We start from the raw sequence: 56,925 nt of genomic DNA, 5'->3' as shown, positions 1-56,925 counted from the left end.
GAAGAGGGGAGACAAGAGACAGCAACAGAAGAGGGCAGACAAGAGAGACAGCAACAGAGAGGGAGACAAGAGAACAGCACCAGAAGAGAGGCAAAAGGGCACACAGAAGGAGCACAAGAGAACACACGACAAGAGAGACAGCAACAGAAAGAGGGGAGACAGAGACAGCAGAGTGGGCAGACAAGAGGCCAACCAACAGAAGAGGAGACAAGAGAACAGCAACAGAAGAGGGAGACAAGAGGGCAGCAACAGAAGAGGGGAGACAAGAGAGACAGCAACAGAAGAGGGGAACAGAGACAGCAGAAGAGGGCAGACAAGAGAGACACGCAACCAGAAGAGGGGAAGACAAAGAGAGACAGCAACGAAGAGGGGAGACAAGAGGGCAGCAACAGAAGAGGGGAGACAAGAGAACCTTAACAGAAGAGGGCAGACAAGAGGAGCAGCAACAGAAGAGGGAGACAAGAGAGACAGCAACAGGGGGAGACAAGGGACACGCAACGAAGGGGCAGACAAGAAGGAGCAGCAGCAACAGAAGCGCAGACAAGAGAGACAGCAACCAGAAGGGGAAGACAAGAGGGCAGCAACCAGAAGAGGAGACAAGGGAACAGCCAACAGAAGAGAGGGCAGACAAAGAGACAGCAACAGAAGAGGGAGACAAAGAGAGACAGCAACAGAAGAGAGACAAGAGACAGCAACAGAAGAGGAACAAGACAACAGAAAGGGAACACACTTAACAGAAAGGAACACCAACAGAAGGGGGCCAACAGCAACCGAAAGAGAGACAAGAGACAGCAACGAAGAGGGCAGGACAAGAGAGACAGCAACAGAAGAGAGACAAAGGGGAACCAGCAACAGAAGAGAGACAAGAGAGCACAGCAACAGAAGAGGGGAGACCAGGCCAACCCAACGCCCCCAACCAACAGAAAGGGAACAAACCAGCAACGGGTGCAGACAAGAGAACAGCAACGCCAGGGGAGACAAGAGAGACGCAACAGAAGAGGGAGACAAGAGGGCAGCAACAGAGGGGAGACAAGAACACAGCAGCAGAAGGGGAGACAAGAGAACACCCAACAGAAGAGGGAACGAGAACCACAGAAGAGGGGAGACAAGAGAGACCAGCAACAGTAGAGGAGACAAGAGAGACCCGCAGCAGAAGAGGGAGACAAGAGAGACGCACAGAAGAGGGGAGACCAAGAACACCGCCAACCAGAAGAGGGCAGACAAGAGGGCACAACAGAAGAGGGAGACAGAAACAGCAACGATCGACAAGACCCAACAGAACGGGGACCAAGAGAGCACGCACCAAGAGGGGAGACAAGGGGCAGCAACAGAAGAAGGGGAGACAGAGAGACAGCAACCGAAGGCAGCCACGACAAGAAACGCACAGAAAAGGGAGACAAGAGAGACAGCAACCAGTAGAGGGGAACAAAGAGAGACAGCAACAGAAGAGGAGACAAGAGGGCAACGAAAAGCAGAGGAGGGAGACAAGAGACAGCAACAGAAAGGGGCAGACAAAGCCCATGCTGAAGAGGAGACAAAGAGAGACAGCAACAGAAGAGGGGATGCAGAGACAGCAACAGAAAGAGGGGAGACAAGAGAGACAGCAACAGAAGAGGCAGACAAGAGAGCAACAGAAGAGAGACAAGAAACACGCAACAGAAGAGGGGAGACAAGAGAGACAGCAACCAGAAGAGGGCAGACAGAGAGACAGCAACAGAGAGCAGAGACAGCAACAGCAGGACGCAGACAGAGGAGCAACGAAAGGGCAGACAAGACCGCAGCAACAGAGACAACAAGAGAGACAGCAACAGAAGAGGAGACAAGGGCCAACAACTAGAGGAGACCCCAGAGACAGCAACAGAAGAGGAGACAGAGAACCCAAAGAGGAACACCAAAAAGAACCCGCAACCAGAAACCCAACAAGAGAGACAGCAACAGAAGAGGAACAAAAACAGCTACCACACAGAGGATGCAAGAGAGACAGCAACAGAAGAGGGGAGACAACAACACAACAGAAGAGCAGACAAGAGAGACAGCCAACAGAAGAGGGAGACAAGAGAGACAGCAACAGAAGAGGGGAGACAGAGAACCCAACAGAAGAGAGGGCAGACAGGAGAGACAGCAACAGAAGAGGGAGACAGAAGACAGCAACGAGGGCAGACAAGAGGAACAGCAACAGAAGAGGGGAGCAGACCAACGCAACAGAGAGGCAGACAAGAGAACCCAGCACACAGAAGAGGGAACACGAGAGACAGCAACAGAAGAGGAAACAAGAGAGACAGCAACAGAAGAGGGGAGACAACAGGACGCAACAGAGGGGGCAGACAGGAGACGCAACGAAGGCAGACGCAACAAAGGGCAACAGAGAACCTTGTGAAGAGGCAGACAAGAGAGACAGCAACAGAAGAGGAGACAGAAGAGAGACAGCAACAGAAGACAGAAGTAATGGAAAGGAGGAGGCAGAGGGAATCGTGAGCTGCTTTATCACTCCACTCTCTATAGATTCTAATCACTGTGTGTGTGTGGGGAAGTGTGTGTGTCTGTGAGTGTGTGTGTGTGTGTGAAGAGAAAGTGAATATTGGTAAAACAGCATTATTAATGATACTACTGCAGTTGACACTGCAGCTACCACTGCAACCACTACGGTTTTTCCATGGTATTCTATCAGGCTCTGAAGTTCAGGCCATCCCCGACCATGACACTCCACCCTCACACACTCAAATTCAGCGGGAAAATGTTGGATAATTTGGTCGCAAAGTCAGTCTTTTCAAAACTGGGATTTAGTGAGACTTGTGGTTGTGACTGCACACGCGTAAATGAAAGGTTGCCCACATGCCCACCCAATAATAATCAATTCATCAACTACCATTGTCATAATGCCTTTGGTAAATCTGGAGTTGAATTTAATCCCTATGGGGCCTAGTTAAAGGACCTTTCAGTAAATTAATCCATGTACATGGGCACAACATGTTACAATTTCAATAGCTCCCAGAATTTGGATTGCAAAACTAAAAAAGAACATTCACACACAGACACAGAACAGCAACAGAAGAATATGATATGATGGAGAACCACGAGCCAAACACAGAACAGCAACGAAGAATTGGATGCCAGTGAACTTAGACAAACACACGCAACCGAAGAATGATATTGATGGAGGGGAGCTTCAGACAAGACACAGACGGCAACAGTATAGGATATGATTGAGAGAACACCAGACAAGACACAGAGACAGTGTCGAATTGTCGAAAGGAGTGGACAAGGCGCGAAAGCGTATATCGTACATCTTACTTTAATAGTTACTATACGGTACAACACAAAGCGAAACATGATTCTCGTACCACCAACACTTACAACTGCCCACGGCTCCTAAGTTGGTTCCCAATCAGAGACAACAAGCAACAGCTGATACTCGGTGCCTCTGATTGAAACCACCCGTAACATAGAAGCATAACTAAAACTGAAACATAGAACACAAAACATAGACTCTACACACCCTGGCTCAACGCCTTAGAGAGTCCCCAGAGCCAGTTGTACCCAACGAAGAATTAGGATATGATGAGAGAGACCACCAGGCTAGGAACCTGAAACGCAACAATAGGATATGATGGAGAAACACCAACAAACACAACGACAACAGAAGAATAGGATGTGATGAAAACATCAACAAACACAGACAGCAACAGAAGAATGTGATATGATGAACCCCGGAGCAAGACACCAGAGACAAGCAACAAGAGGAAAGAGAATATGTATATGATGGAGAATCATCAGATTAAACATAGAGACAGCAACAGAAGAATGGGGATATGATGAAAACATCAGACAAGACACGGTGCAACAGAAGAATATGATATGATGGAAACCACCAGACAAGACACAGAGACAGCAACAGAATGAGGATATGATGGAGAGAGAACACCAGACAAACACATAGAGAACAGCACAGAAGAATGGATATGATGAAAACACCGACAAGATAAAACATCAATAACCGACACAGAGAAAGTGATGAGAGAGACAGGATGGGGAGAACACACAGTGAACTATCACTAGAAAGCTGATATAGGGATTCTAGTACTGCACTGTGTGTGTGTGTGTGTGTGTATGTGTGTGTGTGTGTGTGTGTGTGAAGAAAAAGAGAGAGAGAGAGGAGGGAGAGAGAGAGGTGAGTGAGAAAGTGAAGCCAAGTGAGAGAAGAAGAGAGAGAGAGAGAGAGAGACGAGAGAAAGGTGTTTAGTTACTGTGGGATTATTTAATCAGTTTGGCGCTCATTAACTCGAGTCAAAGTCTATATTTGGAAGTTATTGAGTGGTTTTGGCAATACACCTGATGATGTATTCATGGATTTTGCTGTTGAAATTCCTCCCGACCTCCTACTGGCTCTGAGCTAAGCCTCTGATGTCTTCAAATCCTGGAGAGAGAGGAGCTGCTACCCTGGGGAGAGGAAGCTGCTACCCCCCTGGGGAGGAGGAGCTGCTATTCCCCTGGGGAGAGAGGAACTGCTACCCTGGGAGAGAGGAGCTGCTACCCTGGAGAGACAGGAACTTTACACCCTGGGGAGAGAGGAGCTGCTTTACCCCTGGGAGACAGGAGTTACCCCTGGGGAGAGAGGGGCTGCTACCCCTGGGGAGAGAGGAGCTGTTACCCCTGGGGAGAGAGGGAGCTGCTACCCTGGGGAGAGAGGAGGTTGCTACCCCTGGGGAGAAGGGGTTACGTAACCCTGGGGAGAGAGGAGCTGTTACCCCTGGGGAGAGAGGAGCTGCTACCCCTGGGGAGAGAGGAGCTGCTACCCCTGGGGAGACAGGAGTTGCTACCCCCTGGGGAGAGAGAGACTGTGCACCTGGGAAGAGCTGCACCCTGGGGAGAGCTCTCCTGGGAGAGGAGCTGTTACCCCTGGGGAGAGGGGAGCTGTTGCCCCTGGGGAGAGAGGAGCGGATACCCTGGGAAGAGGAGGAGCTGCTACCCCTGGGGAGAGAGGAGCTGTTACCCCTGGGAGAGAGAGGAGCTGTTACCCTGGGGAGAGAGGAGCTGATACCCTGGGGAGAGAGGAGCTGTTACCCCTGGTGTCCCCTGGCTTCCCCTGGGGAGAGAGGAGCTGCTACCCCTGGGGAGAGAGGAGCTGCCTACTGGCTGTTCGAGAGACTGCAACCCTGCTCAGGAAGAGCTTAACGATTGGTGATTGTTGGGGCACGTTTGGCAGGAGCTTCAAGTAATGAAGATTGCTGAACTTGCTGATGTTTCACAATATGCCATGGCCGTCTCACTCACCAGGTCTCAACCCAATTGAAGACAACCATCGCCAGACTAAATTATGGAATTTCTTGTGGAAGAATGATGTCACATCCCTCCAATAGAGTTCAGACACTTTTTATTGCTCTTATTTTTCATTTTTTAACCTTGACAATAAACATTTTAATGAACCACAAACACTTGATGTTTAGGGATGGCACAAACATAGGGAGACAGTTTGCGTTCCTTCTCACATATGCACCTAGGTGTCACGAACAGAAGAGGACCCAAGAGCGCAAGTTCAAATTCAGAGTTCTTTATTGAAGGTTTCAGGCGGGAAGAGGGAGTCCCAGGGGTGTCAGGGGTTTTTCAGGGGTCCTCCTGTGGGTACCTGTGCTCCGGGGGTACAAATGTCGGGGGTGTCCAGTCCAAGTGCTTAGTGTGTGTTCCCCAGTGATGGACGACGTATCGGGCTGAGGTGGTGAAGCGTCTGGGCACGCACAGCTCATCTGGTGGTCGGAGACCTGGGGAACACACACAACAGCAAATATGAATGGCAGGCAGAAGCACAGATCAGGGCTGGAGGCAAATATCGTGGTGAGAGACAGAAGCAGAAACGAGTTACCGGGAGGGGCTGAAAGATCGGAGAGTAGTCGAGGTCCAGAAGGCAGGTCGAAGATGAGACGGGGCAGTGAACAAGGAGGCAGTCAAGAAGGGCGATCGGTATCACAAAACAGAGTCAGAGCGCAGAACAGGCAGGTTACTGGTCCGGGGTTTGAAGACGATCTGACAGGGCTGGTGGCTGAAAAACAGGGCTTGATATACTGAGAAAGGTTAGTGGGGAAATGTAGTTCTAGCTGGCAGAGTAATTAGAACAGAGTAGAGGTGCAAGGTGAGGATGGTGAGTGGGAAATGCAGTGCAGCTGGCCAGGTAACAAGCAGGAGCAGGGTCGGAGCCAGGTGGAGCTCGTTAGGCAGGTAGGGAGAGAGTGAGCGAGTGGCAGAGAATTGAATGCAATTAATGTTGCTACCAGGGAGAGAGAGTGCTCATGACAGAACCCCCCCAAGGGACGCCCCAGAAGTCCCAGAGAACATCATGCCGGGGAGGGTGGAGGGAGCAGGCGTGCGGGTCAGAACTCCTCCGAGCGGTCCAGTGAATCTCCTCATCCTCAGAAGGAGCTGGAGGGTCACGGCCGTGGGAGACAGGACAGGCACTGAGACAGGAGCAGGGTCAGGCACAGGACAAGAAGCAGGGCGGGCCGACGGCTAGGAACCCTCTTGGACGGGCCCCCTCTGGATTGCAGGCTGATCAGGAAATTAGTCGGTGGAAGTCAGTGATGAGGTCCGTCCACTATCCTCCTGGCCGGGATCCAGGTCCTCTCCTCTGGACCATTATCCCTCCCAATCAACGAGGTACTGGAGACCCCTACCCCTCGGGCCTAGAGCAGGAGCAGCCGCGGACGGTGAAGACAGGACCGCCATGTCTGAGCGCTGGAGGAGGTGGCGCCGAGCTGCAGGGACCAGGGACTTTCATGGACCCGGCTTGACCTTGGAGACGTGGGAAGGTGGGGTGGACCCAAGCATGGAAGCGGGCAACGCTGAGTCGACTGTTGGACTGATGACTTTCTACACAGGAAAAGACCAATGAAGCGAGGGGCCAGCTTTGCGTACAACCCGCAGCGGCAGATCCGGGCAGACAGCCAGACCTTCCTGACCAACCCGGTAAGTAGGTGCTAGGTTCCCTCCTCGGTTGGCACCAACGCGTAGGCTGGTTCCAGACTTCAGGAGCACAGTGCGAAGCCTGGGCCCAATGCGCGGCAGGCGCGGGCGGGCATCACGCAAGAGCAGACGGACAGGTGGCATCCGCCTCCTGGCTGGCAAACAGTGGAGGTTGATACCCGTAGACACACTGAAAGGGGAGAGCCGGTGGAGGAACTGGTGAGTGAATTATGGGCATATTCCACCCAGAGCAGGTGTTGAGCCCAGGCCCGAAGGATTTTGGGAAGCCACACATCTCATGCTCTCCAGCTCCTGGTTCATGTCGTTCAGTCTGGCCGTTTGACTGCGGGTGGAATCCGAGACGATAGGCTGGCGGGTGGCTAAGGAGATGACAGAACTCCTTCCAAAAGGTTGCTGAGAATTGCAGACCGGTCTGACACTAATATCCTGGGGTAGGCCATGGATACGAAACACATGTTCCAGGACCACCTGGGAGGTCTCTTTAGCAGAGGGTAGTTTGGGAAGGGGGCACGGCGGGTCATCTTACTAAAGCGGTCAACAATGGTAAGGATGACTCGTGTGTCCGTCAGAGGGCGGAAGGCCGTAAAAAGTCCAGTGCTTGATGGACCAGGGCCTCCCATAGGTAGTAGGGTTACAGCAACCCAGCAGGAGGCTGGTTGGGAGTCTTATTTCGGTTACAAGTGGGACAAGCTCGGATGAATTCTCGGACATCCCGTCTCATCCCCCGCCACCAGAACATGGCGGACCAGATGAAGATGCAGTGATCGGGATGACAGGCCAGACGGGATTACGTGCCCCACTGAATCACAGGTGACCTGAGATTTGCTGAACAAACAGACGGTTGGGGGCGCTCGGTGCTTGGACCTGGCTGGTCCCGAAGAGCCTCCATGACCTGCTTCTCGATCTCCCAGGTGAGGGCCGCTACGACCAAGTGGCTGGGAAGAATGGGAGCTGTCATGGCGGTGGTCTCGTCCTTCCTGAAACATCCGGGGAAAAGAGCATCAGGTTTGATGTTCAGATCCCGGGCGGTAGGAGGCGTGAAATTGAAGCGCCAGTAAAGAAACAGAGACCACCGCTGTTGACGGAGTTCAGCCTCCTGGCTGTTTGGATATACTCCAGGTTCTTGTGGTCTGTCCACACTCACAAATGGTTCCTTTGACCCCTCTAGCCAGTGCCGCCATTCTTCAAGGGCGAGCTTGACAGCCAACAGCTCGCGGTTCCCAATGTCGTAGTTGCATTCGGCAGGGGTTGCATGACGGGAGTAGAAGGCACAGGGTGCATCTTGCCATCCTCAGCTGCTCTTTGAGAAAGCACTGCACCCACTCCCACGTCCGAAGCATCTACCTCCACCACAAACTGCCTTGCTGCATCTGGCATCTGGAGGATGGGAGCAGAAGTGAAACATGTCTTGAGGATATTGAAGGCCTTATCAGCAGCTGATGTCCATTGGCACGGTTGTTTAGTGCTGGTTAGCGCCGTGAGGGGTGCAGCCACTGTGCTATAGTTTCTGATGAATCTCCTATAAAAGTTGGCAAAGCCCAGGAACTGTTGCAACTTCTTCCGAGACTCAGGAACTGGCCAGGAAGTGACAGCCGACACCTTGTGAGATCCATCTGAATGCTGCCCTCGGTCACCACATACCCCAGGAATGAAACGGTCTCGGCATGGAACTCGCACTTCTCTGCCTTCACGAAAGAGTTCTCCAGCAGGCGGCAGGACCAACCGGACGTGGAAGCTGCGTGTGTTCTGACAGAGTCTTTGAGAATATTAAAATATCGTCAAGGTACACAAATACTAACGTATTTAGCATGTCCCTGAGGATATCATTCACTAGGGCTTGAAAAACTGCTGGGGCATTGGTGAGGCCAAGGGCATGACTGAGATATTCATAGTGGCCGGGTTGGTGTGTTGAACGCTGTCTTCCATTCGTCTCCCTCCTCATCCGCACCAGATGGTAGGCATTGCGAAGGTCCAGCTTTGTGAATACAGTGGCTCCCCTGCAGCAGTTCGAAGGCAGACGAAAGTAAGGGCAGTGGGTAGCGATTCTAACCGTGATGTCGTTCAGACCCCGGTAATCTATGCATGGACGAAGAGAACCGTCCTTCTTGCCGACAAAGAAGAATCCCGCCTCCTGCGGGGAAGACGACGGTCTAATTATCCCGGCGGCAAGAGAGTCATTAATGTGTCCTCCATGGCCTTTCTTTCCCGGGCTGACAGTGAATACAGACGACCCTTGGGAGGTGCTGTGCCAGGCAGGAGATCAATCGCAGCAGTCGTAGGGTCTGTGTGGGGGCAGAGATGTCGCCTTGGATTTGTTGAACACTCTTTTCAGGCTGTGGTAACAGGCCGGAACATTGGATATGTCGGAGGTAGCGCTAGATCCTTCCCGGTGAACGGGCAGGGTGGCCCCCTTAAACAGGTCTGGTGACAACTCCTTCCCCACTCACGGACTGTTCCTGTCTCCCAGTCGATGTGGGGGTTGTGCTGACGGAGCCACGGGTATCCAAGAATGAGTGGTTGGCCAGGTGAGTGTAGGAGGTGAAACTGGATGGACTCCTGGTGGTTTCCTGACAGCAGGATTGTCACAGGGCGGAGATATGAGTGACAGTGCCAAGATGATGCCCATCCAGGGCTCGTGCAGGAATGGGTTGTGTCAGTTGATGATGGTTCACGCCCAGTTGCTGTGCAAGCTCAGGGTCCATGATGTTTGCTTCGGCCCGGAATCCACAAGGGCGGCCAATGTATGAGTCTTGTCAGAAAGCTGAAGGCGGAGATGAAGCAGGGTCTTTCGGATGGAGGGAGACTGAAGGCTTGTTGAGCTCACCCGGATCTCCCCTACACCTGGTGAGCTGCGGCTTTTGCCGGACAAGTAGCGACACGGTGATTCTCGCCACCACAGTAGAGGCAAAGGTTGGAGCTTAGACGGCGCCGACGCTCCTCGGGAGTCAGAGAGGCACGGCCAATCTCCATGGGCTCAGGCTGATTGAGTTGGCTATGGGACTTGACAGGCAGGGGCTGGACAGAAGCGGTATCGACCCGAGTACGGATGGCAGGTTGACTGAGACGGCCCTTCTCCCTCCTCCGGGTCTGTATACGGCGGTCAATGCGAACGGCAAGGTCAATGGCGGCATCAAGCGTTGAGGGCGTGGTCATGGGAAACAAGCTCGTCTTTGATATAGTCCGCCAGGCTATGGAGGAAGGCTTGCACCAGTGCCTCTGGGTTAAACGAGCTTTGACTGGCCAGGGTACGAAAGTCAATGGAGAAGTCTGCCACTGTCCGATTGCCCTGACGGATGGTGAGCAGAGCTTGTGACGCTCCGGCTGTTGGCGAGCCTAGGTCAAAGACCTTTAACATCTCCTCCTCAAAGGCACTGAAGGAGGCACAGGCTGGGGTTTGCCGGTCGAATTCCGCCGTTCCCCACAACCGAGCTCGACCGGTGAGATGTGTGATGACATACCCCACCTTGGCTCCCTCTGTTGAGAAAGTCCTGGGCTGTAGTGCAAACTGGATTCGGCAGCTGCTCAAGAATGGTCTTACTTGCTTCTGGTTGCCATCAAAACGTTCCGGGTTCCCAATCTTTGGTTCAGGAGCGTGGGGATCTGGTGGCAGCACTGCCGGGCCTGCAGCATTGGGACCTCCAGCGGAGGGATGAAGGAGTATCGGTGGTACAGGAACAAAAGGACCAGGGGGGGGTGCAGGTGGAGTAGCCGGGTTTGAGAGTAGTTGCAGGGCTTGGGCTAGCTGTTGTTGCTGCAGTTGGAACTGTTGTTGCTGCTGGTTGAATAGCTGGAGAAGGGAAGCGATGTCGCCAGCCATCCGATTTATGTCTCCCTCAGAGCGTTCCAGTCGCTGTAGGGCAGTCATCTCTGGCTCTTCTTCCATCGTGGTCAGGGAGTGCGCTGGGTCCATGTTGGTCAGATCGTTCTGTCACGAACAGAAGAGGACCCAAGAGCGCAAGTTCAAATTCAGAGTTCTTTATTGAAGGTTTCAGGCGGGAAGAGGAGTCCCAGGGGTGTCAGGGGTTTTTCAGGGTCCTCCTGTGGGTACCTGTGCTCCGGGGGTCACCAAATGTCCGGGGGTGTCCAGTCCAAGTGCTTAGTGTGTGTGTTCCCCAGTGATGGAGCGGCGTATCGGGCTGAGGGTGGTGAAGCGTCTGGGCACGCTCATCTGGTGGTCGGAGACCTGGGGGAACACACACACAACAGCAATATGAATGGCAGGCAGAAGCACAGATCAGGGCTGGGCAAATATCGTGGTGAGAGACAGAAGGCAGAAACGAGTTACCGGAGGGGCTGAAGATCGGAGAGTAGTCGAGGTCCAGAAGGCAGGTCGGGATAGACGGGGCAGTAGAACAAGGAGGCAGTCAAGAAAGGATCGGTATCACAAACAGGAGTCAGAGCGCAGACAGGCAGGTTACTGGTCCGGGTTTGAAGACGATCTGACAGGGCTTGGCTGAAAAACAGGGCTTGATATACTGGGAGAGGTTAGTGGGGAAATGCAGTTCAGCTGGCAGAGTAATTAGAACAGAGTGAGGCAAGGTGAGGATGGTGAGTGGGAAATGCAGTGCAGCTGGCCAGGTAACAAGAGCAGAGCAGGGCGGAGCCAGGTGGAGCTCGTTAGGCAGAGTAGGGAGAGAGTGAGCAGAGTGGCAGAGAATTGAATGCAATTAATGTTGCTACCAGGGAGAGAGAGTGCTCATGACACTAGGAAGATGCAGTGTTTCTCAACCTGTCATTTTACATAATGTTGCAAGACACATACCATCAAATTAATCCATAGACTTTTGTCCATATTTACAGAAGGATGTCAAATTGTTCCTATATTGAAAGGACATAGGGAAAATAAAGTCAAACATTTCAATACAAAATAATAAAAACAATCACAGCATTACTCAGTCTTAATGTATTTTAACCATATTAACCTGTTTAATCAAATTGTTTTCATTTGGAACACTAAATCAGAACTACATTTGGAGTTACAGACACTTGTAGAATGTATGCCAAGGCACATTGTAAGAGCTATAAAGAGACAGGGAGTGGGAGAGAGAACAGGTAGAACCTGATATGGAAATGAGCAGAACAAACTAAAGGAACTTTCCACCACCGAATGATCATTCCAGACTCTACTTCTATTGAGAGACATATAAAAGGTAAAACGACGATTGTTATGATATTAATATAGTTGATGATATTGTTATGTGTATTAATATAGTTGATGATATTGTTATGCGTATTAATATAGTTGATGATATTGTTATGTGTATTCATATAGTTGATGATATTGTTATGTGTAATAATATAGTTGATGATATTGTTATGTGTATTAATATAGTTGATGATATTGTTATGTGTATTCATATAGTTGATGATATTGTTATGTATTAATATAGTTGATGATATTGTTATGTGTATTCATATAGTTGATGATATTGTTATGTGTATTCATATAGTTGATGATATTGTTATGTGTATTAATATAGTTGATGATATTGTTATGTGTATTCATATAGTTGATGATATTGTTATGTGTAATAATATAGTTGATGATATTGTTATGTGTATTAATATAGTTGATGATATTGTTATGTGTATTCATATAGTTGATGATATTGTTATGTGTATTAATATAGTTGATGATATTGTTATGTGTATTCATATAGTTGATGATATTGTTATGTGTATTCATATAGTTGATGATATTGTTATGTGTATTAATATAGTTTATATTTTTGGTAGACAGAGTGTTATAATTGGCCTACTCTCCTTAAAATGTATTTGAAGTAAATTCGATGCGGAGGGGGGGTGAATTCGTTCAGTGCCCACCTGTGTTCCCCACGGTGATCTCCTACTGTATCATAGACCTATAGACTGTGTTCCCCACGGTGATCTCCTACTGTATCATAGACCTATAGACTGAGTTCCCCAGGGTGATCTCCTACTGTATCATAGACCTATATACTGTGTTCCCCAGGGTGATCTTCTACTGTATCATAGACCTATAGACTGTGTTCCCCAGGGGGATCTCCTACTGTATCATAGACCTATAGACTGTGTTCCCCAGGGTGATCTTCTACTGTATCATAGACCTATAGACTGTGTTCCCCAGGGTGATCTCCTACTGTATCATAGACCTATAGACTGTGTTCGCCAGGGTGATCTCCTACTGTATCATAGACCTATAGACTGTGTTCCCCAGGGTGATCTCCTACTGTATCATAGGCCTATAGACTGTGTTCCCCAGGGTGATCTCCTAGTGTATCATAGACCTATAGACTGTGTTCCCCAGGGTGATCTCCTACTGTATCATAGGTCTATAGACTGTGTTCCCCAGGGTGATCTCCTAGTGTATCATAGACCTATAGATTGTGTTCCCTAGGGTGATCTCCTACTGTATCATAGACCTATAGACTGTGTTCCCCAGGGTGATCTACTACTGTATCATAGACCTATAGACTGTGTTCCCCAGGGTGATCTTCTACTGTATCATAGACCTATAGACTGTGTTCCCCAGGGTGATCTTCTACTGTATCATAGACCTATAGGCTTGTCTTCTCAAAACAGGCTTAAAACACAACAAGCAACAACATTTTCTCTTTCTTATCTACTGTTAACTCTTTTCACTCAGGAAGGTATGTTGTGTGAAAGAGAGACAAATAAATACTGTGGAAAGACTAACAACAACTTACACTTCCTCAAAACAGGTTGTGTGTGTTCATTAGTGCCCACCGTAGCAAAACGTTTGGCAAAAGATACCGTTTAGGTCACGTTGTACAGCGTTTGGAGTAAACTGTTTATGCAACATTTTAAAACTGTTGGCTGCTGTGTAAACTAATGAATACGACCCAGGTAGTAGCCTACAACTCGGCTGTTGATGCCTGCCTGATGCTGTAACCTGAACTTAGCCTGAGGGGTGGACTATGATGCAAGCTAGATATACTGGTTTTCTAAAGTTAGCTAGCTTCAGTTATCTTCACATTCCAGCTCAGGCCTCATCCATAGGAATGTACAGAGTGCCAGTCATCAGGAAGGTGCTCTCAGAACGGAAAATATATAATGACTTGACAGTTTAATCATACAAAATGGCGCTAACTGGACGTGGGCAAGTCAAATTCAATCAGTGGAGGTTGCTGAGGGGAGGACGGCTCATATTAATGATACCATTCCACCTATTCCGCTCCAGCCATTACCACAAGCCCGTCCTCCCCAATTAAGGTGCCACCAACCTCCTGTGAATTCAATACATCAATATTCATTCGTCATAGTTCTACATTTCACATTTCGAATGATAAATGTAATTGTATCATAGTTCTACAATAGTGTAGCGATCTGTGCAACTTCCGGCGTGAGTTTACTGTGAACACTGAGGCTGTACCCACTTTAAGTTACAGTTTTAACAGAGACCAAGTAGGCTATTTGATCATAATGTAAAAAAAGGCCTCCAATAACATTTAACATGGAAATAGCTGTTCTATCATTCAGCCTACAGTAGCAGCCAATGTGTGGTGTTCAATGTAAGCCTACATTCCATGAGACATTCCAAAAAACATGCAGAGCTTGACATTAACCTGTTTATCTACTTGTCCTTCACACAAGGAGGAGGTGACTGAAAATGTTGTTGTGTTTGATGCAAGAAACCACTTTACTAAATAAAATGCATCATTATTCCCATGTACTATGATGCAATTCCAACCAAGTAACCCAATTGGCGCCAGTGGAGCGATGCGTAGGTTGTTTGCCTTTTTACAAGTGCAACCTGGGTTCACTTCCCTGCCCCGCTGGTTGCTACATTGGTGTCAGAAGTAGTATGGTGTCTGTGAGGCCATCAGATTACACGGCCCGGATGTGTGAGGGGTTTGAGTAGTCGAAGCACAATACTTGCTTTTATAGGGGGCAGTGTGAGACAGGTTACAATTCCCATCGCAGCAATAGGGTTAACCTAGTTTTGGCCAGCGACCTGGGTTCACTGCCCTGCCCCGCTGTTTGCTACAATATTAATATCACAGGCTACCCGACGTCCGTTGAACAAAGAGACACAACAATATGAGTGAAAGGATTTTAGGATAATATCAGTAAGTGTTGATTTAGAGATGTCTTCTGGGTTCAGCCTTCTAGCTTCCTTTATCAATTTGGTGAAATATAACAAATGACATGGTCTCAAAGTTTGGAGATAACCAGGCCCAGTTTAAATCGCCCATGATTTCCATTTCATTATTTCCCCAGAGCAGCAATTGAATCTAGAGACTCAACCTTTGCAGAATCAGAATCAACTTTATTCACCAAAAACATTTGCACATACATATGTAGGATCTTAATTTGAGCCAGTTTGCTACAGCAGGAAAATATTCCTACAGCAACAGGAAATGTGAATTATAATTAGTGGACATTTTTGTAGCGGTTGATACATTTTTAGTAAGGGAAACTCAAGTCTGCCATTTCTAAGTGGAAATTACAAACTTCAGAAGCCTTTTAAAACCTCAAATACACTACAAGTTTTACATTTACTGTGTTGAGGGAAAGTTATTCTGCAGTTGGGGGTGACCAAATTAAGATCCTACATCTGTACACATAATTCTACATGGTGATTTTCATTTTAGTCATTTAGCAGACGCTCTTATCCAGAGCGACTTACATACATTGCGAGTGCATACATTTGTATTTTTTATACTGGAATCGAACCCACAACCCTGGCGTTGCAAATGCCATGCTCTACCAACTGAGCTGCATCCCTGCCGGCCATTCCCATAATAATTAAAATGTCCTGTTGCTGCAGGATTATTTTCCTGCTGTAGCAAACTGGCTAAAATTAAGATCCTACATCTGTAGCAATACACCTCTCTTTGATGTACATGGCTATATCAGGATTGACTTTTGACCATTTGACATCTTTTATTTATTGTTGTTTAGGCTGGTTGAATGAGTCGCCTATAAAAGATACTTCATCTGCAAGAGAACAGGCGGCTGCACCAGCGACTGTAAGAAGTGATGTGATTTCCTCATATGAACGTGAAAGTAAGTGTGTAGCCTACGCAGTTACACAATGGCTGTTGAAACAGTGGCACGTATTTCTCGTTAACATTAGAAGTGGGATAAATGTGTTGATATGTAGGAAAGACGGGCAGCCTCTCGTAGGTCTAGGCTAAACTACAAACTATTATAAGGTTAGGTCGACGTCAGACATTCAATAGTCAGAGTAGGTTTGAGCTATGATCACTTATCATGCTGATCAACCTGATGGTCTCCGTTGGAAATGGTGTGTAAAATACCATGCCTAGGCTACAAGCTCTGTCCTGCTACTGTTAGGTCTATAACGTTATGGGAACTGATCTGAACAGGTTTAGGCTGGTCATCTAGGATATGTAGGCTATAGCTGAGGTATAGACCTCCATCTGTATCAGGACTAGGCTCCTGCTACTGTTACTGTTATAACGTTATGGGAACTGATCTGAACAGGTTTAGGCTGGTCATCTAGGCTATAGCTGAGGTCAGTGGTGATTTTAGCATGTCAATCTTGGTGGGGCAAAACATAAATAAAGGGGGATGCATGCCAGCAAAGCCACTCCACAACACAACACTAAACAATACATTCATTGCACTATAACGGTGACAAGCGGTGCTCACAAACCGTTAGGGCCTACATAAAGCAGAGTCCCAACAGCAGAGTCCCAACAGCAGAGTCCCAACAGCAGAGTCCCAACCGCAGAGTCCCAACAGCTGTCCTATCATTTCTCTTCATTATTTATCTTCATATGACAAGGATTAAAAAGGATTTGCCTGTAGATTGTCGACTTGATTCATGATGATGACTGCTGGCTAAGATTTTGAAAGTATGATGTTGACCTGATCAGTCCAATCAAAGCTACTGTAGATATAATGTGATTTGATGTCATTTTATCTGTGGCCAATGAACTTCTTGGATGGGCACTTCTAATGTAACTCTATGGCATCACCCAAGGGGCTTGAATTCTCTAGCTCTACCCTTAGACTTGGCAGTGACGTAGTGTCCCCATGAGTGACAAAACACTGAGCCAATCACGGCGCAGCGCTCCGTATTTTCCGCTGGCTGCCCCACCACCACAGAAAGCACTGAGCTAGGCTGAAACACCTGCATTTTGGAGCTGCCTTACTCAAGAAAACTAAAAAGAGACCATGTTTGTATGCGGCTATATTAACTCAATGATATATATATATTTTTGTATTTTTTGCAAACTGATATGTGACACGTATTAATACCAAAATAACATGCAAAACAGGAAAGGCCACCTCCCCTTAATGACGGGTCGCTGGTTGAGAGAATGCCAAGAGTGTGCAAAGCTGTCATCAAGGCAAAGGGTGGCTATTTGAATAATCTCAAATATAAAATATATTTTGATTTGTTTAACACTTTTTTGGTTACTACATGATACCATATGTGTTATTTCATAGTTTTGATGTCTTCACTATTATTCTACAATGTAGAAAATAGTAAAAAATAAAGACAAACCCTTGAATGAGTATGTGTTCTAAAACTTTTGACCGGTAGTGTATATATATTTTTACATTGTTAGCAAACTGATATGTGACAATAACCACAATAACATGCAAAACAGGAAAGGCCACCTGCCCTGAATGACGGGTCGCCACTGGCTGAGGTATAGCCTTTCTGTATAGATCACTGATCCCCCCCAGATCAATCAAGCCTGTTTTAGCCCTTCTGTCTACATTCTCAGATACGTTTAGAAAATAACAGATTCAAAGATAATAAATGGCCGACTTTTAATTAATACAAATAAGTGTGAGACATGGCCTTGTGTTGCTGCACTGTCTATAACTACCTTAACAAACAGTGACTTATTATTATTATTATTATTGACAGTTACCATGGAGAAGAGATGTCACAACTACATATTCATGTGATTGCATTAAATCACCTGACTGTTTCGATATGTCTGTTAGTATATGTATTATAAGAGATAATTAATAAATGATAACTATTGACATTCAATAATGACTGTGTTAACTACAGCCAACATGTTGGATCTCTGTTTAGGGGTCAGTTCTCTAAAATGAGTCTCTCTGGGGAGAGAGAGGAGGGGGACCCTGCCTCTAAAATGAGTCTCTCTGGGGAACATGACACCAAAGCTAAGAGGTGAGATGACAATTTTGTTTAAGAATTATTAAGAGTTTATTTCCTACATGCTATTTCCACAATTTTTCACATGTTTTTTAATCAGAAATGGTTGCTTATGGGTACCTTCAATATTACTGTTCTCAGATGTTTAATTAATAGATTTTAGATGTATATAATTATTATTATGTTTATTGCAAAACGCTATATATCCATTGTTTAGCTGAAATTGAATGTTCGTGTCCTGTATATTTGACTGTATTATCTGGTTGTCTCACCTAGCTATCTTAAGATGAATGCACTTACTGTAAATCGCTCTGGGTAAGAGCATCTGCTAAACAGGTGGGGCTCTGCCCTGAATGACAGGTCACCACTGCTCCAAAGCAATTACATGTTGCACAGGAACCACTGACTCGCTCCATGTTTCTATTATCAAGACACCTGCTGGTACCTCTTAACTGGTTAGGATAGCTCATGAGGTGTCCTAAATATCTGCCAACTAGGTGGGACACTTATGAATAAAGAGGCTTCATGCATAGCTTTAATTTATACCCATAAGAGTAGGACTAAAATGGCTTTATTCTCAGCACATATACGGCACATTTTCTACTCTGAGACGCTTTTTGGATACGGGCCCAGATCTCAAAACATTGTTTGAAAAAACAAATAATTTTTGTTTGACATAATAAAACATGAATATTACTAATATACCCGACTTTAAAGACTGGGTTTAGTTTATTGTGTGGCTCTGCTCATGTCCGCGTTCTGGAACTGTCCGCGTCCCGGTACAGAACTGTCCGCGTCCATGTACGGTTTGGCGCCAAGCATATTGTCCAGTTACGCGCAGAGGTGAGGTGATCTTGGGGAATAACGACGGAGTTTGCTATAGTGTTGAGACACCGACGTTTATTGTTCAATTTGCGTTTTTGCGTAATGATCAGTGACAGTATGAGTGTAGCCAGATCCTTTTCACTCGCTATCCTTGTTTAATTGTGTGGTTCACCGGATTCGGCATCATCCTCGAGGGACAGACGAACGTCTACAATCTATGTGTTGTGATAATTGCGTTGTTTGCTCTATAACCTGTTAGTTCATATGCACTAAACAACTATTGATTTAGAACCACGGAGAGTTACCGCAAGTCGCAAAGAAAACAGGAGCTGCCTCCACTATTGCAGCACCATTTAAACTTCAACATTTCAACATTATTAAGTCACCAATGCTTAGTCTAATACAGTGACAACTGAAAGATACCAAAAACAATTTAGTCCAATCAACATAAGCTAAATATGACATCCTCCTCTTCCATGTTGACTCACTCTACTTGTATAGAAACACCAATGACATCCTCCTCTCTCAGTCCCAGCAGTTGTCCTATAGATGGCTAAACAAAAACCTACAGAACATGGATTGGTTCCTGCATGTGACTGGCTGTTATCCTGCAAGATCAGTTTCCCAAGAAACTGAGCAATGTCTCCTATCTTAACTTCCAGAACATATTCTGGGCCTTCTGCCAGAGGGTCACAGTCACCTGCATGAATCAAAACAGAGTGAGAGAAGAATTCCAGCACAACAAAACGGTCTTATCACTGTCATACAGTACAGGCTTTTAGTTGTTGTTGTACTAGGCTACCTGGCTAAAATGCTTGCTCTCTAGCCTAACTTCCCTTCATGGGCAACGTTAGCTAGTTAGCATTATCCATCTACATCTAGCTACATATTGATCTTCCATCCTCTCAGGCCAGGGGCACAATAATATATGCATTAATGGTTAGTTCAGAATCAGCGTTATAATCATTAGCCATCCCTATCTCCATCCATGGCAAATTTAGGAAAAGGTTGATTTTAGCTATCTGGCTAGCTAGCCACCGGAGGACAACAACACAACGAGATGCAACCATTTAAGTTATTTTTTTCAATGACGTATGCTCTCAATGCTATTTGATAGGAGTGAAGCCAAATCCAAACTGGCTTCCCTTGATACTTTTTTGGGGACCATTCACAGTCGAGCTCACTCAGTTTAGCTCAATGCTGATTGGCTATAATTGTAATTTTTTTTTATCAAGGGAGGCCAAATGCTCGCTGGCTTCACTTGCATTCAATGCTACAGGCAGCAACAATGTCATACTCATTTGGACCAGACAGCATCAGATAGATGGCCTACACATAGAGAGACAGAGGGGCGCTGTTTCACTCGCTCAGATGCTTTCTCCGGTGAGATACATCCAGCCTCTTGCGAACTGAAGGAAAATAATGAAACACAGAGAGATGGAAAATAAATAGTTTTAAAGGGGCTGTAACACAACAACATGTGGAATAAGTCAAGGAGTATGAATACTTTCTGAAGGCACTGGTACCTGTTTCCAACTCCCTTCAGCTTTCTAGGGTTCTAGGTTGGGAAAGTATTGTTAGCTACAGCAGGTTTTCCCCCGGTTTCACCTGTCTACAGGGTTTGCTCCATATTTGATATATGATTGTACAATTGGAATACTGTGGATATTTTATATACAGTGCATTCGGAAAGTATTTAGACCCCTTGACTTTTCCACATGTTGTTACATTACAGCCTTATTCTAAAATGGATGGAAAAATAAATAATCCTCATCACAGTACCCTGTAATGAAAAAAATAAAAAAAACACTTACATAAGTATTCAGACCCTTTACTCAGTACTTTGTTGAAGCACCTTTGGCAGTGATTACAGCCTCAAGTCTTCTTGGGTATGACGCTACAAGCTCGGCACACCTGTATTTGGGGAGTTTCTCCCATTCTTCTCTGCAGATCCTCTCAAGCTCTGTCAGGTTTGATGAGGAGTGTCGCTGCACAGCTATTTTCAGGTCTCTCCGGGCTCTGGCTGGGCCACTCAAGGACATTCAGAGACTTGTCCCGAAGCCACTCCTGTGTTGTCTTGGCTGTGTGCTTAAGGTCATTGTCCTGTTGGAAGGTGGACCTTCACCCCAGTCTGAGGTCCTGAGCGCTCTGGAGCAGGTTTTCATCTAGGATCTCTCTGTACTTTGCTCCGTTCATCTTTCCCTTGATCCTGACTAGACTCCCAGTCCCTGCCGCTGAAAAACATCCCCACAGCATGATGCTGCCACCACCATGCTTCACCGTAGGGATGGTGCCAGGTTTCCTCCAGACCTGACGCTTGGCTTTCAGGCCAAAGAGTTCAATTTTGGTTTCATCAGAGCAGATCATCTTGTTTCTCATGGTCTGACAGTCCTTTAGGTGCCTTTTGGCAAACTCCAAGCGGGTGTCATGTGCCTTTTACTGAGGAGTGGCTTCTGTCTGGCCACTCTACCGTAAAGGCCTGATTGGTGGAGTGCTGCAGAGATGGTTGTCCTTCTGGAAGGTTCTCCCATATCCACAGAGGAACTCTGGAGCTCTGTCAGAGTGACCATCGGGTTCTTGGTCACCTCCCTGACCAAGGCCCTTCTTCCCTGATTGCTCAGTTTGGCTGGGTGGCCAGCTCTAGGAAGAGTCTTGGTGGTTCCAAACTTATTCCATTTAAGAATGATGGAGGCCACTGTGTTCTTGGGAACCTTCAATGCTGCAGAAATGTTTTGGTACCCTTCCCCAGATCTGTGCCTCGACACAATCCTGTCTCGGAGCTCTAATAAACATACAGTGTCCTGTAGACCTGCATGCTACCCCCCCTTCTACCACTGCCACTATATATATAGACCACCTGATATAACCAGGTCTTATCTCTCTATCACTACTAGTCTAGTTAAAGTCAGAACAAAGCTGGCTTAAGATAGAGGGGCCACTTAAAGTTAAGTAGTCGTCAGACATTCAATAGTCAGAGTAGGTTTGGGCTATGATCACTTATCAGTCCTAGGCTACATGCTCTGTCCTGATACTGGTAGGCCTACAATGTTATTTGAACTGATCTGGGCCCGGTTTCCCAACAGCATATTAAGGCTTAGTTAACCTTCGTAGGAGCATTGTTAAATCTCTGAGCTGTTTCCCAAAACCATCGTTATTAACATTGCACTTGAAAACACTCCTAATCTAACTCCTGCGTCAGACCACTCATAGAACAGTTAAGTGCGTCGTTAAATACTTATTTGCCCTCCTGCGTGACTTTATACACAGATTATCTCTGCTAAACATAGAATCACATTGTTTATCCATTGATAATTTAAGAACAAAGTTGCCTACAAATACAAAGTTGCCAATGTCTTTGCAATTGATACAAACAAGAGAGGGACATATAAAATGATGCTTCAAATGAAAACCGAGATGACTGCATTAAAATATAAACATTAGGCTATTGGCCTATTTCAATCATATTGAAATACATGTCATGTTCAATAGATTGAGTTCTATTTTGCTACTTGTAGACTACGGTCTGTAATTTGTCTCAATATATTTCATGATGTGTAGCCTAACATGTGAACAATGATGTGCCGAATCTGTGATTTAGTGCATTTTTATTGTGTAAGCATTAGAATAAGCTGCCTCAATATTTGCAGCCATAGGTCCTAATATCTCTAAGAGCGAAAGGTTTTACATCAATGATATCTACTTTGCAGTTGAAAAATGATTGCCCTGTCTCCCAAATTATTTTAGTGGTTCCATTTGTGTAATTGACCGCTAGGTGGAGACATTGACCAAACCACTGCTCACCCTGAGGACCAACCTGTATAGTCTACCACACCCTCTCTCATTAGCACCACCAGCTGAAGAGAGTTTTCTCCCTAATAGTCTTTCCCATGCCCTATATGAACTTGTCCATTCCCTTTGTGTGATTATTCTGATGAAGGCCGAAACTTTCATCTTTTAACCTTGCTTAAATAAAACAAGTCATTTGTAATGGTGAGCGAGCGTTGGCCATTTCCTTTTCAATGATGATTTAATTTTGGGTTTGGACCTCGACTCGCGTTGGTTGAGCACCCTCCCCTTCTTTACAGCCTACACATCAGGAAATATATTGAGACAAATTACAGACAGTAGTCTACAAGTAGCAAAATAGAACTCAATTGATTGAACATGAAACGTATTTCAATATGATTTAAATAGGACTTTAGCATACAGTTTATTTTGTAATGCATTAACGCAGTCATCTTAGTTTTAATTTGATATTCATGTTTTAATAACGATCGTTTTGGAAAACACCTCTGTTACGTATTCCCTGCCGGTGACTGTTATCAGTATCTCAACCCCACACTGCACTCCCAATCCCCCATAACAGGAGCCTGAGAGTCTAGGGGGAACCATAAACCTGCCTCTCAAACCCTCCCTGACCTGTGTGACCTGTGCCCTGATAGGTTGCTAGGGAGTTTACTAAGGGGCCGAACATCTGCCCATCCTTTTGACTCTGCAGGTCACACAATACTGTCTCTCTCAAGTAGTTACAGAGAGTAACATCTCTGTCTCTACAAAATTGTCAGTCTCCCTCAAACAGTTACAGAGAGTAACATCTCTGTCTCTACAATACTGTCAGTGTCCCTCAAGCAGTTAGAGAGTAACATCTCTGTCTCTACAATACTGTCAATCTCCCTCAAGCAGTTACAGAGATTAACATCTCTGTCTCTACAATACTGTCTCTCTCAAGCAGTTACAGAGAGCAACATCTCTGTCTCTACAATACTGTCAGTCTCCCTCAAGCAGTTACAGAGAGCAACATCTCTGTCTCTACAATACTGTCAGTCTCCCTCAAGCAGTTACAGAGAACAATATCTCTGTCTCCATAATACTGTCAGTCTCCCTCAAGCAGTTACAGAGAGTAACATCTCTGTCTCTGCAATACTGTCAGTCTCCCTCAAGCAGTTACAGAGAACAATATCTCTGTCTCCATAATACTGTCAGACTCCCTCAAGCAGTTACAGAGAGTAACATCTCTGTCTCTGCAATACTGTCAGTCTCCCTCAAGCAGTTACAGAGAACAATATCTCTGTCTCCATAATACTGTCAGTCTCCCTCAAGCAGTTACAGAGAGTAACATCTCTGTCTCTACAATACTATCAGTCTCCCTCAAGCAGTTACAGAGAGTAACATCTCTGTCTCTACAATACTATCAGTCTCCCTCAAGCAGTTACAGACAGTAACATCTCTGTCTCTACAATACTATCAGTCTCCCTCAAGCAGTGGCAGAGAGCAATATCTCTGTCTCTACAACACTGTCAGTCTCCATCAAGCAGTGACAGAGAGCAACATCTTTTTAATTTATTATTATTTATTTTTTTTGATTGATTTTGATTTAATGATATATGGCAGATATATGTTAATACTGTGTAAAACCTAGCAGTACTACTTATTTCTCTGAGAGTGAGGCAGATATATATTATTACTGTATAAAACCTAGCAGTACTAATTATTTCTCTGAGAGTGAGGCAGATATATATTATTACTGTGTAAAACCTAGCAGTAGTACTACTTATTTCTCTGAGAGTGAGGCAGATATATTATTACTGTGTAAAACCTAGCAGTACTACTTATTTCTCTGAGAGTGAGGCAGATATATATATTATTACTGTGTAAAACCTAGCAGTACTACTTATTTCTCTGAGAGTGAGGTATATATATATTATTACTGTGTAAAACCTAGTAGTGCTACTTATTTCCCTGAGAGTGAGGCAGATATATATTATTACTGTGTAAAACCTAGCAGTACTACTTATTTATCTGAGAGTGAGGCAGATATATTATTACTGTGTAAAACCTAGTAGTACTACTTATTTCTCTGAGAGTGAGGCAGATATATATTATTACTGTGTAAAACCTAGTAGTACTACTTATTTATCTGAGAGTGAGGCAGATATATTATTACTGTGTAAAACCTAGCAGTACTACTTATTTGTCTGAGAGTGAGGCAGATATATATTATTACTGTGTAAAACCTAGCAACACTACTTATTTCTCTGAGAGTGAGGCAGATATATTATTACTGTGTAAAACCTAGCAGTACTACTTATTTCTCTGAGAGTGAGGCAGATATATATTATTACTGTATAAAACCTAGCAGTACTAATTATTTCTCTGAGAGTGAGGCAGATATATATTATTACTGTGTAAAACCTAGCAGTAGTACTACTTATTTCTCTGAGAGTGAGGCAGATATATTATTACTGTGTAAAACCTAGCAGTACTACTTATTTCTCTGAGAGTGAGGCAGATATATATATTATTACTGTGTAAAACCTAGCAGTACTACTTATTTCTCTGAGAGTGAGGTATATATATATTATTACTGTGTAAAACCTAGTAGTGCTACTTATTTCCCTGAGAGTGAGGCAGATATATATTATTACTGTGTAAAACCTAGCAGTACTACTTATTTATCTGAGAGTGAGGCAGATATATTATTACTGTGTAAAACCTAGTAGTACTACTTATTTCTCTGAGAGTGAGGCAGATATATATTATTACTGTGTAAAACCTAGTAGTACTACTTATTTATCTGAGAGTGAGGCAGATATATTATTACTGTGTAAAACCTAGCAGTACTACTTATTTGTCTGAGAGTGAGGCAGATATATATTATTACTGTGTAAAACCTAGCAACACTACTTATTTCTCTGAGAGTGAGGCAGATATATTATTACTGTGTAAAACCTAGCAGTGCTACTTATTTCTCTGAGAGTGAGGCAGATATATGATTAGATGGTGAAAAAACACACCAATGTCTTTCCTAATTTCTTTAAACAATCAAATCTAATTGACCAACATTTCTGAAAATGGATATATAGCGTTTTGGAATGAAACTCTTGTTTCCCCATCTGAACTCAGAGTAGATGAGAGATGTAATGTTTGTCTCTGTTGTGTTGAAGCCCAATCAAGCAGGAGAGACCAGCCTCCCCTGTACCCAGCTGTGTGTCCTTGAAGAGTGACAATTCTATGGATCTACCTATGACGTTTAGAGAGGGAGACTTTTCTACTGAACAAAGGTAAGAAGAACTCATGGGTCATGGTCAGTGAGTTAAACAACACTGTCTCTAGTCATTTCTCCTCTCCCATTTTACCATTTATTTTTGTTGTTTTCATAATCCATAGGCCAATCCTTTTTTCCATTTTCATAGTCCTGAAACAATATTAAACTAACACAACATTCCCTCCCTGTGTGTGTGTGTGTGTCTGTGAGTGTGTGTGTGTGTGTGTGTGTGTGTGTGTGTGTGTGTGTGTGTGTGTGTGTGTGTGTGTGTGTGTGTGTGTGTGTGTGTGTGTGTGTGTGTGTGTGTGTGTGTGTGTGTGTGTGTGTGTGTTTGCACTCCCTGGATGAGATGTCATCTCTATCCTGATTGCCTAGTCACTTTTACCCCTACCTACATGTACATATTACCCCAACTACCTGGTACCCCTGGACATTGACTCAGTACTGGTACTCCTTGTATATAGTCTAGTTATTACCTCAACTACCTGGTACCCCTGCACATTGACTCAGTACTGGTACTCCTTGTATATAGTCTAGTTATTACCTCAACTACCTGGTACCCCTGCACATTGATTCAGTACTGGTACTCCTTGTATATAGTCTAGTTATTACCTCAACTACCTGGTACCCCTGCACATTGACTCAGTACTGGTACTCCTTGTATATAGTCTAGTTATTACCTCAACTACCTGGTACCCCTGCACATTGACTCAGTACTGGTACTCCTGGTATATAGTCTCTTTTTAACTGCATGGTTGGGAAAGGGCTCGTAAGTAAGCGTTTCATGGTAAAGTGAACACGTCATTGGGTCTAACGGTCGTCTGGTTCCGAACAGCGCATGTTCGGATGTTGAAGCACGGTGGCTAGGAGAAACTCCCTAGAAAGGCAGGAACCTAGGAAGAAACCTAGAGAGGAATACAAAATACATCTGGTTTCAGATCTAGAAGATTCTCCTCTTCAATAGTAATATCATCAATTCTGACCAGTAACTTACCTGGGGTCAAAGGTCCCTGATTTATCACTAAAATGTATAGGATGATCCATAGATATGTCACTCTTCATGGACAGATGACTTGGTACTGGAGAGACTGATCTCAGAGTTTGGTTGGAGATTCTGAAAAACATAATAAATCACCATGAAACAAAATTTTAAAATATATCAAAATTATATTTCAATAGATAAAATACATTACATAAAGCATTAAAATATATGCCATTACATAAAGCAACAAAAATACACTGAGTGTACAAAACATTAAGAACACCCTCCTAATATTGAGTTGCCCCCCTCCACCCTCTTTTGACCTCAGAACAGCATCAACTCGTCAAGGCATTGACTCTTCAAGGTGTCGAAAGCGTTCCACAGGGATTCTGGCCCATGTTGACTCCTATGATTCCCACAGTTGTGTCACGCTGGCTGGATGTCCTTTGGGTGGTGGACCATTCTTGACTCCAACACGTCTCCTCCCCTGCATCTACACTGACTGAAGTGGATTTAACAAGTGTAACTTACTTGTAACATCATCACATTGTAATATCGTCACATTGGCCTACTGATTCACTTCCTCATCTCAGTTCCACTTTAATCCTTAAGACTCTATTCATACACATACTTTATAATATGTCCATATATAGTTATAATCTGTTCTAGGAACATCTACCCAAAATATTACACCTTCTTTATTACTTCACCAAACATACACTACATGATCAAAAGTATGTGGACACCTGCTGGTCCAAAATCTCATTACACCTGCTGGTCCAACATCTCATTACACCTGCTGGTCCAACATCTCATTACACCTGCTGGTCCAACATCTCATTACACCTACTGGTCCAAAATCTCATTACAGCTGCTGGTGCAACATCTCATTACACCTACTGGTCCAAAATCTCATTACACCTGCTGGTGCAACATCTCATTACACCTTCTAATCGAACATCTCATTCCAAAATCATAGGCATTCATATGGAGTTGGTCCCCCCTTTGCTGCTATGACAGCCTCCGCTCCTCTGGGAAGACTTTCCAGTAGATGTTGGAACATTGCTGCAGGGACTTGCTTCCATTCAGCCACAAGAGCATTAGTGAGGTCGGGCACTGATGTTGGGCTTTTAGGCCTTGCTCGCAGTCGGCGTTCCAATTCATCCCAAAGGTGTTCGATGGGGTTGAGGTCAGGGCTCTGTGCAGGCCAGTCAAGTTCTTCCACACCGATCTCGACAAGCCATTTCTGTATGGACCTCGCTTTGTTCACGGGGACATTGTCATGCTGAAACAGGAAAGGGCCTTCCCCAAACTGTTGCCACAAAGTCGGAAGCACAGAATCGTCTAGAATGTCATTTTATGCTGTAGCGTTAAGATTTATCTTCACTGGAACTATGGAGCCCGAACCATGAAAAACAGCCCCAGACCATTATTCCTCCTCCACCAAACTTTACAGTTGGCACTATGCATTGGGGCAGGTAGCGTTCTCCTGGCATCCGCCAAGCCCAGATTCGTCCGTCGGACTGACAGATGATGAAGCGTGATTCATTACTCCAAAGAACGTGTTTCCACTGCTCCAGAGTCCAATGGCGGCGAGCTTTACACCACTCCAGCCGATGCTTGGCATTGCGCATGGTGATCTTGTGTGCGGCTGCTCGGCCATGGAAACCCATTTCATGTAGCTCCTGACGAACAGTTATTTTGCTGACGTTGTTTGGAACTCGGTAGTGAGTGTTGCAACCAAGGACAGACGATTTTTATGTGCTTCTGCACTTGGCGGGCCCGTTCTGTGAGCTTGTGTGGCCTACCACTTCACGGTTGAGCCGTTATTGCTCCTAGATGTTTCCACTTCACAATAACAGCACTTAGAGTTGACCGGGGCAGCTCTAGCAGGGCAGGAATATGACGAACTGACTTGTTGGAAAGGTGGCATCCTATGACGGTGCCACGTTGAAAGTCACTGAGCTCTTCAGTACGGTGTCATTCTACTGCCAATGTTTGTCTATGGAGATTGCATGGCTGTGTGCTCGATTTTATATACCTGTCAGCAACGGGTGTGGCTGAAATAGCCGAATCCACTCATTTGAAGTGGTGTCCACATACTTGTATATATATAGTGTACATGCTCTGTCCTGCTACTGGTAGGCCTGTAACGTTATGGGAACTGATCTGAACAGGTTTAGGCTGGTCATCTAGGATATGTAGGCTATAGCTGAGGTATAGACCTCCATCTGCATATCACTAACAAACCGCTATTATATATTATAACCTTGCCTACTTTACATAATATAAATCTCCTACTTGTTGCAAAAATACTTTCTGAATGGATCAATGATTTCCCCTCAGATCAATCATGCCCGTTTTAGCCCTTCTGTCTACATTCTCAGACTGAAAGACAACAAATAGCCTACTTTTAATGAATACAAATACGTGTGAGACATGGCCTTGTGTTGCTGCACTGTCTATAACTACCTTAACAAACAGTGACTTATTATTATTATTGACAGTTAACATGGAGAAGAGATGTCACAACCAGATGTTCATCTGATTGCATTAAATAGCCTGACTGTTTCGATATGTCTGTTAGTAAATGTTTTATTTCTAAGAGATCATGAGTAAAAGAGAACAATGGACATTCTAGAATTAGTTTGTCACTGTGTTCACCACAACCAACATGCTGCATCTCTGTTTAGGGGTCAGTGGTCTAAAATGAGTCTCTCTGGGGAGAGAGAGGAGGGGGGCCCTGCCTCTAAAATGCGTCTCTCTGGGGAACATGACAGCAAAGCTAAGAGGCGAGATAACAATTTTATGAAGAATTTGTTAAGTTTATTTCTAAAATAAATAGCTATCTTCAGAGCTATCGTAAATCGCTCTGGATAAGAGCATCTGCTAAATCAGGAGTTCTCAATCCGGGGTCAGTGGAGGTACTGCAGGGGTTCTGCAGCACCCTGACTGGACTCGTTGCAATGTAAAACATTTGATAAAATTTTCACACAACACGACCACTTTGCCTACTCTTCATTATTGCCTAATATAATGGAATGCATATTTCTTTAACCAACTCTGATAGTTGTTACAAGCAGAATTTTGACAATATTACCGTTATACCAACACACTCTTCACACCCGTTTAACAACTCTAAATAGCTTTGGCATCGTAGGCATCAAGTCCCGTGTCAATAATGTTGCCTACAACGTTGCATACAATGTTCATTTTCATCTAACACATATTTCGCCCTAGATGCCTTCAATTGGCAATTTTATAGCCATGCCCAAATTAGAAGTATTTTTTAACAACGTGATGTTGCGCTCCAAAGGGATAACTTGAAAAAACATGACGTAGGTAATTAAATAATTGTGTTTATTATACACACTTAGAAAAGAAGGTTCCTTATAGAACCAAAAAGGCTTCTATCACTTCCTTAATATTTGGAACCACTAAAAGTTAGATATATTGTTGGGTTTAGTGAAGAAGAACCTCTAGAGTTCTGATCAACAAAAGGTGAATGTTTTGAGGATGTGAACCCAGCAGCCCTCCAGTGGTCAGATCAAGCCCGCCTGTTTTTCCAGGGCCCGGCTCGGGATTCGAACCAGCCACCTTTCTGCCATAGGTCCATCTCCTGCCACAGCTCAAACTCTTTAGCCGCTGGGCAAAAACCTGAGTTAATCTTCAGAAATAAGCATGAGTTGATCTGCCAAAATGAAGACAACATGCTATGCAGACATACATGGTATCACCTATACATAATTATTATACAGAAATCATTGCCAAAAACACAAGACATACTGTTGCATGTAGGTCTATATTATTTATGGATTGATCATATAGAAATATAAAAATATTATTTTGAACTACTCCAAAGCAATTACATGTGGTGCAGGAACCACTGACTCACTGCATTATTCTATAGTATTATCAAGACACCTGCTGTTAATTCTTAACTGGTTAGCTCAAGAGGTGTCCTAAATATCTGCTGACTAGGTGGGACTAGAGACTTCATGCATAGCTTTAATTTATACCCATAAGAGTAAAATGTATTTATTCTCCTCAAGACCAATTTTCTACTCTGAGACTTTGTGGATATGGGCCCAGATCTCAAAACTTTGAATGTTTGTTTTACATATAAAAAATGAATATTACTAATGTAAACCACTGTAAAGACTGGGTTTAGTTTATTGTGTTGCTCTGCTCATGTCCGCGTTCTGGAATTGCCCGCGCCCCCGTACAGAACTGTCGTCCGGTGTCGTCCACAACGTCCGGTGTGGCGCCAGGATATTGTCCAGTTAGGAGCAGAGTGGGCTGAAGTGATCTTGGGGAATAACGACAGAGTTCGTTTCAGTGTTGAGATGCCGGAGTTTATTGTTCAATTTGCTTTTTGATTAAGGACAGCATGTATATAGTTAACACTGTAGGCTTACCTCAAGTAACTTATTATTATCAAGGTTATTGATACTTGGTGAGAGGGTTACTGCTCCCCTGAGTACACGTTGTGTTCACCGAACATGTAAGCGATGGCTGGCAGATATCCATCAAACGTTAAACCGTTTCTGGTCATGGTTAACCATATTTGTTTTCAGAAAAGGGTGTACAACCTAAACAAAACACATGTCCCTGTCCTCTTTTTCAAGATGTGGCTGATTTAAACAGCCAGAATACATTTTTAAATTAAGAAATAACAATTTTTCTTTGACGATTTGTTGTTTCTAAATGGCTGCTGGGTAATTTGATATGTATCGAAACCTTTGTTCAGGCATCAAATTGAGCGAATGCTGCGCAGGTTCACTGAGTTGCAAACCAAATGGGTATAATGGGGTGATTGTTGTCTAATCGGGTGGTCTAGCTAATGGATTTGTAGATCTGACACAGTTGCAACCTCAGATTATGAGCCTAGCAAGTGTCATGAATGAGTTATGTAGTAACCACAGAAGGCCACAGGGAGGAGCAAGAGAGCAATAAACCCATACAGTTTTTTGCCTTAAAAACAGTAAACCTAACAATCAATCAATCAAAAGTATTTATAAAGCCCTTTGTACTTCAGCAGATGTTTCAAAGTGCAATACAGAAACTCTAACCCTACGTATAACCTATTTTAGCCTCAACCCTAGGTATAACGTATTTTAACCTTAACCCTTAACCCTAATTCTATTTTAGCCTTAACCCTAACCCCTAACCCTAGTTATAACCTATTTTAGCCTTAACCTTAACCCTAATTCTAGGGTAGGGTAGCCTAGAACACTTTTAGAAACTATTTTAGTAATAATATTATCTTAGTAAATACAATTATAGTACTAAATAGCATTTTAAAAAATTTGTTAATCAAAACCTGTCAAACATTTTGCTTTTTCTTTTGTTATTAGTTATTTTATAATATTTATTATTGCAAGACAGAACACTTGATAAATAAGACACTTTTGTTATATTTTTCAAATGTGGCTTGAACTGGGTGACCTAGTAACCTCTGTGTGAAAGTCCAGCAATTGGCGTGGGATAGGTGGGGCAGGTTTGAGACTGATCTGAGGAATTAACAAGAAAAATACACTTTATTCTCAGCTGCCTCACCAATGTCTGTACGTGAATTAATAACTTTGATTTGCTAAATATTTCCAATAGATGGCAGCATAAGACAACGAAGCATCAGTTATAGGCTACAAGCAGCAATATGATTGACATAAAATAGCATGCAACCAAATACTATATGTCCCATGATTTTCTAAAATGGTCACTCATTACTTTAGTTAGCTATATATCTCGTATTAGGCCTGTGATGCTTTTGGAAGAGCAATTAAATAGTGACTATAGCAGGTGTTGAACCCCTGGTAAATAATCACTAGTCAGATGCGCTAACCTCAACCCTAGTATACATGCATTATAAAATATTGGGAGTAAACAACCTCGGAATAGATAAGACAAGAGTGCGTCTTCCAGCCCGCCAATGAATTACATCATGCAACCCTCCCGGTTAGCAAATGTACCTCAACATGCCCCTCGCTTGTGCTAGAAGGCAGAGTGCTCGCTGCTGGTTGATGAATCTGACAATGAATGTACTAGGAAAATACGTTTTTCTCGACCAGATGTGCCTAAATTAATGTTCAGGCTTAGTGATCAACGTTATATTAATGAAGTATAATTTCAAAACATGAGCATAAAAACAGCTAATAATAACAAACATGATTCATCATTATATTACTTCACAGTAATCTGTTAAATGCTTTTTCAGTCGTTCCTCTTGCGTTAGCAGTGTGGAAAGGGACAGTAAAAAGCGTGTGCAGGAGTTTTCCTGTGAGGGGGAGTGGTGGCGTATCCAGGGAGAAAACTAAACTAACCTTCTGAAATGTCATTCATGGTCTTATGCTGCCATCTATTGGAATTATTTAGCAACTGCAGTATTACTGAATAAAGTATATCCTTACTAAAGTAGTAATTACTCAGAATTACAAAATATGACATTTTCTAGTTCATTTTACCACTTACAACCATAAAATAACCATTTATAGCATGACAAACAATGAAACTGACATAAACCAAAAGCACCATACATTTAGTTAACTATATATATATATACTATTTATTTAGATGGGTGACATTATCTGCCAAAGTAACACCACTGTAGATAAAGAAGAGCTCTCCAGTAGGTGTACCAAGTAGATGAGAGACGTAATGTTTGTCTCTGTTGTGTTGAAGTCCAATCAAGCAGGAGAGACCAGCCTCCCCTGTACCCAGCTGTGTGTCCATGAAGAGTGACTCGTCTATGGCTCACCCTCTATACTTCAGAGAGGGAGACTTTTCTAGTGAACAAAGGTAAGAAGAACTCATGGGTCATGGTCAGTGAGTTAAACAACACTGTCTCTAGTCATTTCTCCTCTCCCATTTTACCATATATTTTTGTTGTTTTCATAATCCATAGGCTAAACATTTTTTCCATTTTCATAGTCCTGAAACAATATTAAACTAACACAACATTCCCTGTGTGTGTGTGTGTGTGTCAGTGAGTGTGTGTGTGTGCACTCCCTGGATGAGGAGATGTAATCTCTATCCTGATTGCCTAGTCACTTTTACCCCTACCTACATGTACATATTACCTCAACTACCTGGTACCCCTGGACATTGACTCAGTACTGGTACTCCTTATATATAGTCTAGTTAATACCTCAACTACCTCGTTCCCCTGCACATTGACTCAGTACTGGTACTCCTTGTATATAGTCTAGTTATTACCTCAACTACCTGGTACCCCTGCACATTGACTCAGTACTGGTACTCCTTGTATATAGTCTAGTTATTACCTCAACTACCTGGTACCCCTGCACATTGACTCAGTACTGGTTCTCCTTGTATATAGTCTAGTTATTACTTCAACTACCTGGTACCCCTGCACATTGACTCAGTACTGGTTCTCCTTATACAGTGGGGAGAACAAGTATTTGATACACTGCCGATTTTGAAGGTTTTCCTACTTACAAAGCATGTAGAGGTCTGCAATTTTTATCATAGGTACACTTCAACTGTGAGAGACGGAATCTAAAACAAAAATCCAGAAAATCACATTGTATGATTTTTAAGTATTAATTTGCATTTTATTGCATGACAGAAGTATTTGATCACCTACCAACCAGTAAGAATTCTGGCTCTCACAGACCTGTTAGTTTTTCTTTAAGAAGCCCTCCTGTTCTCCACTCATTACCTGTATTAACTGAACCTGTTTGAACTCGTTACCTGTATAAAAGACACCTGTCCACACACTCAATCAAACAGACTCCAACCTCTCCACAATGGCCAAGACCAGAGAGCAGTGTAAGGACATCAGGGATAAAATTGTAGACCTGCACAAGGCTGGGATGGGCTACAGGACAATAGGCAAGCAGCTTGGTGAGAAGGCAACAACTGTTGGCGCAATTATTAGAAAATGGAAGAAGTTCAAGATGACGGTCAATCACCCCCTCGGTCTGGGGCTCCATGCAAGATCTCACCTCGTGGGGCATCAATGATCATGAGGAAGGTGAGGGATCAGCCCAGAACTACACGGCAGTACCTGGTCAATGACCTGAAGAGAGCTGGGACCACAGTCTCAAAGAAAACCATTAGTAACACACTACGCCGTCATGGATTAAAATCCTGCAGCGCACGCAAGGTCCCCCTGCTCAAGCCAACGCATGTCCAGGCCCGTCTGAAGTTTGCCAATGACCATCTGGATGATCCAGAGGAGGAATGGGAGAAGGTCATGTGGTCTGATGAGACAAAAATAGAGCTTTTTGGTCTAAACTCCACTCGCCGTGTTTGGAGGAAAGAGGAGGATGAGTACAACCCCAAGAACACCATCCCAACCATGAAGCATGGAGGTGGAAACATCATTCTTTGGGGATGCTTTTCTGCAAAGGGGACAGGACGACTGCACCATATTGAGGGGAGGATGGATGTGGCCATGTATTGCGATATCTTGGCCAACAACCTCCTTCCCTCAGTAAAAGCACTGAAGATGGGTCGTGGCTGAGTCTTCCAGCATGACAACGACCCGAAACACACAGCCAGGGCAACTAAGGAGTGGCTCCGTAAGAAGCATCTCAAGGTCCTGGAGTGGCCTAGCCAGTCTCCAGACCTGAACCCAATAGAAAATCTTTGGAGGGAGCTGAAAGTCCGTATTGCCCAGCGACAGCCCCGAAACCTGAAGGATCTGGAGAAGGTCTGTATGGATGAGTGGGCCAAAATCCCTGCTGCAGTGTGTGAAAACCTGTTCAAGACCTACAGGAAACGCATGATCTCTGTAATTGCAAACAAAGGTTTCTGTACCAAATATTAAGTTCTGCTTTTGTGATGTATCAAATACTTATGTCATGCAATAAAATGCAAATTAATTACTTAAAAATCATACAATGTGATTTTCTGGATTTTTTTACCTGGTACCCCTGCACATTGACTCAGTACTGGTACTCCTTTATATAGTCTAGTTCAGGGGTGTCAAACGTACGGCCCGCGGGCCGGATCAGGCCCGCAAACGGGTTTAATCCGGCCCGCGAGATGATTTTGAAAAAAAAAAAAATTGGGGGGGGGAAGTATAAAAATGCGCTGCAATTTTTCTATAAAATAAACTGCTGTTCCAATTGTGTCCACTGGATGGCGCAATAGCAATTGTGTTAAGCAAGCAAACTGTTTATACCGGGGCAGAGCAAGTAGGTCAAGCCACGTGCAGCCAATGAGCTACTTTGTTTTGCCCGCGATATTTATTACGGCTTCTACTTTTAACATTATGTGCTTTGGCACCCTCATTGCCCCAATATGTCTCTGTCAAAAAAGAGAAAAGTGGACGCAGAGTGCAGAGTGTTCCAAGAAAAATGGTCATCCTATTTAATCACGGAATTGAATGGGAAAGCTGTATGTTTGGTGTGTTCAGAGCATGTTGCAGTGCTGAAAGAATATAACCTTCGCCGCCACTATGTGAGTCTTCATGCCAACAAATATGACAACTTTCAAGGACAGCGGAGATGAGAGAAGGTGAATGAACTGTTGGCGGGTCTGAAGAAACAGCAGTCTGTGTTTACTCACAGCCGAGACATCAGTGACGCTGCAGTGAACGCTAGCTACCTCATTGCTAATGAAATCGCAGTGGCTTCAAAACCATTTAGTGAGGGTGAATTTGTAAAAACATGCATGATGAAGGCAGCGGAGATTGTGTGCCCTGAAAAGCGGCAGGCTTTTGCAAATATCAGCCTGACAAGAAACACAGTTGCAGACAGGATTTCCGATCTTTCAGTGGATTTGGACAGCCAGTTGAAGCAAAAAGTAAAGTCATTTATTGCGTTTTCGGTTGCAATTGATGAAAGCACGGACATTACAGATGTTGCACAACTGGCCATTTTTTCATCCGCGGAGTTGATGACACATTGACCGTCACCGAGGAGTTCGTGGAGTTGGTGCCGATGACAGATACAACGACAGCAGCTGATATTTTACCGCACTCGTCGGCGCGCTGGACAGGGTCGGAGTGGACTGGTCCCGCGCTGTCAGCCTGGCTACAGATGGTGCGCCCTCAATGATCGGGAAAAAAGCAGGCGTTGTGACAAAGTTCAGAGAGAAAGTGCAATCTGCAAATGGAGGACGTGATTTTTGACTTTTCACTGTATTTTGCACCAGGAGGCTTTGTGTTGCAAGTCATTAAAGATGGATAACGTCATGAAGGTGGTCATCCAAACTGTTAATTTCATCCGATCCAGAAGCCTGAATCACCGTCAGTTTGACAGCCTTCTCAGAGAGAAAGACCACATCTATGGCCTGCCATACCACACTGAGGTAAGATGGTTAAGCCGAGGTGCTGTGCTGAGGCGTTTCTTTGATTTACGAGAAGAAATTGAACAGTTCATGGAAGAAAAGGGCAAACCAGTGTTAGAATTTCATTCCGCAGAATGGATGCCGGACCTTGCATTTATGGTGGATGTTACAGAGCACCTGAATAACTTGAACAAACAGCTGCAAGGGCGCAACAAAGATGTCACGCAGTATTATGACAGCATACGTTCTTTCAAGTTGAAGCTGTCATTGTGGGAGACGCAACTTGCCGGTGGTGATGCAGCTCACTTCCCCTGTCTGAAAAATGTGTGCGCGACCCAACATGTGGCAGACATGAAGCGGTTCAAAGATAAAATAACGGGACTGTTACGGGAGTTTGAGCAACGCTTTCTGTAACGATCCCTGCAGTCTGAGTCGGTTCCTGTCTGTGTACTAGTTTTTCTGCTCGGGATCTCCAGTTTCCCGAGGGCTCTGGAACGCTCCCTGCCTGGTTGCCGGGCAACGTTGCTAGGCGGGAGCTCTCTTGATTTCCGCACCTGCATCCCATCAGCAATCTGCACACCTGGTCCTGATCATCACCCTTCTTAGGCTCTGTCCTAACATCCATTCCCTGCCGGATCGTTAGCCATGAACAGTATGTTTGTCCGTGTATCAGCCTTGGAACTTCTAGCGTTAGTTTTGTTGTTTTGCACCTTTTGACTTGCTGTATACTTACCTCAGTTTTTTCTATCTGCAGTCACTCACCCGAACCTTCACCCAACCTCTGCCTGATGGTCGGCGGCTGCCGAGCCATTACTGGACCTACCACTGCACCCTCAACAACCCATCCACGCCACCCGCTCTGTTCCCTGGATTATTCAGCCTCACTCGTGGATCTATTAAATAAACACTCACCTTTGTTTCAACTTACCTTGTCCTGGTCTGCTTCTGGGTTCTGGCTTAGTAAACCGTGACAGAACGATCCGCCAGTAATGAACCCAGCGGACCTGGACTCTGTTCGCCATGCCATTACCCATCAGGAGAAGATGTTGGGCCATCATAGCACGGAGCTACAGGAGATCGCGTTGGCAGTTCGGAACCTTTCTACCGGTCTGACGGAGGTCCAGAACCAGCGCAAGTTTCCGGTGGAGGATCCACTACCGGTTTCACCCATCTCGCCTGCCGCTTCTGGAGCTGTGTCCTTCCGTGAGCCCAAGGTTCCGACGCCGGATAAATATGAGGGGGAGCTGGGAAGATGCCGTTCTTTCCTTATGCAGTGTGGGTTAGTGTTCGATCTACAGTCCTATTCTTATGCCACAGACAAGGCTAGGATAGCCTTTGTGATTGAGTTGCTGCGTGGTCGAGCGCTGGAGTGGGCTTCAGCCGTTTGGGAACGACAGGACCCCTGCATGGCTTCATACCAGGGGTTCACGGCCGAGATGAGGAAGCTCTTCGACCATTCCATCCGAGGGAGGGACGCAGCTAGGCGCCTGTTTTCGCTTCGCCAAGGAACTCGCAGCGTGGCCGACTTCGTGATCGAGTTCAAGACGTTGGCTGTGGAGAGTGGGTGGAATGAGGAGTCTCTGCAAGCGGCCTTTTACCAGGGTCTGTCGGAGCAGCTCAAGGATGAGTTGATCTCCTATCCGAGCCTAGTGACCTGGACAGCTTGGTAGCCTTGTCTATTCGGGTGGATAATCGAGTCCGAGAGCGAAGGAGGGAGAAGCAATGGGTTCCGTCCAATCGATCAGCTTCTCAGGTTCCAGTCGGGTCGGGGATTGGACCAGAATACGTCGATCATCGTCCACCACACAGGATTAGTGGAGAGGTCCTGTCTCCCGATTCTGAACCCATGCAAGTAGGGCGGCACGTGCTAACTAAGGAGGAACGCCAACTCAGACGTAGGACTAACTGTTGCCTCTACTGTGGTGGTTCGGGACATTACCTCGCCACTTGTTCCCGGCGGTCGTCAAACTGCGCGGCTCGCTAAAGTTGGGAGGACTTTTAGCGAGCCAGTTTCGACCTCTCAATACCTCTGTCAGACCCCGTTTCCCGGCTACCCTTATGAACAGGAATCAGAGCTTAGCGATTAACGCTTTTATCGATTCAGTTGCCGATGGAAGCTTTCTTGATGCCGAGTTGGTGGAACAGCTGGGGCTTTCCAAGGAGCAATTGCCGGAAGCCATTGAAGCGACCACTCTGAACGGCAGTAGTCTGGCACGTATCACGATGAGGACTGAACCGGTTAAGATGCTGTTGTCGGGGAATCATTCGGAGATGATTTCATTCTTCATTCTGCCGTCTTCCCATGTTCCTCTGGTCCTTGGATACCCCTGGCTGAAGGAACACAATCCCACGTTCGATTGGGTGACGGGCAAGGTAACGAAGTTGGAGCCTTGATTGTCATGCTAACTGTCTCAAGACTGCCTGTCCCCATTCGGTTCCCAGTCAGGTGATTGAGGCTAAACCCCCAGATTTGTCCCTGGTTCCCGAGACATATCACGATTTGGGGGAAGTGTTCAGTAAGCAGAAGGCTCTGTCACTCCCTCCCCCACCGACCATATGATTGTGCCATCAACCTGTTCCCTGGAGCCGTCTACCCCAAGGGAAGGTTATACAGTATCTCCCGACCTGAACGTGAGGCTTTGGAGACCTACATCAAGGAGTCCCTAGCTGCTGGTCTCGTTCGTCCCTCGTCAACACCCCCTGGGGGGCAGGATTCTTCTTTGTGGGTAAGAAGGATGGTTCTCTTCGACCGTGTATTGATTATCGGGGGTTGAATGACATCACGGTCAAGAACAAGTATCCCCTGCCCTTGATGAGCTCTGCCTTCGACTCCTTACAGGGTGCTACGGTGTTCACCAAGCTAGACCTACGCAATGCGTATCACATGGTCCGGATCAGAGAGGGGGACGAGTGGTTGACGGGTTTCAATACACCCGATGGGTCACTTCGAGTATCAGGTGATGCCGTTTGGACTGACCAATGCTCCAGCGGTATTCCAGAGTATGGTGAACGACGTCCTGAGAGATATGATCGGTCTCTTTGTGTTTGTTTACCTGGATGACATTCTGATCTTCTCGAAGGAACCTTCCGACCACGTCCAGCATGTCCGGCAGGTTCTGCAGCGATTGTTGGAGAATCGCCTGTTCGTGAAGGCCGAGAAGTGCGAGTTTCACGCCCACACGACATCCTTCCTCGGGTACATCATCTCCAGGGAAGAGATTAGGATGGACCAGGAGAAGGTTAGAGCGGTTCTGGAATGGGCCCAGCCCGGTACGAGATTGCAGCTCCAGAGATTTTTGGGGTTTGCGAATTTCTACCGCAGATTCATCCGGGATTACAGCCGTGTGGCCGCTCCGTTAACTGCCTTGACTTCCAGTATCAGGACCTTCAAGTGGAATCCGGAGGCGGATCGAGCGTTTCTGGATTTGAAGAGGCGATTCACCAACGCACCGATTCTCTCTCAACCGGACACGGCCCGTCAGTTCGTCGTTGAAGTGGACGCGTCTGATGTGGGGAGTTGGCGCCATCCTGTCGCAGCGATGCTCCACGGACAGTAAACTCCATCCCTGCGCCTACTACTCTCGTCGCCTTTCGCCTGCGGAGAGGAACTACGATGTGGGTAACCGGGAGCTTCTCGCGGTGAAACTTGCCTTGGAGGAGTGGCGCCACTGGTTGGAGGTGGCGGAGCAACCGTTTATTGTCTGGACTGACCACAAGAATCTTGCTTACGTGCAATCGGCTAGACGTCTCAACTCCCGTCAGGCCAGGTGGGCGTTGTTTTTCGGACGATTCAATTTTTCCCTGACGTTCCGACCTGGATCTAAGAACGGCAAGGCGGACGCCTTGTCCCGGATGTTCTCCAAGACGGAAGAGAGTGGGTCCAAGACCGAGACGATTCTCCCCGGAACTGCGTCGTGGGAGCAGTTATGTGGAAGATTGAGGAGGAGGTGATGGCGGCCCTTCGGACGCAGCCCGGTCCCGGTAGCGGTCCACCCGGTCGGTTGTTTGTGCCTGAGTCGGTTCGTTCTGCTGTCCTCAAATGGTCCCACGCCAGCAAGATGGCTTGTCACCCTGGCGTGGCTCGGACGATGGCGTTTCTTCGCAGACGTTTTTGGTGGCCTGCCATGGCCGAGGATACTCGGGGTTTTGTTGCTGCCTGTCCAGTGTGTGCGCAGAATAAGAGTACCAATCGGCCCAGCTCTGGACTACTTCACCCCCTTCCTATTCCCCGGCGACCATGGTCGCATCTGGCCCTGGACTTTGTCACTGGGTTGCCCTCTTCTGAGGGGAACACGGTCGTTCTGACTATCGTGGACAGATTCAGCAAGTTCGCCCACTTTGTGCCAATTGCCAAGCTTCCCTCTGCCTCGGAGACGTCCGAGATCCTGGTTAGGGAGGTTTTCAGGGTCCACGGTTTGCCCAGTGATATCGTTTCCGACCGTGGCCCTCAGTTTACCTCTGCTGTCTGGAAGTCCTTCTGTTTGGCCATTGGAGCTACAGTCAGTCTCACATCTGGTTTTCACCCCCAATCTAATGGTCAGGCGGAGAGAGCCAACCAGAAGATGGAATCCACGCTACGCTGCCTTGTCTCCTCCAACCCCACCTCCTGGGTCTCTCAGTTGCCTTGGGTTGAGTATGCCCACAATACTCTCCCTACATCTGCCACTGGGATGTCTCCCTTCCTGTGCCTGTATGGCTACCAACCTCCCTTGTTCCCTTCTCAGGAGAAGGAGCTCTCAGTGCCCTCTGTTCAGGCCCATATTCGGTCGTTGCCACCGGACCTGGCATCGGGCCAGAAAGGCACTCCTTAGAGTTTCGGACCGGTATCAGCTCCAGGCGAATCGTCGCCGGATCCCCGCTCCCACCTATACCATCGGAGATAGGGTCTGGTTGGCCACACGGGATCTTCCTTTACGGACTGAGTCTAGGAAGTTGTCACCGAAGTTCATTGGTCCGTTTGTGGTGGAGAAGGTGATCAATCCGGTTGCAGTTTGACTCAGACTACCGAGAACGCTCAGAGTCCATCCCACCTTTCATGTCTCCTGCCTCAAGCCTGTTCTCCTCAGTCCTCTGTTGCCTCCTCCGCCTCCTCCTCCTCCTCCTCGGATGATCGGAGGTGGTCCTGCCTACACGGTGCGACGCATCATGGATTCCAGACGGCGGGGCCGGGGTTTCCAGTATCTCGTGGACTGGGAGGGGTATGGTCCTGAAGAGAGGAGTTGGATTCCGCGCGACAGATCCTAGATGCTGACCTCATTCGTGACTTCTACCGCCTCCATCCTGGCGCTCCGGGAGTCCGCCCGGTGGCGTTCGTCGGAGGGGGGTACTGTAACGATCCCTGCAGTCTGAGTCGGTTCCTGTCTGTGTACTAGTTTTTCTGCTCGGGATCTCCAGTTTCCCGAGGGCTCTGGAACGCTCCCTGCCTGGTTGCCGGGCAACGTTGCTAGGCGGGAGCTCTCTTGATTTCCGCACCTGCATCCCATCAGCAATCTGCACACCTGGTCCTGATCATCACCCTTCTTAGGCTCTGTCCTAACATCCATTCCCTGCCGGATCGTTAGCCATGAACAGTATGTTTGTCCGTGTATCAGCCTTGGAACTTCTAGCGTTAGTTTTGTTGTTTTGCACCTTTTTGACTTGCTGTATACTTACCTCAGTTTTTTTCTATCTGCAGTCACTCACCCGGAACCTTCACCCAACCTCTGCCTGATGGTCGGCGGCTGCCGAGCCATTACTGGACCTACCACTGCACCCTCAACAACCCATCCACGCCACCCGCTCTGTTCCCTGGATTATTCAGCCTCACTCGTGGATCTATTAAATAAACACTCACCTTTGTTTCAACTTACCTTGTCCTGGTCTGCTTCTGGGTTCTGGCTTAGTAAACCGTGACACTTTCAGATTTATGTTTATATGTTTTTATGTTGATGTGCTATTGTTTTTAATTGATTTTATTTTATTTGTATATTTAACCTATTCTTGACTCTGTGGTTCTTGCACTTGTTTGGGGAACAGGATTTCATTATTTTTATCTACATTTCTGCCTGAGAAATGACACCTGATATAGTTCTGTGATCTGTGAAACAGTTCTGTTAATCACTGAGGCATTGTGTGTTTGGGTGTTCTTTTTCTTTAGAATTTTCAAATAAACTTGGCGTGTTTTATGATTAATAGTGATGTTGTGCTTGTACTATTTTGGACACACTGTCCTCAGGCTCCAGCTTTATGTTGTATGTTGATCGTATTAAAACAAAGAAAACAATCTGAAGTTGTTGTTTTTAAGTTATATATACCATGATTTTTCCGGTCCGGCCCACTTGGGAATAGATTTTCCTCCATGTGGCCCCTGAGCTAAAATGAGTTTGACACCCCTGGTCTAGTTATTACCTCAACTACCTGGTACCCTTGCACAGGTGGAGATTATAAACTCAGCAAAAAAAGGAATAACAACTGAGACATTAACTGAACAAGTTCCACAGACATGTGACTAACAGAAATTGAATAATGTGTCCCTGAACAAAGGGGGAGTCAAAATCAAAAGTAACAGTCAGTATCTGGTGTTGCCACCAGCTGCATTAAGTACTGCAGTGCATCTCCTCCTCATGGACTGCACCAGATTTGCCAGTTCTTGCTGTGTAATGTTATCCTATGCTTCCACCAAGGCACCTGCAAGTTCCCAGACATTTCTGGGGGGAATGGCCCTAGCCCTCACCCTCCGATCCAACAGGTCCCAGATGTGCTCAATGGGATTGAGATCCGGGCACTCCGCTGGCCATGGCAGAACACTGACATTCCTGTCTTGCAGGAAATCACGCACAGAACGAGCAGTATGGCTGGTGGCATTGTCATGCTGGAGGGTAATGTCAGGATGAGCCTGCAGGAAGGGTACCACATGATGGAGGAGGATGTCTTTCCTGTAACGCACAGCGTTGAGATTGCCTGCAATGACAACAAGCTCAGTCCGATGATGCTGTGACACACCGCCCCAGACCATGACGGACCCTCCACCTCCAAATCGATCCCGCTCCAGAGTACAGGCCTCGGTGTAACGCTCATTCCTTCTACGATAAACGTGAATCCGACCATCACCCCTGGTGAGACAAAACCGCGACTCGTCAGTGAAGAGCACTTTTTGCCAGTCCTGTCTGGTCCTGCGACGGTGGGTTTGTGCCCATAGGCGACGTTGTTGCCGGTGATGTCTGGTGAGGAACTGCCTTACAACAGGGCTACAAGCCCTCAGTCCAGTCTCTCTCAGCCTATTGCGGACAGTCTGAGCACTGATGTAGGGATTATGAGTTCCTGGTGTAACTCGAGCAGTTGTTGTTGCCATCCTGTACCTGTCCCGCAGGTGTGATGTTCGGATGTACCGATCCTGTGCAGGTGTTCTTACACGTGGTCTGCCACTGCGAGGACGATCAGCTGTCCGTCCTGTCTCCCAGTAGCGCTGTCTTAGGCGTCTCACAGTACGGACATTGCCATTTATTGCCCTGGCCACATCTGCAGTCCTCATGACTCCTTGCAGCATGCCAAAGGCACGTTCACGCAGATGAGCAGGGACCCTGGGCATCTTTCTTTTGGTGTTTTTCAGAGTCAGTAGAAAAGGCTCTTTAGTGTCCTAAGTTTTCATAACTGTGACCTTAATTGCCTACCGTCTGTAAGCTGTTAGTGTCTTAACGACCGTTCCACAGGTGCATGTTCATTAATTGTTTATGGTTCATTGAACAAGCATGGGAAACAGTGTTTAAACCCTTTACAATGAAGATCTGTGAAGTTTTTGGATTTTTACGAATTATCTTTGAAAGACAGGGTCCTGAAAAAGGGACGTTTCTTTTTATGCTGAGTTTATGAGTTCATGGCCATTATTGCCAGATCATTCTTCAAGATGTTCAAATATTCATAGATGACAAGCAGGGTCAAATAATAATCACTGTGGTTATAGAGGTTGCAACAGGTCAGCACCTCAGGAGTAAATGTCAGTTGCCTTTTCATAGTCCAGTATTCAGAGGTTGATACAGCAAGTGTGGTAGAGAGGGAGAGAGAGAGGGAGAGAGAGAGAGAGGGGGGAGAGAGAGGGAGAGAGAGAGGGTCAAAAATGCAGGTTCGGGTCAAAACAGCAGGTTCGGGACAAGGTCGCACGTCCGGTGAACAGGTCAGAGTTCCAGATCCGCAGGCAGACCAGTAGAAACTGGATCAGCAGCATGACATGGTATCACATCCGGTGGAGCATGTATCGATACTGATAGGATCGAAAGAAATGGAGTGCTGCTCTCAGATCAGTTTTCTCCATTCAAATCTTTCCTTAACATTAATAGAACTCAATTGATTGAACATGAAATGTATTTTAATTTGATTGAAATAGGCCTATAGCTTACTGTTTAAATTTTAATGCAGTTATCTCGGTTTTCATTTGAAGCATCATTTTATATGTTGCTTGTTTGCATCAATTGCAAAGACATTTGCAACTTTGTATTTGTAGTCAACTTTGTTCTGAATTTATCAGCGGTCACAGAGAGATGGATAAACTATGTGATTCTATGTTTAGGGGAGATCTTCTATGTTTAATGTGAAGCGGGTGGGCAAAAAAAGCTTCTAACGATTCACAACTCAAAACAATATTAAACAAACACAACATTACCTGTGTGTGTGTGTGTGTGTGTGTGTGTGTGTGTGTGTGTGTGTGTGTGTGTGTGTGTGTGTGTGTGTGTGTGTGTGTGTGTGTGTGTGTGTGTGTGTGTGTGTGTGTGTGTGTGTGTGTGTGTGTGTGTGTGTGCACTCCCTGGATGAGGAGATGTAATCTCATGTTTTGTCCACAGAAACCAACAGGAGAGATCAGAGTCAGAGATTCTCAGTGATCAGTCTTCCCAGAGTCATCAAACAGACCTGGCCTCCATATTCAGTGTATGTGGTCCTGTTATGTACATTTGTTTTTGTTTACCTCAAGTAAAGTTGATCTGTCAATCATTCATTCATGTGTTAATGAGAAAGCATTTAGTCTCTTGCTTAACTTATTTACTTGATTTATTTCAGTTGCTTGAAGAGAATATTATAACATTTGTGAAAAACGAGCTGAAGATGTTCAAGAGGATTCTTAGTCCAGAACTCCCAGAAGGCTTTGAGAGTCAGAAGCAGGATAAGGAATTGGTGGATGCTGAAGATGAGAAGCAGGAGAGCAGTGCCAGAGAGGGGGCTCTGAAGATCACACTGCACGTCCTGAGGAAAATGAACCAGAAGGAGCTTGCTGACACACTAGAGAAAAGTAAGAGCTGTCTGCCTCATGTTGAATGCTGTTTTAGAACATTTAAAAGCTGTAGCTAAAGTAGCTGTGTAACTAAATGATATTGTAGAAGCCTTAACACAACACCTAGTGACCTCATCAAGTAGCAGCAGGGATGTGTTGTGTTGATTAATTGAGAGAGAGAGAGAGAGAGAGCGAGAGAGAGAGAGATAATACCAATAATAATATAATCAGTCACACTAGTCTGTAATGCATTATGAAAACATTTACACATTTATACAGTCAATTAAGCGAAGCAATGATTATAATTCAAAAATGTATAACAGTCCTAGAATACTGTAGGCATTAAAACAGACGTAATATTAATATCCTCTGTGTTATTTCTTCATTCAGATGAGCTTGCTGTGATTTGCCAACGTGAACTCAAATCTAATCTAAAGAAGAAGTTTCAATGTGTATTTGAGGGGATCGCTAAACAAGGAAACCCAACACTTCTCAATAAGATCTACACAGAGCTCTACATCACAGAGGGTGGAACAGGAGAGGTCAATAATGAACATGAGCTGAGAGAGATTGAGACAACAACCAGGAAACAAGCAAGACCAGAGACTGCAATCAAATGTAACGACATCTTCAAACCCTTAACTGGACAAGACAAACCTATCAGAACTGTATTGACAAAGGGAGTCGCTGGCATTGGAAAAACAGTCTCTGTGCAGAAGTTCATTCTGGACTGGGCTGAAGGAAAAGCAAATCAGGATGTCCAATTTGTATTTTCATTCCCTTTTCGGGAGCTGAATTTGATGAAAATGGAAAAACACACTTTGATTAAACTTCTCAATCACTTCTCAATGGAAACCAAAGAATCAAGAATCTCCAACTACGACAAGTACAAAGTTCTGTTCATCTTTGATGGTCTGGATGAGTGCCGACTGCCCCTAGACTTCCAGAAGAACAAGATCTGTTGTGACGTCACAGAGTCAACCTCAGTGGATGTTCTGCTGACAAATCTCATCAAGGGAAATCTGCTTCCCTCTGCTCTCCTCTGGATAACTACCCGACCTGCAGCAGCCAATAAGATCCCTTCAGGGTGTGTTGACCAGGTGACAGAGGTACGAGGGTTCAATGACCCACAGAAGGAGGAGTACTTCAGGAAGAGATTCAGTGATCAGGACCTGGCCAGCAGAATCATCTCACACATAAAGACATCAAGGAGCCTCCACATCATGTGCCACATTCCAGTATTCTGTTGGATTTCTGCAACAGTCCTTGAACACATGTTGAAACATAAGAGAGAAGAGATGCCCAAGACTCTGACTGAGATGTACACACACCTTGTGGAGTTTCATACCAAACAGAAGAATGAAAAGTATCTTGGGAAAGAAGAGACAGGTCCACACTGGAATAAAGAGAGCATTCTGTCACTGGGAAAACTGGCTTTTCAACAGCTTGTGAAGGGCAATCTGATTTTCTATGAAGAAGACCTGAAAGAGGCTGGCATTGATGTCAATGAAGCCTCAGTGTACTCAGGATTGTGCACACAGCTCTTTAAAGAGGAATGTGTGCTGAACCAGGACAAGGTGTACTGCTTCGTGCATCTGAGCATTCAGGAGTTTCTGGTTGCTGTATATGTGTTCCTCTCATTCATCAACAACAATGACAATCTAATGGCCAAATCTCAATCAACGTCCAGGAACTTTTTTGTGAGGATCAGACACAAGCGTAAAGTTATCTTATACAAGAGTGCTGTGGATGAAGCCTTACAAAGTGAGACAGGAAACCTGGACCTGTTCCTCCGCTTCCTTCTGGGCCTCTCACTGGAGTCCAATCAGAAGCACTTACGAGGTCTACTGACAAAGACAAGAAGCAGCTCACAGAGCCATGAAGAAACAGTCAAGTACATCAAGGAGAAGATCAGGGAGAATCCCTCTCCAGAGAGGTGCATCAATCTGTTCCACTGTCTGAATGAACTGAATGACCATTCTCTAGTGGAGGAGATCCAAAGCTACCTGAGCTCAGGAAGTCTCTCAGAAGAAGAACTGTCACCTGCACAGTGGTCAGCTCTGGTCTTTGTGTTGCTGACTTCAGAAAAGGAGCTGGATGTGTTTGACCTGAAGAAATACTCCAGATCAGAGGAAGGTCTTCTGAGGCTGCTGCCAGTGGTCAAAGCCTCCAGAGCCGCTCTGTGGGTACATAAAATGACATTTAAGTACTAATCATCAGGAAGAAATATTCAGTTTAGTGAAATATATGTATTATTGAAAAACATATTGAATCAATGCATTGATGTTCACATTAGTATAACAATATGACCGTACCATTCTAGGAGACGGAAGATGAATCTATATGTTGTTTAAGAGAATAAACCAAATGCATCTGCCATTGTCCTTCTACACTACTGGTTAAATTAACAGTGTGTTTGTGAAATCATGATGATCTCTTTGTCAGGCTGTCAGGCTGTGGAGTCACAGAGGAAGGCTGTGCTTCTCTGGTCTCAGCTCTGAAGTCAAACCCCTCACACATGAGAGAGCTGGACCTGAGTAACAATGACCTGAAGGATTCAGGAGTGAAGCTGCTCTCTGCTGGACTGGGGAATCCCCACTGTAAACTGGAGACTCTGAGGTCAGTATTCCTGTAGTTGGTCAACAAGTGATAACTGTTCACCAGATCCACATGTGTTTACCAGGCACACATAGTCCACACCATATGTGTTTGGACAGTGAAGCTTACAGTTTTATATTTGGTGCTATACTCCAGCATTTTGGATTTGAGATAGAATGTTTCATATTAGGCAACAGTATGTAATGTCACCTTTTATTTGAGGTTTTTCATACATATCTGTTTTACTGTTTAGATACGAAAGCACTTTATGTATCTAGTTCTCCCATTTGAAAAAGTCGTAATAATTTTGACAAATTCACTTACAGTGAGGCAAAAAAGTATTTGATCCCCTTCTGATTTTGTACGTTTGCCCACTGACAAAGAAATGATCAGTCTATAATTTTAATGGTAGGTTTATTTGAACAGTGAGAGACAGAATAACAACAAAAAAATCCAGAAAAACGCATGTGAAAAATGTTATAAATTGATTTGCATTTTAATGAGGGAATTAAGTATTTGACCCCCTCTCAATCAGAAAGATTTCTGGCTCCCAGGTGTCTTTTATACAGGTAACGAGCTGAGATTAGGAACACACTCTTAAAGGGAGTGCTCCTAATCTCAGCTTGTTACCTGTATAAAAGACACCTGTCCACAGAAGCAATCAATCAATCAGATTCCAAACTCTCCACCATGGCCAAGACCAAAGAGCTCTCCAAGGATGTCAGGGACACGATTGTAGACCTACACAAGGCTGGAATGGGCTACAAGACCATCGCCAAGCAGCTTGGTGAGAAGGTGATAACAGTTGGTGCGATTATTCGCAAATGGAAGAAACACAAAATAACTGTCAATCTCCCTCGGGCTGGGGCTCCATGCAAGATCTCACCTCGTGGAGTTGCAATGATCATGAGAACGGTGAGGAATCTGCCCAGAACTACATGGGAGGATCTTGTCAATGATCTCAAGGCAGCTGGGGCCATAGTCACCAAGAAAACAATTGGTAACACGCTACGCCGTGAAGGACTGAAATCCTGCAGCGCCCGCAAGGTCCCCCTGCTCAAGAATGCACATATACAGGCCAGTCTGAAGTTTGCCAATGAACATCTGAATGATTCAGGGGAGAACTGGGTGAAAGTGTTGTGGTCAGATGAGACCAAAATCGAGCTCTTTGGCATCAACTCAACTCGCCGTGTTTGGAGGAGGAGGAATGCTGCCTATGACCCCAAGAACACCACCCCACCGTCAAACATGGAGGTGGAAACATTATGCTTTGTGGGTGTTTTTTCTGCTAAGGGGACAGGACAACTTCACTGCATCAAAGGGACGATGGACGGGGCCATGTACCGTCAAATCTTGGGTGAGAACCTCCTTCCCTCAGCCAGGGCATTGAAAATGGGTTGTGGATGGGTATTCCAGCATGACAATGACCCAAAACACACGGCCAAGGCAACAAAGGAGTGGCTCAAGAAGAAGCACATTAAGGTCCTGGAGTGGCCTAGCCAGTCTCCAGACCTTAATCCCATAGAAAATCTGTGGAGGGAGCTGAAGGTTCGAGTTGCCAAACATCAGCCTCGAAATCTTAATGACTTGGAGAAGATCTGCAAGAGAGAGTGGGACAAAATCCCTCCTGAGATGTGTGCAAACCTGGTGGCCAACTACAAGAAACGTCTGACCTCTGTGATTGCCAACAAGGGTTTTGCCACCAAGTACTAAGTCATGTTTTGCAGAGGGGTCAAATACTTATTTCCCTCATTAAAATGCAAATCAATTTATAACATTTTTGACATGCGTTTTTCTGGATTTTGTTGTTGTTATTCTGTCTCTCACTGTTCAAATAAACCTACCATTAAATTATAGACTGATCATGTCTTTGTCAGTGGGCAAACGTACAAAATCAGAAGGGGATCAAATACTTTTTTTCCCTCACTGTATATTGTATTAAAGTAGTCATAAGTTTAGTATTTGTTCCCATATTCCTTACCTGCAGTGATTACATCAAGCTTGTGATTCTACAAATTTGTTGAATACATTTGCAGTTTGTCTTGGTTGTGTTTTGGATTATGTTTTTCCCAATAGAAACTGAATGCTGAATAATGTCCTGTCATTTTGGAGTCACTTCACTTGTATTGTCAGTAAGAATAGAAGATGTTTCTGAACACTTCTACATTCATGTGGATGCTACCATGATTATGAATAATCATGAATGAATCGTGAATAATGACGAATGAGAAAGTTACAGAGGAACAAGGATCATACCCCCTCTGTTATTGGTAATGGTGAGAGGTTAGCATGTTTTGTTGTAGCCTCTGTAACTTTCTCACTCATAATTTTTCATGATTCATTCATGATTTTTCTTAATCATGTCATCATCAGGATTAATTTAGTAGTGTTTAGAAACATGTTATCTACTCACTTAGACAGAAAATTACTCCAGTCATCATCCACCATTCAGTTACTATCGGGCAAAACATAACCCAAAACAAACTGCAAATGCAACCAACGTGTTTGAGTCACAAGCTTGATGTAGTCATTGTGTTCAAGGAATATCGGACCAAATACTCAACTTTTGACTACTTTAATACACTATAAGTGAATTGGTCAGAATACTTATGACTTCTTCAAATAGGGGGACTAGATACATAAAGTGCTTTCATTTCTAAACTGTGAAAAAGATATGTATTAAAATACCCTCAAATAAAAGGTGACATTATATACTGTCAGCTCATATGAAACATTTGATCTCAAATACAAAATGCTGGAGTATAGAGCCACATTTAAAATGTTATCTTCACTGTCAAAATAGATATGGTGTGGACTGTATACTCAATACAATCTAAATCTGATACCTCACTGTCTGTCTTTTGACTGATACTACTATTTAAACTGCTCTGGTCAGTCTACTCAAATATTTGTAATATGCATTTTTCTATCTACAAGCAATACTTTTGATAATTTGTAATTTCTAATAATGATACATTCATTTATGAATAGATATGGCAGGTTTCAGGACACTGATATATCTGAATATGTTGAAAAAATATACTGCCACTATTTTCACCACCCAAAGAATAGCAGTGTGGTTTTAATAGGATTTGACTGTTTGCAGGCTGTCAGGCTGTCTAGTCACAGAGGAAGGCTGTGCTTCTCTGGTCTCAGCTCTGAAGTCAAACCCCTCACACCTGAGAGAGCTGGACCTGAGCTACAATCACCCAGGAGACTCAGGAGTCAGACTGCTCTCTGCTGGACTGGAGGCATCACACTGCAGACTGGAGAAACTCAAGTATTTAGAGGGTTTATGTCAATGTTCATATCAGACATGTTGGAGTTATCAGGCTAGTTAAGACAAACATTCTGACCACCACTTGGACTAAGTTATATAAAGACTGTGTGTGTGTGTGTGTGTGTGTGTCCATTGTGTGTGTGTCCTTTGTGTGTATTTGTCCACACAAACACACACACACACACACACACACACACACTCACACAAACACACTGGACACACACTCACACACACACACACTGGACACACACACACACTGGAAAAACACCCACTGGACACACACACACACACACACACAAAGGAAAGACACACATTCACACTGGACAAACACACACTGAACACACACACACACACTAACTGGACACACACACACACACATTGGACATACACACACAAACACTTGACAAACACACACTGGACACACACACACTGGACACATACACACTGGACACAGACACACACACTGGACACACATACACACACACACACACACACATATACACACTGGACACACACACACTGGAAAAACACACACACACACAGACATACACACAGACTGGACACACACAGACACTGGACACACACACACACTGGACACACACACTGTACACACACACACGCTGGGGACACACACACACTGGACACACACGCACACAGACACACTGGACACACACACACACACACTCACTCACACTGGACACACACACACACACACACTGGACACATACACACACACACACACTGGACACACACACACACACACACTGGACACACTCACTGTACACACACACACACACACGCTGGGGACACTCACACAATGGACACAAATACACACACACTGGACACACACACACACTAGACACACACACACACACAATGGACACACACACACACACTCCCTGGACACACACACTGGACACAAACACTGGACACACACACACAAACACACATACTGGACACACACACTGGACGAACACACACACACACTGGACACACACACACACACACACTGAACACACACACACTAGACACACACACACACACACACACACACACTGGACCCACACATTCACACACACACACTGGACACACACACACAGACACTGGACACACACATACACACACACACAGGTCACACACACAAACACACTGGACACACAAACACACTAGACACACACACTAGACACACACACACACACACACACTGGACACACACACTATACACACACACACACACACACACACACACACTGGACACACACACATTGGACACACACTAGACACACACACTGGACACACACTGGACACACACACACACACACACACACACACACACACACACACACACACACACACACACACCTAGACACACACTGGACACACACACACACACACACACATGGACACACACACACACTGGACACACACACACACACACTGGACACATTCACATGCTGGACACACACACACACACACACACACACACACACACACACTGGACACACACAATCTGGACACACACACACTGGATACACAGAAACACACACACACAAAGTTATATGCTGACTGTGTGTGTGTGTGTGTGTGTGTGTGTGTGTGTGTGTGTGTGTTGTGTGTGTGTGTGTGTGTGTGAGTTCAGGTGTATCCCTCAATGACTGTCTGTTCTTCTGCTTACCGCTACAGTGTGGAACATGGTGGAGAGAACACAATGAAAACTGGACTTAGAAAATGTGAGTGTTGACTGCTGTGAAGAATATGACTAAGAATAAGTCTTAATTCAAGTGAAGTCAAGTCAAAGACCACCATCATTACTTACTTGGTCATATTAAATATCAGCTGTAGTTCTACAGAAGCACAAATCAGGGACACCAAAGTTTACAAAGAGTTGCTTTGACAATGTGTGTGTCTGTGTGTGTGTGTGTGTGTGTGTGTTGCGTGTTCGTGTTACTTTAGAAATGTGTGTGTGTGTGTGTGTGTGTGTGTGTGTGTGCGTTCATGCATGAAAGTGTGAGTGTGTATGTGTATCCAGTGTGTATGTGTGTGTTCAGGATGTGTGTGTGTGTGTGTTCAGTGTGTGTGTGTGTTCAGGGTGTGTGTGTGTGTGTGTTCAGGGTGTGTGTGTGTGTGTTCAGGATGTGTGTATGTGTTCAGGATATGTGTGTGTGTCCAGTGTGTGTTCAGGATGTGTGTGTGTGTGTGTGTTCTGTGTGTGTGTGTGTGTTCAGGATGTGAGTGTGTATCCGGTGTGTGTGTGTGTGTTCAGGATATGTGTGTGTGTGTGTTCAGTGTGTGTGTGTGTGTTTGTGTTTGTGTTCAGGATGTGAGTGTGAGTGTGTATTCGGTGTGTGTGTGTGTGTGTGTTTGTTCAGGATGTGTGTGTGTGTGTTCAGTGTGTGTGTGTGTGTGTTCAGGATGTGAGTGTGTATCCGGTGTGTGTGTGTGTGTTCAGGATGTGTGTGTGTTCAGGATATGTGTGTGTGTCCAGTGTGTGTTCAGGATGTGTGTGTGTGTGTTCTGTGTGTGTGTGTGTGTGTTCAGGATGTGAGTGTGAGTGTGTATCCGGTGTGTGTGTGTGTGTGTGTTCAGGATATGTGTGTGTGTTTAGTGTGTGTGTGTGTGTTCAGGATGTGTGTGTGTGTTCAGTGTGGGTGTGTGTGTTCAAGGATGATGATAATTTGTAATATTGTGTCTGGTTTTATCCATCAGATGTCTGTGATCTCACACTGGACCTAAACACAGTAAACAGATTCCTCTCTCTGTCTGAGGAGAACAGAAAGGTGACATGTGGAGAGAGAAGCAGCCGATCCTGATCACCCAGAGAGATTTGAGGACTATAGACAGGTGCTGTGTAGAGAGGGTCTCACTGGACGCTGTTACTGGGAGGTAGAGTGGAGTGGGAAAGGGGCTGATATAGGAGTGAGCATATAAAGGAATCAGCAGGAGAGGAAGGGGTAGTGACAGTAGGATTGGATACAATGACAAGTCCTGGAGTCTGGACTGCTCTGACAACAGTTAGTCTGCCTGGCACAATAATAATCTCACTAATTTAGACGTCCCCTCCTCCAGCCCCCACAGAGTAGAGTGTATCTGGACTGGCCAGCCGGCACTCTGTCCTTCTACAGAGTCTCCTCTGACACACTGACCCACCTGAACACATTCCACTCCACATTCACTGAGCCCCTCTATCCAGGGTTTAGGGTTTATAATGTTGACTCCTCAGTGTCCCTGTAAATAATCACCATGGTAACACTGACACACACACACACACACACACACACACACACACACACACACACACACACACACACACACACACACACTCACAAACTGGACACACTCTGGACACACACACACACATTCACACTGGACACACACACACACTGCACAAACACACACACACACACACACACACACTGGACACACACACACACACATTCACACTGGACACACACACTGCACACTGCACACACAAACACACACACACACACACAAAATGGAGACACACACACTGGACACACACACACTGGACACAAACACTGGGTACACACACACACACACACACACACACACACACACACACATTTGGGCACACACACACACACTGGACACACAAAGACACACACTGGACACACACACACACACACACACACACACTGGACACACACACATGCTGGACACACAAACACTGGACACACACACACTGGGTACACACACACACACACACTGGACACACACACACCAACACACACTGGACACACACGCCAGACACACAAACACTGGACACACACACACACACACACACACACACACACTCACACACACACACACACACAGGACACACACAGGAGACACACACACTGGACACACACACACACTGGACACAAAACCACACACACTGACACACACACTGGACACACACACACTGGACACACACCCGGACACACACACACACGGACACACACACACGGACACACACACACACTGGACCCACACACACAGGACACACACACACACACACATTCTGGACACACACACAGACACACACTGGACACACACACACACACTGGACACACACAAATGCTGGACACACAAACACTGGACACACACACACTGGGTACACACACACACACTGGACACACACATACACACACACACACACACACACATACACACACTGGACACACACACTGGACACATACACACACTGGACACACACAGGAGACACACACACTGGACACACACACACACTGGACACACACACACCAGACACACACACAGGACACACACACACACACTGGACACACACACTGGCTACACACACACACACACACACACACACACACTGGACACACACACTGGACACACACGCACACATACACACACTGGATACACACACTGGACACACACACACACACACACACTGGACACACACACACACACAGGAGACACACACACTGGACACTCACAAACACTGGACACACACACACTGGACACACACACACACTGGACACACACACACACACACTGGACACACACAGGAGACACACACACCAACACACATATTGGACACACACACACACACACCGCTGGACACACACACACACTCACACATCTT

The 56,925-nt window shown here is 45.4% G+C and overlaps 1 long non-coding RNA gene across 1 annotated transcript; it reads left to right on the top strand.

The window, feature by feature from the left end:
- Positions 1–18,065: 18,065 nt before the first annotated feature.
- On the top strand, positions 18,066–33,740 carry LOC121557178. The gene is made up of 3 exons (XR_005998322.2): positions 18,066–18,097; positions 25,852–25,968; positions 33,616–33,740. It is a non-coding gene; the product is annotated as an uncharacterized LOC121557178 (long non-coding RNA).
- Positions 33,741–56,925: the final 23,185 nt, after the last annotated feature.

The sequence above is a fragment of the Coregonus clupeaformis genome, unplaced genomic scaffold (assembly GCF_020615455.1).
Source record: "Coregonus clupeaformis isolate EN_2021a unplaced genomic scaffold, ASM2061545v1 scaf3043, whole genome shotgun sequence".
Lineage (NCBI taxonomy): Eukaryota > Metazoa > Chordata > Actinopteri > Salmoniformes > Salmonidae > Coregonus > Coregonus clupeaformis.
The sequence above is the reverse complement of the archived record's forward strand: the minus strand, read 5'-3'. Positions and strand labels throughout refer to the sequence as shown.